At 37.5% G+C, this 72,089-nt stretch overlaps 1 protein-coding gene across 1 annotated transcript; it reads left to right on the forward strand.

The window, feature by feature from the left end:
• Window positions 1-15,543: 15,543 nt before the first annotated feature.
• Window positions 15,544-51,497, forward strand: LOC127806518 (phospholipase A(1) LCAT3-like). Its single transcript, XM_052343869.1, has 11 exons — window positions 15,544-15,938; window positions 16,041-16,132; window positions 32,739-32,866; window positions 32,964-33,099; window positions 33,216-33,267; window positions 34,792-34,892; window positions 36,402-36,581; window positions 43,456-43,613; window positions 44,199-44,253; window positions 44,612-44,665; window positions 51,170-51,497. The coding sequence occupies exons 1-11, from the start codon at window positions 15,686-15,688 to the stop codon at window positions 51,338-51,340; spliced, it is 1,380 nt and encodes a 459-aa protein (XP_052199829.1). The 5' UTR covers window positions 15,544-15,685; the 3' UTR covers window positions 51,341-51,497.
• Window positions 51,498-72,089: the final 20,592 nt, after the last annotated feature.

A 72,089-nucleotide genomic window follows, 5' to 3' on the forward strand; every position in this document is an offset into this window, starting at 1 on the left:
AATCTAAGAGTGAAAACTCTCAGTTACAAGTTCTCTCTACCGAAAAATAAGAGGCTTGAAATGTATATTACAATTTAGATACAAAGCCTCAAAGAGAATAGTAGCAAAGAGAAAGAAATTTAAAGCTCGATGACAACTTGAATGCTCGGTCATTAGATAATAAATGTTCCAAGAGCCCTTCAATGCATCTTCAACCACCTATTTATAGTTGATGGTGAAAAAATCTAAAAATCGAATCGTTGTGGGTGGTTGGGTGAGCATTTAATGCAGTAAAAACTAGCCATTGTGGCTTTCTAAGAAACAAATTGTCGACAGACAAAATGGTTAGTCGACAGATATACAATACAAATTTGAAACATAGTCGACATATGAGAACCATTAGTTGACAGATTCAAAAATAGGCAATCTGTTGTCGACAAAGTAACAGGATTAGTCGACAAAGCAATAGGCTTAGTCGACAGCAATACCAGTTAGTCGACAGAGCTTAGGCCTTAGTCGACAGAAAAATGAAAGAAATAATTTTAGGCATACTGATAATCGACAGCTGTAACGACCCGTTATTCGGTCAGATTATATTAATTTGGGGAATGAATATTTAATTAATTGAGTAATGACTTTGGGACATGGTATGTGTTATTTTTAAGTAATGTGACCAATGTAGAGAGAATGCGGGAAAAATTCAAAGGTTTGATTCTAATGGAAGTGGGACCCATGACTTTGTAAAGTATGTAAATAAGCATTTTATGAAATTTGAGGTATTAGAAATATTGTAATATGGATTATGGAATCTTAGTTTAAATGAAAATGGGTTTTTCTTGAATATTGGACAAAGTCTAATAAATGAAAATGGGTATTCTTGAATAATGAAGGGTTAATAATATATATATATATGTATATAAGTGAGGAAAAGAGGAGAAAAGGAGAAAAAGAAAGGAAAAGAGAGAAGATGGGAGGGCGTTTGTGAGAGGAAGAAAGGAGAGCAACTAGGGTTTCCATCCTTCTTCTTCTTCCCCTTGATAATCAAGCTCCAAGAGGGCTTTGGGTTAGTTGGGTGTTGGATTCTCATCATCTCCATCTTCTCTTGCTTGTTTTTCCCTAATTTGAGTTGAGGAAGAGTGTGGTGGCTTTGGTGGAACTTCTCCAAGTGGTGTCCTAAAAGAGGTGATTAAGGCAAGTTCTAGTTCTTCTCTTCTCGTCTATACCTTTATTCTTGTTGGATTGATGATAGAACTTGAAAACTTCTATGATTTTTGGAGAAAAATTGATGTTGTTTGTTAAGTATGTAAATCCTTCCTCATCTTCATTTATTCTTGTTCATTTCAATTGGACCTTGACATGGGGTCTTTTCCACCCTATTTTTAGTTGGTAATGATGTATTTTTGTGATTGGGAGTTTTGGTTGATTTTGAGGTGTTCCTAATCATTTTTGTGTGTTTCTGGGTTCATTAGTCAACTATTTTGGTCAATAGTCAACTATTTAGTGGGTCAGCTGACCTCCGGAAGATCAGGTCTCAACCCAGTCAACTAATCCTTTCAATAGTCGACTAATGCTCTCATTAGTCGACTAATCATCTCATTGGTCAACTATTCGTAAGTCGACTCTACACTGCGTACCCTTTACTATTTCGATCATAACGTTTTGTATAGATATCTGATTGATAAACCATTTGAAGTGTTGTAAACTAGACTCAATAAGATTCGATTTGACATATTATGGATATTATTTGGACAATATTTGAAGGGTATCCCTAGGGTTTAAAATCATACCTATCGAGATTAAGAGTCAATCCATGGCATTACTTGGTTCGAGTTTTAGGATCTCGTGAATAACTATTATGAGAGATGGTTAAGACTCATATTTGGGGTGTGTTTCATGCATTATCATGTTATGGTATAGATATGTGTGTGTTAGCCCAAGTATTAGGTGGAGATGATTGGCCTTAAGGGTCGTGTGTGGTCGCGAGCACTTCCCTTGGAGTGAAGTTATTCGGACCCAATGACCTCCTGGCATTTGAATTGGTTGTGACCTTGGGTTGGAGCTGACTGTCCTCGAGGGTTATATGTGCTCACGAGCACAACCCTGGGAGTGGAGCTTTCTGTCCCCAAGCGTCCATTGCTAATTGTACAAGCTAATGGGATTTATATGTGTGCATATATTTTCTTTCGTTCGTGGGGTCGGTGTGCTTGATTTATTGGGCTTTATTTTTTTTCTCTATGGAGAATTACTCATGTTGTAATCTGATTTCCATTATCATTCGTTGTTATGCTTGCTGGGCCTTGTGGCTCATTCTCTTGCTTCTTACATCATTCTAGGAAAAGGCAAAGGTAGGGCTGAAGGTGAATCTAGAAAGGGTGGATCTCCGGGGACTTAGTTGTGTACTGAGATTACTTAAAGACAAGGTTATTAGCAGTATTTTGTTGTATTACTGAGAACCTGTCGATCTCTTATATTTAGACCTATGTATATGTGTTGTGATCATGGCTTGGGGTTTTGTATCCAATGGAAGCTTAGAACTTGTGTACTTATGTCATGAATGGATGTAGATATGTGGTAATTCAGGGAGCGTTCATGAATATTTTGATGTTATGTCTCTCTTTGTGGTGGTTGGGTTGAATGTTCTTATTTGAGTTGTTTTTGTATCATTCTATTGATAACCTCCTCACGGATCCTTTATGCTAGCCGAGGCTCCGGGTGGCAAGCCGTCACAACAGCACTATGACATAGTCGACAAAATGAAAACAATTTTGAAAACATACTGTTAGTCAGCAGAATGAGAGTCTTTTGTCGACAAATACACAACACTGATAGTCGATAGAATACATTACTTAGTCGACAGATGCCATTACTAAAATAAATCCTTTGTCGAGAGATTTAAAGAAAAACGTTAGATATTTGATTTCCAAACACTTTAAATAATTTCAAGATAACTTAACTAATTTCAACTCACGGAATCATTTAATCACTTGTTTTCATTTCTTTTGAATTTAAGTTGAGATAAAAATGAATTTGATTTTGAAGCAACTAATCACTAAATCCTTGATTTTCATAAACATGTCATTATCAAAACTCCTTAACTATAAGAGAGTAAAATATCATTTTTTACTTTTCGACTTATCACCTAACATACTTTCACTATAAACCAAACTTAGCTATGCTGCAAAAATGATTATTTTCTCCTTTCAAATTTTGATAACTATTAATACTTATCTAAAATCTCTCCTTCGAATATATTCTCTTAAAACTATCCAAATACAATGCTACCTTCAGAATTTCTAGCCTAGGCACTTTTGGGCATAAACAAATCTAGCTGAATATTTGACTAGGTTAATTTCCTCATAGATGCTATCTCAAGATTGATGCCTAAACTATATTTGGTTCTAAACATCCACTCTAAATCTATTTAGTCATTTTGATTCTCTAAGGCCTGAGAATCCATATGAGTTAGGTTCTCTTAGAAGACTAATGACAAAAAAAAAAAAAAATGAGCATCCTATGAATATTCATAAGATTTAGACAACAAAAGAAACCTATTATATACTCAACTTTAATTATAGTTGAGTGATTTATGGATGCTTATAGATACCCTTCGATAAACACCCATTCTAAGCACTATTTGAGTAATGAACATTACTCTTTCTAATTTCCTGAAATCTAAGTTTGAAACTAGCAAAGATACATCCATTTTAATGAAACTAATACTTTATAAACGAGCAAGAATACATGAAAAATTTTTAAATAGATACTAACAATAAATTAAACAATCATAAATTATTTTAAGCGCTAATCCAACACCTATAAATTAAATGCAGAATTTAAATTGCGGTATCAATAATTTAAAAGAATATATATTGATAATAATAAACTAAATGAGTATAAATTTAGAAGGCAAGATAGAAAACAAACATAAGTTAAACTTACAATTTTAAATACAAGAGTTAAAACTTAATTATAAGGCATAATTATAAATAAAACTATAATATATAATTAGATTATAGATATATTAGATATTATATGCAAACAAGAAACTTCCCTCTTAGAAAATATTAATTTTATAGCTTGGGAAGATACACTTTTGATTTCTCATTTATCATTTAAACAAGATATTCATTGACGCCTTTGAGAAATCTGATTTAAAGCTTTGCTAATGACTCATGAGATCATAGAATTTAGCACAGTCAATTAGCACCCATTTTGATCAATACTTAAAGAGATTTGAGAGCGAAGTATACCTTAGGCATACTTTACCTTGAATACACACTTTAGCAACATATTTTGCTAGAAGATAGGATATTCCTTTAGAGCATTCTCTAGCTATTATTAGATCAAAGGATTTGTCCTTTTAATACTTTCCTTCTTGGATATAAAACTGTAAAGTACACAAAGGATGTATGGATACCCATTTTCTTGGGTCCTTATGGGTTAGTAAGATAGATATAACATAAGAACAACCCTTTTAGCAAATATATAGACATGTCAGATCCACATAGTGAATTAAAACAATTTTGCAATGTGGACTAAACTCTTTTGATTTAAAACAAAATGAGGAGAAAACATTAAAAACATTTGATGTGCCATGATGGCTCTTTTTGATAGAAAAAAAAATGAATTTTATATGCCACAAGAAATTTATTATGAAATCCAATTGAAACAATATTTTCATGAACAATGTAGATGATTTTGAAAATATATACTATGTTATGAATTTTTAATGTGATACGCAAACGATTTGAAAATATGAATGATGAAATGTAATTTTCAAAATAGCATTCCCTGATAGCTCATAATTAAAAACATATTCATGAGATTTTTCAATATTAATAGTTAAGCACCTTACTCATAATTGATAGATAATGTAGAGATAGAGACTACCTGTTCTTTCTCATTTTGATTAAAGCACACTTACTTGCATGATGCTTCTCAGGATAGATGATTTAGATGTTGTTGCTTCTTTTCAAATAAAGGTTAGAACAGATAAAACATATGCAAGATTTTGATATATCAAAAATACTTGGAAAATCATTTTTATAGATAATCATATAGCAAAAAAAAATGATTTTATCACTACACATAAAAATCACCAAATTCATATCAATGAAGCTCATAAGATCATATAGAGAAAAATGTTTAAGCACAATGATATTAGATGATGCCATTAGAAAAATAAGCATTACCTAAATAGGTTAGCTTTTGCAAAAGCAATGAAGCACAATGAATGGCAAGAATCACTCCTAGCGGTTAAGCCAATATTCAGAGTACCTACTCTGATACCACTTGAAAGATTATCCAAGAGGGGGGGTGAATTGGATATTCTGATTATTTTTACAAATAATGAAAATATCTTGAACTTTTATGATGCAATAAAGTTATTTGAAGAAAAACATTTTCTTAAACTACAAACAAGTGCAACAACGGATAAGATAAACATGAATGCATGCACAACATAAAGGATTTTTCATGGATGATGACTTTGAGAAAGCTTTTGACAAGTAATAAATTTATATATGAAAGGATTAATATGGAAATGTATGCATTTTAGAAAGATGCTTAGAAGGCACTTTATACAAAGAAAAATCAGCTTATATCATATGAAATAGATGTATGCATTCAGAAATGATTATGCAATTAGATAGATTAAAATCTTGCATGTAGTGAGACTAATGTTTGAAAAGCTTTTTATGCGACTAATGAAAATTGGATTAGAAATTAATGATGCTGGATATTTCATGTAAGAGTATAGTATAAAGTAAAAGAGATGTTTTACAAAAGCCGAATGCGAAATAGAGTTTAAACTTATAGTTATTTATGAAAAGATAGAGAAGTTTATTTGAAATGAGGAGTTTATGAAACAAATATGAAAGATTAAAAAGGATGACTTTTAAGATGGTTCCAACCATGAAAACATTTTGATGACATTTAAAAAAACAATGCATTGAGTTGTATTGATGCATAGAAAACATGTATACAGTAGATAAAGAAAAATAATGATAAAATGATAGCAATAAAACCAAGCACCAAGAACAGAACAAATTTTGAGTGGTTCGGCAAACATGCCTACTCCGCTACCTTACCTCCTCACTAAGGATTTTGAGCATTCACTAAGGATAGTAGTTTTTTCAAGTTCAACTATAACCTCAACTTTTACGAGTTAAGTAGGAACCATTGTTTTTACAGGCTAAGCAATAACCTCCACTTTTACAGGCTAAGTAGGAACCTTCGCTTTTCACTGGCTAAGTAGTAATCTCTAATTTTCATGGGTTAAGTAGGAACCCTTACATGAGACTTTTTCATTCTAAGCAAGCCAAAACCTTAAATGATAAGGTGTAACCTTTATAAGTTCACAATACATGTGAAAGGATTTCTCAAGAGAAAAATACAAGATGTACAAAGATATCATTTTTCTCTTGGACAAAAGAGAGTTCGAAAGAATGAATGACTCAGTTCTCTTGTACAGTTTGGTTTAGAAAGATATACAGTTGATCTCACTAGATAGTAGCTTGGAAGTGAAAGATTAAGTATGACGAATGTTCACTTCAAGCATTGGCCCGAAAAAAGATAGCTTGTTGAGTTTAGAATAACACTAGCAACTTTCATTAATCACTGAACGGCCTTAGGATTATTTGTTGATCAGCTAACAATAGTGACCTCTTTAAAGCACTCTGCCTTTTATAGAAGCTTGAGACTTGAAGGATGGCATTGAAACCTGTATACACTCATAGTTTCTTTGATTTGACCATTAGCAGTCAAATTAGTTAGAATCATATGCATAATATATATGGGAAGCGTTATGCACTCTTGCATAAATATATTCTAACATTGTTTTGTAAGAGAACACAACTAGAAGCATTAGAATAAGCAAATAAAGTTCTAACGGTCAAAACTATTCCATTTTTGCTTTTTGATTAACGGTTATAAAATTTGAAATGGAATGCCAATTACTTGACTAACACTTAGAGTTACTTGAACTAATGAGGAGCACACTCGATTGGACAATTCATGTAATCGATTATGTAGAAGCCTTATAAGGTCTTACTCAAGTATGACAAAGTCATTATTTGACTGACTCAAAAGATACAGAGGCTTGGCATTAAGCACTCGACTACTTGGCTAAATTTACTCGACTAACAAAAAGATATACTTGAGTATAGATAACTAATACTCGATGTATTTACATAAAGAATATTTATTTAAAGGAATTATATGATATTTGCATTTATTAAAATGGCTAAGGGACATGCGGGGAATAAGGGCTAAACTTGAAAGGCAAATGGGTAAATAGGGAAGAATAAAAAGAAAGGAGGTGGTGGTGGCGTGAGCCACTCTTCTTTCTTCACTTCTCCTTCTTCTTCATCATCTTCTTCTTCTTCTTCCTTTCTTTCTTCTTCAATATCTCCTATTCTCCTCTTGAAATTTCTCTCATTCTCTCCATAGATTTGAAGCTTTGGGAGTAAAAAATAGCATCTTGTGTGGCTTGGAGGCTTGGTGGGGCTATCAAAATCCATAAGGCAAGTTCTTGCTTGCACTTATTTTTTAATTATGTTGTGCAAGCTTCATTGCTCATCTTTTTGTTTAGTTGCAAGTTCTATTCCTTAATCCCTTCCCAAAACTCCCTAATCTTAGTGTTTTGAGGATTAATGGTAAAAAAAACCCATGATTCTTCAAGTGGGTTCTTAGTAGATGTTGTATGTAAAATCTTTGTAAGATTTTCCCAATTTCTTGATTGTGTTGGTTGGAGTGGTTTGGAGCTTCAAATAAGGTTGGTTCCATCCTATATTTTGTTGGGAATGATGTGTTTGGAGTTGGGATGGATTATGGTGGAGTTGTGAATGATTTTGAGGTGTTCCCGATCATTTCTGTGTGTTTCTGGGTTCAATAGTCGACTATTTTGATCAATAGTTGACTAATAAGTGAGTCAGCTGACCACCGGAAGTTCAAGTCTCAATCCAGTCGACAAATGCTTTCAACAGTCAACTAATCCTCTCATTAGTCGACTAATCATCTCATTAGTTGACTATTCGTAACTCAACTTTACATTGTGCACCCTATACTATTTCGGCCATAACTTTTTGTATAGATATCCAATTGACAATACATTTGAAGTGTTGTAAACTAGACTCGATAAGCTTTGATTTAGTATATGATTTCGGGGCAAAAATTGGACCGGTTACATCCCTATGAATTGGTAGCTAGAAATCTACATCTTTGGTTCCAATCCAACAATGTTTTGGTGCTTGGGGCATAACTACTTGTGGTATTATCCAAATTGAAATCCGTTTTTGTCCCATACATTAGGCTTATTAAGATTTGTTTTGGAATATATCTTGGATCATTTGATTATATTTTGAGGTCATAGCAACCCAGCCAATCTTGGCCTGGAATATGGAGTTCTTCTATTTTGAGCGATCTGCTTTGCCCCAATTTTTGGGAGATAAATAATTTATTTTGGGGTATGATTGGAGTATGATGAGATCCATTGATGGGCTAGATGGAAATACTTCAAGATGTAATTCTTTATGAGAATAGAAGGGGTTTCCTGAGCATTGTTGATGTATTTTTTATTCGCTAGACAAGTAGGGCTTATTTCCCTACATTTTCTCGTGAAATGATGTTGAACCTTATCGGGGTAGGTTCCAGATGGTTTCTATTTGGGGTGGTGTTGCATTTCAATTTATTTCTTGTTACACATTGCATGGTGATGCATTGGGACATTGGGCTATGGGTTTGCATATATCTGGAATCATGTTTTGTATTCAGTGAAGGCATGAGCATTGGCATGACACGGTTGGCTTATGAGCACCAACTTGTGTATTGTAGATGAGCATAGGCAGATGGAGTATGCGTATGTGTGAGTTCTTATATGGGCCTTAACATCACGTTTATGCTACATAAGCCATTGTATTTCATTACTTATTGCATTGCATGATGAGGATGTGGGACTCTGGGGAATGATCTGGTGTATACCTCGGAGGTCTTTGGATATGGAAGTTGTTTGGGCCCGATGGGGAATGATCTAGTGTATACTCCACGGGTGTACTTTGAGACTTCGGGGAATGATCTGGTGTATACTCCATGAGATGCAAATATTATTGTTGCCAAATTGTTGTATTTTGGCAACAATAATACTGATCAAAGACTTTGACCTACTATGAGAATCTCTCAATCTCCTCAAAGTACCCCTGAAAAGTCTTGAGTGACAACTAGCATTATGTTAGGAAGATTCTATCAGTAATGAATTCGATACTTCAAATAAACCTTTCGGGCTTTTAATTACCATGCACTATAATCCTTCAACTGACTAACATCTTAATTGAGTGAGACCTATAAACTGATTAAACTCACAAGACTCGATAACTATGCCAAAATCCTATTTAGGGTGATCGCGGTGACGTATCAAAACTCCTTCTAACTTTGAAAACTCTTTTCGATCATACATGCCTTGGCCAAGGACTCATACAATCATCGGCCAACTAAGATTACATGGGATGTTCATCTCAAGCTGGAGGTTAATGGATCCCATTAGCAAACACCTATCTTTATACACCATTGCACATAGACCAAATAGAGAGCATTTATACCTCTCGCACTAAATGGTTTTGCTCAACGGCAAATCTCCACACCTTACATACAAGACAACCATATTGCCTTCAGTCAGACGACCGGATACACAATCGAAAACTAGTAACAGACCATTAGTCCTCTCAGTCATGTGGATTATTACAAGTGTCACATTCAGTAGTTGTTTAACTTACATCCATCCACATATTTACTATTTGCATCTCATGCAATATGGCATATGACTTACTATCCTTTATCATTAGTATCTCATACTAATAAAAAATAGTAGCCTATATACTAGTCCATAATCAATTAATCTTAGTCCCCTTTAGAGAAATCTTACGATTAGGAATCACTTTAAGAAATCTTATGTTATAGATCTTTGTCATAGATTCTTAACAACTTGAGAATAAGATCATCAGGATATCTAGGGACTCATTCATTTTACATTTAGAGACATATGAATGAAGATATGACCATATAGATAACGTGCAAGATTATCTTTTAGTGTTAAACACACATGTTGGATATCATCTAAATCTAGTATTAAGGCACTAACACTAACATCTGTTGGATATTAAATTTTCTCAAAATAATAATCAATTCTATTACGTACCTTGAAGATATAAACTAGCATGTTTGGTTCTTGAACTTGAAATCCCGGAAGACTTGGTTGGTGACAAGTTGGAAGTTGTCATACACTTCCACATCTATTGTTTTCATCTCCTGAGCTAGTCTTAGCCTTGTAAACGAAGTTTTGTATTCGACTCTATTGTTTGTTACTTAGAACTCCAACCAAAGAGTATATTTAAAAGTGTCTCCCTTGGTGTAATACCCCGTGTTATTAGTGTTAGAAAATAAGGAAGGTTGTTAGAAACTTTTGAAAAAGTACCCTTGAGATAAGTGGATCTATGGGAATAATGGTGCCATCGGAGAGGGGCATTTTGGTAAATTGGGTAATGAGACCCAATAAAGGGTAAATGGGAGATCTGGAAAGTATTTCCTTATTGGAATAAGAATTTATCGTGAATTATTCTCATTTGTGCAGTTGTGTGGAGATTGATGGGATTGTTAATTCCTAAGGGCATAATGGTAATTTGGAGTTCCTTCTCATAAAGTTAATTATTTTGTGGAGAAAATAATTATATGTTGTGGAATTGGATTTTGGGAGAGTGTAATTCTTACTTAAGAGCATGGAGAAAATGTATGGATAATTAGGAATTAAAATGGAAGCCAAGTAGGAGTAGATTGGTGACACTTGGCAAGATCCCATGAAATGACTTCAATTAAATTATGGAAATAAAAAATTAGCCTAATTGAGTGTAAGTAAGACACTTGGCAAGATCTTGTGAAGCAAGATGTGGAATTAAAAAGAAATTCAAAGAGGAAAAAGAACAGTGTCTTTCAAGCATTTAATGAGGCCATCATTATGTGGAATTAAGAAAATGCAAAAAGAAAGTAGAAAATAGTCAAGCATTTATGGTGAAAAAATGAGAGGAATTAAATAAATGAATTTCAAATAGAAATTAGTCTTTCAAGTGATGGTTTGAAAATGGTCTTATTTAAATAAATGGAAAAGAAATGATAAATCCAAGAAGATCTAAGGGTAGAGAATTAGTCTTGAGATGAGATTTGATCCAAGGGCTCTCATTCATTCTAAAAGGTGGGCATGGATTGCCAACATGATTAAATTTTTTAATTAAAAAGAAAAGAAATGGTGAATGAGATTATTTTGAAAATGAAATCAATGGTTAAGATTAATTGTTCTTTTAGGCAAGGATTGTGCTTTCTTAGATGGTGAGGATTAAGTCTCCCAATTCCCATCAATAATGGATATTAAAGAAATTAAAATGCCATGGATTGAAATCTCCAATAGCTAGGATGGGGTTCTTTAAAAGAAAATTGGAGGGCTTGGATTAAGTCTTGATTTTGAGTAAATTAAAGAATAGAGAAATTGGAGTAATATAAATAAAAGGAAGGAGAAAAAGGCCAAATTCCTTTGGCCGTAAGTGGGATTAAAGGAAGAAGAAGAGGCGGAGGAGGAAGAAGAAGGACTAAGTAAGAGGTAAGCTCTAGTGGTCTTGAGTAAGGGTCTTCTTTCCCCCTCATTTGACAACCTTTATTTTTTTCTAAGAGTTTTGGAAGGTTAGGGCTTGAAGCTCCAAGAAGAAAAGAGGTAAGGGATAACCCCAAGGGTGATGGTCTTGCATGTATTTGTAAATGTTTTTCTTTATGAGTTGCATACAGTGGTTAACACTTGCATGATATGAGTTATAGTGTACCTATGGCCATATTGAGGACTAGTGTTGTGGGAAGGGTTGGTTGATGCCTTAACCTATGGAGGTTATGAGGGCATGAAAGACTACCTATTTTGCATTGTATTTTTGCATTACATGCTCTCTCATGCTTCATTTACTTATGCATTGCACCTTTACTAAGCTTTATAGCTCATAAGATTTCCATCCTCACATTGTAGGTTTTCATATATCAAGAGGTTGAGAATGTTGCAAGTTTGAAGCCTTGGAAGATCTAAGATGTCTTGATGTAAATTTGTGTTGATGGTTATGGCTTGTGATGTATCAAGCTTGAATGAAGTCTCTTTGGTATATGGTGTTTAATCTCCATGTTGGGATATATGATTTTATTTTGAAAGTGAGATAATGACTTATGGCATGTTGAAGTCTAAGTCTTAGTGTAAATCTCACAGTGGGTATGGGTTGTTTGAAGTACCAAAGGGGTTGAATAATATTATTATTTTTTTGAAAATATGGGTTATTTTGATGATTATTTATTAAAGTTGTTTTCTAGAAAAAAAATTGGGCTAAAAAGCACAAAGAAGAAAAAAAAAATGGTGGCAGCTGGCAACAGGTGGCCATTAGGGGCTGCACTAGCGGCAAACGCACATGGGCCGCAGGTAGGCGCGGGGGCAAGCAAGCGGAGGCGAGGGCATGCGGCTCCCGGCCAGCTCGCACTGCTAGAGCACCATTGGGCCCGAGCACGCCAGTAGGCCCCGCAAACTAATTTTCTTTAAAAAATTAAAAAATCTGAGAATTTGGGGCATGTTTGGATTAATTTTGGGTCCCAAAGGAATTTTCTAAATAAAGGGATTTTTGAGCATTTTTTGAGATAAAATGCCGAATTTTAAAAAATTAAAATTTATGAGTTTTTTTTTTCGAAATTGGAAAATCAATGGGTTGTTTGGAATTTTGAATTATATGGAGCCCGGTAGAATATTGGAAAAGAAAATGAAATAAAATAATAAAAAAGGGTGATTGGGCAAGTTAAATAGAAATTAATTTGAAAAGTGTGGAATTCATAAACCCCAATTTGCTAGTCAATTTTGGGAATAAGAGAAGAGAAGGACGAAACCTAATTTATGCCTAAAGCGTTTCGTGTCGAAACATAGTCCGCCCTTCTAATTTGACCGGGCTTGTGAGCAGTTCAGATAAATGTTCACGAATGACACCCATAAGTAAGAGCGAGACGTCATACTTGGGCTACTACCCTTTGGTTTGGATGCTTTATCAGCATGTAGAGGCCATAATATAGGTTTAGCTTCATTGAGAAATGATAAATCTTTATGAGTTTTGCTTTGCTTTCATTCCAATGAGTTTAGGCACAAAATCAACATGAATCTATGACTTGAGAGAGATGGTTGGGGTTGGCACTGGATGTCAAACTCACTGAGTTTTACCATCCATGCCAACATTTGCTACGCGAGATCAAGTTTTTGTATGACTTTCTTTAAGGGCATGTTAGTTAAAAAATAGTTTAGTATGGTCTTAGAAATAATGTTGGATAACTTTTTGTTAGTCTAAATATATATTTAGTTTATATTTTCTTGTTTAGAATATATATATATATGTAATATAGTTCTAAGTTTATATTTTTGTTTTGGTTTATACTTTTATATTTAGTTTATATTTTTTGGTTTAGAGAATATATTTATTCATAATTTAGTTTATATAAATATATTTAGACTGATGTGAGAAAACACTACTGAAGTGGCAATCACATTATTTAATGTTTATCATTTTTTATTACTGAAAGAGAATTAGTCATCTAAAATTATAACAATAAAGTTGGGATGCTAACATAAAATGAAGGATAAATAGCCCATATATACTCTATAATTTATTTTTCCCCAAACCAATCCCTATATTTTTTTTAAATTCTCAAAATACCTTTCCTTTTACTAAGTTCATTAGACTAAAATTAAATAAAATTAATCTTAATCTAACTAATTAAATAAAGACAAAGCGAAAACACTCAAAATTAAAAAAAAAAAAATCAAAGGCGAATATTCATTGGTTTTGGCAATGGCTAGGTCTTAACCATTATTGGAACCCAACGATGGAAGAGAGATAGAAATGGTAGAGAAAAAGAAGAAGAAAACAAAATATATAGATTAAAAGTCAAATTTAGGTTGAAAATCTGCAATAAAGGTAGAAGATGAACAATTTAAGATTGAATGTCGGTGATACTTCTTCTTTCACGAGAAATTAGTTGGAAGATGAATGCGTAATAAACTCATATAGACTTCACTTTGTGAAATATGGTATGAGATAGAATGGTGGCATAATCAAACTCAAAGATGACAATAGTTTATTTGTGACAAAGAGTAAATAATAATATAGAAAATAAATATCTAAAAATGATATTAGGGGATTCATTGGTAGCTTTATAATAGTTATTTGATGATAACGATAAAGACAATAGTAGTGTATAAAGAAGAGTAATGGTAGTGATTCAATTAAAATGAGAAAAAAAATAAAGAGAAAAAAAATGATGGATCAAGAAAAAGATAAAGAGACTGAAAAAGAGATATGATCACTAACAAAAAGTATTACCATAAAGTTTAACTTTCTTTTTTTTTTTTTTTTCCTTATATCTTTATCTTCCATCAGTAAGGTTTCAACCATTTTGGAACTTAATTATATTGGAACTCAATTTGGGTTTAGCCTCCAATTTTTTAAAATTATTTTATTTAATTAAATAGCTTAAAATTAATTTATTTTAATTTTAATCTAATTAACAGTGTCAGTAATAAAAGATGTATTAATTTAGAAATTTTAGAAAAATACAAGGACTGGTAAGCAAAAAATAAACTATAAAAGGTGTTTTGAGGAAAAGTCCAAACCACAAAAATTGTGTAAGTGCAATTTATTCAAAAAAAAAAAAATATTATTGGTACATTTTTATACACATTTTACGTTGTATAAAAGTGTACCAATGACAAAAAAGTCCTTCATGAAACGCGTGAGGTGCATGTGAGGCGAAAGATATTTTGATCATAATACTCTTTTGTATAACTCAAGATGTACAAAAGTGATGTATATTTAGTATGAATCTATTCAAAAATTAACAGGTTTGTTCAACTTTCTTATTTTTTTTTTCCTTTTATGTTTATCTTCTATCAGTAAGGTTTCAACTATTTTGGAACTTAATTATATTGGAACTCAATTTGGGTTTAGCGTCCAATTTTTTAAAATTATTTTATTTAATTAAATAACTTAAAATTAATTTATTTTAATTTTAATCTAATTAACGGTGTCAGTAATAAAAGATGTATTAATTTAGAAATTTTAAAAAAATACAAGGACTGGTAAGCAAAAAATAAACTATAAAAGGTGTTTGAGGAAAAGTCCAAACCACAAAAATTGTGTAAGTGCAATTTATTTAAAAAAAAAATATTATTAGTACACCTTTGTGTATACTTTATGTTACATAAAAATATACTAATAATAAAAAAGTTCCTCATGAAGACATATGAAACGAAAGGTATTTTGGTCATAATATTCTCTTGTATAACCTAAGATATACAAAAGTGATCTATATTTAGTATGAATTTATTAAAAAATTAACAGGTTTGTCCAAAATTGAGAACACGATAGCGTGAAAATTTGGTTTTTTTTTTTTTTTTTTTGACAATTTATCCAATTTTAAGGACTAAACTACAAATTTCTTCCCTTTACTTCATCATCTCGTTTCCATAATGGTCAACGGTTTAGTTGGCAGACCCGTCCGTAAAAGCTTTTCGAATCCGTGCAACCATCATTATCGTCGTCAGCTTGTTCGTATCCGGAGCAGCAAGCATACCGTCATCACAGAACAACATCCAGTTCCATAATACATGGATAAGTCGAGGAGAATGCTGGCCGGGGCTTGCTGTTGCTTTGATGGCCGGAGCTTCGCCGACGCAGGCGGAGAGAAAGGAAGCTCCGACACCGACAGGGACCCGGTCCTGCTGGTGTCGGGCATGGGCGGGTCAATTCTCCATTCCAAGAGGAAGAAGTCCGGCTTCCAGACTCGGGTTTGGGTCCGCCTCCTCCTCGCCGACTTCGAGTTCAAGCAGAAGCTCTGGTCGCTCTATAATCCCGATACAGGTTACTTTCCCCATTGTTGATCACTTCACTTTTTCCTATCTGAAAACGAAAACTACGGGTTGGTTGTATTGTGTTCATATCCAAAGTCTTTGGATCTTTCAGGCTATTCGGAGCCGCTGGATAATAGCACTGAAATCGTGGTGCCCGAAGACGATCATGGGTTGTATGCAATTGATATTTTGGATCCCTCACTTGTATGATCTGTAATTCCCTTCATGCCCTTCCTTTTTAGCGAACGAACGAGCGATTGCTTATCTGCTTCTTGTATGGAAAGTTGATGCAATTTGATTTTTTGCAATAGAGAAAGAATTCCATGTAATCACTTTACACAGCATTGAACTATCTCAAACATTTAGAATGAGCAAGATTGGCAGTATATCTAGGGATAATTACAGAAAGATACCTGAGGTTTGCTATAATATGTGCTTCCATCAACATTCCTGTAACTTTACTGAAACACACTTGAACTAGTTTTAACCTAACAAAAACTGACCTAAGGTGTAAATCTTCATTAGGGAATATTCAGCAAAATTAATCAATACACTTTCCAAAAGTTGATAAAAGCATAGTTACTAAGAACGTAGTATGTTCCAGGCTGTGTTACTGGGTACATTAGTATGCTAATTTTGTGATAAAAGAGAAGGTAGGCTTAATTGGTTCATTATTTCGGGTAGTGGTACATTTTATAGTTGTACTGAAGTCAAAATTAGGTAGATTGATACTTTGATATTGCAAAAAATTGTTTTTTTTTTTTTTTTTAATTCTTTTCTATATTGTTGGACAACCTATGGATGAAGAATCCTATGCAAATGAAGTTAGGTTTGGATATAATTCAAAATTTAATTATACAAGAAAGTGAGGCAGGCATGCTTTCTTTTCTCTAATTTTCTTGAAAAATTAGTTTGAATATAAGTTTCTTCCTTAGTTTTTTTTTTTCTTATTGTTTTAACTAAACTCATCCACTACTTGGGATCCCCATTCTTAGGGATTTGGATTGCATTCCTTGTGATCTTGGTATGCAAAAGAACCACAATTCAGGTTGCAGTTCCAGGGGTAAGAGGGACTCTGGTAACTATGAATAAAAGTGTTGATAAATTTGTAAGTCCAAAAAAATCATTTGAAGGGATTTATGTATCAAAAAGTTAACTATAATCTAAAACAAATGATATATTCTGGACTTGCAACTTCATTAACCTACCCTTAGAAAGTGTATGGACTATTTTTGCGGAATTTTTCCCTATAAGGATTTAGATTGCAGGTAGATTTCTGTTAGGTTAAAAATGGTTCAGGTATGTTTTTGTAAGGTTAACACAAAGTTTAATGTAAAGTGCATATTATAGCAAACCTCAAGTATGTTTTTGTAATTATCTCTATGTTCTACCATTGAATTTTATATCTAAAATGGTTATGTGATCCTAATGGAGGATATTACTCCATAGAATCCAGGGATGATGGTTAAAGTAGGGAAGTGTGCTTTGCATTTATGCGATGGTAAAATTCTTTAAAGCCAAATGGAAAGTTTTATTGGATAGGTATAAGACTGTATTTGCTGTATGGCTTTGAATGTTGGGCATTAATTACCAACATATGCAAATATGAGCTTAATTGAGATGAGAATGTAACAGTGGATGCGTGACCATACTAAAAAACAATATAATAAGGAACAAGATTATATATAATAAGGTTGAAGTGGCCCCTATTAAAGCTAAGAAGTGAGAGATGTGATTAAGATTGTTTGGACATGTGAAACGAAGTGCAATAAATGCACTTGTAAGGCAAGTGGACAAAATATGGGAAGATTGTAGTGAAAGGGGGAGAGAAAAACCAAATTAAACTTGGTGAGAAATCCTTAAACTTGACATAAGATACAATGGCCTTATAGAGGATACTACCATGGATAGAAATGATTGGAGGTCTAGAATTCGTGTAGCTGACCCACCTATAAGGCTTGTGATTGTTGTAGATGTGGTCAATGTGGCAATCAGATTAATTTCCCAGATATCAAACCTATTATTTGGAATTCATTTAATTGTGTCAAGAGGAAAAATCGATATAACTGTGTGTAGGAATCATATATCATAGAAATCTAGGATTAATTCAAGTTTTAATTTTATATATGCAAACAGAATCATAAATCATAGAAGTCTAGGATACATAACTGTTACGAACAAACAGAGATAGCAAATATCCACACACACAATCAAAGTCAAGCACTGATGATATTATCAAATCTGACCGAGAGTCTAAAGACAACATAGATGATAATAAAATCATAAATGAAAAAAGAGGCGCACGATTTATAGTGGTTCACCCCAAATAGGGGCTACGTCCACTTGAGCTCCGATGAGAAGAGCTCACTCCACTATATATATTCAATCCGATTACAATATAATTGAAACCAAAAACAACCCTGGTTTTCTATACAAAATGCTCAGAATCACTAACAGATTAAGAGCTTACCTTAGATCAAAAAACCAGAGAACACAAAGGGAAGACGAATTGAACAAAATTTACACAGAGAGAGAGAGAGAGAGAGAAAGAAAAAACCCTAAAATGACAACTCTCTTGGCCAACCCCTCTTTTCTTTCGTCTTCCACCGATCAATCATCAATCTCGAGGCGACAAATAAATAGTGCAACTGGATGGCTGAGATTACACAAGATAAAGGCGGCTGCAATGGCTTGGATGAAATCGTGCAAAAGGAAACGGCTGCAGGCTACACGACGAAAGCCAAAAGCCAAGGGGCTTGGGCTGGGCCGATGGTGGCTGCCAAGTGGCCCTCCAGTGGGCGCCCAAAGGAGCAGCCCATGGTTGCCAAATGGCCCCCCCTAACCTTTGGGCCTCATTTGAAGTTTCACAAAATATATAACAAACTCCACCTTGAAACATCAAATGACTAAGTAATCAGATATGAAATATAAGTGCAGCATGCTACAATTCTCACTTTCACTGCTCTAGATGACTAAATAATTTAGCCATCATCAATATGCAACAAATTCAAGCAATGCTTGAATTTAGTTGCAGTCAATACCTTGGTGCCCATGTCAGCAGGATTGTTGGCTGTAGAAACTTTCTGGATGCCCACAGTTCCGTTGGCTATCATTTCTCTTACATAATGATACTTCACATCCACATGTTTGGTTCGATCATGATACACTGGATTTTTGGACAGGTGGATGGCACTTTGGCTATCCGAGAAAACCACCACTTTGCTTTGAAGCAAGTGGATTTCCTTGAGAATACCTTGAAGCCATATGGCTTCCTTGAAGGCATCAGTTACAGCCACATACTCTGCCTCAGTAGAGGACAGAGTTACAAGTGGCTGCAGTTGAGACTTCCAGCTGATGCAGTTTCCACCCAAGGTAAAATAGAAGGCAGTGGTGGATTTTCTGGAGTCTCTATCCCTTGCAAAATCAGAGTCAACATACCCAACAAGATCAAGTGTATCAAATTTTTTCTTAAAATTTAAACCAATGCATATAGTACCATTTATGTACCTAAGCAAATGTTTTAAGGGATCCCAATGAATTTTCGTAGGGTTTGACATATATCGACTAAGTAATGAAATTGAATATGCAAGGTTTGGCCTGGTACTTATCATTGAATACATAATTGTTCCAATTACATTTGCATAAGGGACATTTTCCATTTCTACTATTTCAGAATTGGATGTGGGATACTGTAATTTAGATAAAATAAAATGTCCAGCTAAGGGAACTATAACAGTTTTACAGTCTTGCATTCCAAATTTATGAACATCTTTTACCAAATAATCATGCTGATGTATTTTAAGGCTATTGTTGCTTCTATTTCTCGCAATTTTCATTCCTAATATTTTCTTAGCAGGGCCTAAGTCTTTCATATCAAAGGCTGTATTTAACATAGATTTTAACTCCTTAATCTTTGACTTAGACTTGCTAATAAGTAGGATATCATCTACATACAGTAGTAGATAAATAGGAATATCAGTGAGCATAAAATAGAAGCAATTGTCATATTGACTTCTAACAAAACCAGCCCCTAGAGCAAAATTATCAAATTTTTTGTACCATTGTCTTGGGGCTTGTTTTAAGCCATACAAAGATTTTTTCAACAAACAGACATGATCAGATTTTTCAGACACAACATAACCATTGGGTTGAACCATGTAAATGTGTTCATCAAGGTCTCCATGCAAAAATGTAGTTTTAACATCTAATTGTTCAAGTTCTAAATCAAATTGAACTACAATTGCAAGCATCATGCGGATTGTCTTAAATTTAACCACAGGAGAGAAAATTTCAGTATAATCTATCCCTTCCCTTTGTGTAAACCCCTTAGCTATTAGTCTTGCTTTATATCTAATAGGGTCATTAGAAGACATACCTGTCACAAGCCTAGTGGCTTATGTGTAATAAACTAGAGATGCATAGCTATAAGTAGTAATAACAGAATGGCTATAACAGATTGCATGTGCGGGCGGTTTCGCCTAGGCCACTTGCAGGAATCAGTTGTGATAACAACTAGTTGAGCGAGCCTATAAATGGGCATTGTATGTGAGGATGGGATCTATCAATGAATACATTCGGATCTTTCCCTCCCTAATTTCTCTCTCTGATTCTCTCCCTCTTCTTAATTCAAATTCTCCCTCTCCTCTCTTTCTCAAATTCCCGATTCTTCCAAAATTGCCCAAGCCTCATACTCGAGGCTTGACAATTGGTATCAGAGCTAGCGGCCTCGGCAGTGGTTTTTGCAAGAAAGTGCGAAGTAGACGATGGCGGAAGGAACGATACTCAAACAAATGGAAACAAGAATGGAAGCACTGGAGTTCGGAATGACGCAGACACACGAGGCTATCACCCAAAGCAGGGAACATGTGGCTGCAATGCGAGAAGGAATGCGAGAGGAACTGGCAACTTCTCGCGAGGACATGCACCGCGAGCTGGAAAGGCATAGAAAAATGATGGATCAATTTGGTCAAAGGATCAATAGCATGTTTAATATGCTATCATCCCTACCACAATTCCGTTTGCCAACGGAATTTCTCCCGCGATTTGGAGCTGGTCCAAATTCGAACAGATCTGGAATACTCCTGAGACCGACAGGAGAAACGGAGTCGGAAAGGGAGCAAGGAGTGGACACGGATCCTCAGGTAAGGGAATTTCAATTACAACCTGGTACTCACACGCCAATGCCAAGGCTGGAGATACCATTATTTGATGGGACAAGGCCAAGATGGTGGGTGCGCTGGTGTGAACGTTTCTTCCAGTATTATAATGTGGCGGAGACTTAGCGAATTACATTGGCCACAGCCTATCTTAATGATACGGCTGACTCCTGGTTTCAAGGATGGTATAGGTACCAAGGGATTGGGGTGAGATGGATCGATTTTGCCGAAGAATTGTGTAGGCGTTTTGGAGAAAAGAATTTGGCGGATGTGATAGAAGAATTCAACAAACTTCGGCAAGAAGGGACGGAAACGGAGTATTTAGAGAAATTCGAGGAGTTAGGAGCTCTAATGTGGAACGCTCAACCATCACTGACTGAGCAATATTTTGTATCCAGCTTTATCAGTGGGCTCAAGGATGAGTTGAGATCCATGGTAAAGATGATGATGCCACTCACGGTTAGACAAGCAGCAGAAAAGGCCAGATTACAAGAATTGACGTTAGAAGCTATCTACAAAAGGAACAGGACATCCTCTCGAACAGGACCGTTAATCAGTCTACCTCGTAGTGGTCATGCACGGGAGATAGGGGCGGCAAGAGGTACAGGTCCACCCAGAGGTAGTCAGCAAATCGTGGCGATTAGAAATCCTATTATGGAACAGAGAAGACAGTTGCGGCTCTATTTTAGATGTGGAGATCCTTATAGTCTTGGCCACCAATGTAGAAGGCAACTACTAAACATGGAGGGTGGAGAGGAGCAAATATTAGAGAAGGGGCAAGAAGACCTTGAAGAAACAGAGGCGGAAGTTCCTCAAGGTGATCTTGTCGGTGAAGGAGGGGAAATTTCATTTCATGCACTCAAAGGGGAGCATGCAGGGCAAATCATTAAGGTTGAAGGAAGAGTGGGCAAGAGAAGAATGATGGTGTTGATTGATAGCGGCAGCACCCACAGCTTCCTCAATGAGGCAACTGCTGTGGAACTAGGGTGTGCCTTGGTAAATACTTCTCCCTTATCAGTAACGGTAGCTAACGGCAACAAAATGTACAGCAATCATAAGAGTGTAGGGTTTAAATGGCTGATGCAAGGGGAAGAGTTCTCTACGGATCTAAGAATTCTGGAACTAGGAGGCTGTGACATTGTCCTTGGGGTGGATTGGATGAGGACAGTAAGTCCTCTGACTTTCGACTTCAATAAATTGGAAGTCACACTGGATTTGAAAGGCCGGAAGCTGACGTTAAAAGGGTGCCTCGAGGCAGGGGAATGCAAGATGATCACAGGAAAAAAATTACAGAAGTTGCTAATGAAAGGAGAAGGGCAGATATCCCAGCTATTTTCCATTCAAACGATAGGAAAAGATGAGCAGGAGAGCCCTTCCACTTCCGACCTCTTTGCAAAGGCTGAGCAAGCTTTCAACACCCTAAAAAAGGCGATGACACAAGCCCCAGTTTTGGCACTGCCAGATTTCTCTAAGGCTTTTGTGGTGGAAACTGATGCATGCGACATCGGGGTAGGTGCAGTGCTGACACAAGAAGGGAAACCCCTCGCTTACATCAGTCAAGCACTGGCTGCTCGATACCGAGGGCTAAGTGTGTATGAAAAAGAACTGTTAGCCATGATTATAGCTATTGACAAGTGGAGGCATTATTTGGAAGGAGCCCCCTTCATAATATGTACTGACCATGATAGCCTAAAACACCTCCTCCAACAGAAGCTGCATACGCATTTGCAAAGGAAGGGAATATCCAAATTGTTGGGCCTAAATTACGTGATACAGTATAAGCGGGGAAAGGAAAACATTGTGGCAGATGCTCTGTCACGGAGATCAGAAGCAGGGCCATGTGAGGCAATCACCGCTGTGGTGCCTGACTGGGTCAAAGACATTACTGGAAGCTATGAGAAGTCTGATTGGACCAAATCCCTCCAAACCCAATTAGCCGTGCGGCACACCAATGAGCAGGGATATTCTATGGCTGACGGGTTGATCAGGTTTAAAGGCAGATTGGTTGTGGGCAATGACAGGGAACTACGAGCTAAGATCTTATAAGCATTACATAGCTCTCCACTAGGGGGACACTCGGGGGTTCGAGCTACTTATTATCGGGTTCGACAGATGTTCTTTTGGCCTGGCCTCGAGAAAGAAGTTATGGAGTATGTGGCAGCTTGCATGACGTGCCAACGATGCAAGCATGAACAAGTGGCTTATCCAGGATTGTTACAGCCACTGGCTATACCAGACAGGGCATGGAAGGAGATATCCATGGATTTCATCGAGGGCTTGCCCAAATTAGAAGGCCGAAACGCGATTCTAGTTGTGGTCGATCGGCTGACCAAATTTGCTCACTTCATTGGCCTCACTCACCCATTCACAGCCCAGGAGATTGCTCTAGTGTTCATTGATACAGTGGCCAAACTGCATGGCCTACCTAAATCCATCGTCTCAGATCGAGACAAAATATTTACCAGCCACTTCTAGCAGGAGTTGTTCAAGAACTTAGGGGTGAGTCTACACATGTCATCAGCATACCATCCGGAGTCTGATGGGTAGACCGAAAGGGTCAACCAGTGCTTGGAATCCTATTTGCGATGTATGTGTTTTGCTCGGCCTAAGAGTTGGGGTAAGTGGCTTTCTTTAGCTCAGTGGTGGTATAATACCACTTACCACAGCACTATCAAGAAAACTCCCTTTGAGGCTCTATTCGGATATCAGACACCTATAATACCTACCATGACGGGTACCAATAGGGTGCGAACTAATGTAGCTGAGTATTTGTGAGACCGGCAGGAGATGATCTCACTCCTCAAGCAAGAGTTGGCCACCGCTAACAACAGGATGAAACAAGTCGCAGACCGCAAACGAAGTGACTGAAACTTCGAAGTAGGCGATCGAGTCTTCTTAAAGGTTCGACGGTTCCTACAGTCCTCTTTTTCTAAGGTCACCCCCACCAAGTTCAGTCCTAAGTACTTTGGACCATTTCTCATCTTGGAGCGGGTTGGTCAAGTCACCTACAGATTGCAATTACCTCCCCACGTGGAATGTCACCCAGTATTTCATGTCTCCCTATTGAAGAAGTTCATCGAGCCTAACGCTACTGTGAACTCCGAACCACCTCCTGCAACCGAAGAGGCCGATAACGACGGGGAACCATTAGCCATCATCGACCGACGAGTAGTCCATCAGGGCCCCCGTACCTCTCATCCAAGTTTTGGTTCAATGGTCCAACCGTCACCCGGAGCATACCACTTGGGAATACCTTCCCCAGCTGCTGAGTCAATTTCCGCGCACTGCTCAGCTACTCACCTTCCTTGGGGACAAGGAAGCTTTTAAGGGACTGGGACTGTCACAAGCCTAGTGGCTTATGTGTAATAAACTAGAGATGCATAGCTATAAGTAGTAATAACAGAATGGCTATAATAGATTGCATGTGCGGGCGGTTTCGCCTAGGCCACTTGCAGGAATCAGTTGTGATAACAACTAGTTGAGCGAGTTTATAAATGGGCATTGTATGTGAGGATGGGATCTATCAGTGAATACATTCGGATATTTCCCTCCCTAATTTCTCTCTCTGATTCTCTCCCTCTTCTTAATTCAAATTCTCCCTCTCCTCTCTTTCTCAAATTCCCGATTCTTCCAAAATTGCCTAAGCCTCATACTCGAGGCTTGACAATACCTTCTTTTAATTTGAACAGCCACTTACATTGGATCAGCTTCTGATTTTCTGGACGAGGGACAAGAACCCAAGTTCTGTTGGCCATGAGGGAGGCCATTTCTTCATGCATGGCTTGCTGCCATTTTTGACTTTCCTTTAAGTTGACAGCCTCCTCATAAGAGGAAGGCTCACTGCTCCTCATTTCAACTCCTGCCACCAAGGCACAAAATACTAAATCTGAAAAAGCATACCTAGCAGGTGGTCTTACAGACCTCCTGCTTCTATCTCAGGCAAGCTAGTAGTCACTAAGATCATGTTGAGGGGAGTCATGATGCTCCACCTCAATCTCAGTTTCACCATTTTGTTCCTCATGATCAGAGGTCTGGTCTAAGTTTGATATGGGTGAGGGATCACCTTCTGGTTGAGGTTCTGGTATAATTGGAGCACCAGGAGGGTTATCATTTATAGCTGGGTGCTCCTCCTCTATTTGGGCTCCTCCTAAGTTGATAAAATTATCTGTGTTACTATGTTGGTTTGATTCTTCAGTATTAGATAATTTGCAAGGGAAGGCTGCTTCATTAAATATAACATCTCGGTTGATGATAATTTTTACACCCTTAGATTGTCTTTCCCATAGCCTATATCCCTTAGTTCCTTCCTGATACCCAACAAAAACACACTTTGTGGATCTTGGTTTCAGTTTACCTTCTGACTGGTGAGCATAGGCTTCACAACCAAAAGTTCTTAAGTAGTTTAAGTTTAATTTCCTTCCAGTCCACTTTTCTTCAAGGCATTTAAAATTAAGAGCAGTAGAGGGACTCCTATTTACTAGGTATGGAGCTATAGCTAAGGCTTCTCCCAAAAAAAATTTAGGCAAACCAGATGTGAACAAAAGGCACCTCACCTTTTCGAGGAGGGTTTGGTTCATTCTTTCAGCCACCCCATTTTGTTGGGGTGTGTTCCTAACAGTCTTATGCCTAATTATTCCTTGGGAGCTGCAATATTCATCAAAGTCTTTATTACAGAATTCTAATCTATTGTCTGTTCTAAGAGTTTTGATTTTCCTATCAGCTTGGTTTTCTATTAAGATCTTCCATGTTTTAAACTTCTCTAATGTGTGATCTTTAGTTTTTAACAGAAAAACCCACACCTTCCTAGTAAAATCATCAATGATAGAAAGAAAATACATGTTGCCGCCATGGGTGGGGACCTGGGAAGGTCCCCAGAGATTTGCATGTAAGTACTCAAGGCATGCCTTCGCCAGGTGAGTTCCCTTATGGAAACTCATCCTGTGTTGCTTGCCTAGCACACATGGTTCACAAAAGTCGAGGGTCTCAGCAGACATTGAACCAAGGTATCCTTGGTTTGACAGTGCCTGCAAACCTTTCAGGCTCATGTGACCAAGCCTTTAGTGCCATAGTTTTGTCTTATCAGTGTTAACATAGCATGCAGAGTTTGATATAACAGAGAAGTGAAAGCAACCATTTAAAACATATAAGCCATTTCTTTTTGAACTAGTTAGGATTAACTCTTCTCCTTTAAAAACATTCATAGAACCATTTTCAGCTATGTATGAGAATCCTAACTCATCAAGAGTACCGAGAGAAATTAAATTTCTTTTAAGGCCTGGTACATATCGTACATCAGTGAGTGTTCTTACTTTGTTGTCATGCAACTTAAGAGTTATGTCACCTTTACCCTGAACACTACATGAATGGTTGTTTCCCATATACACTATTCCACTTTCTTTGTTATTGAAGTTATGAAACCAATCAATATTACGGCACATATGAAAAGAACAGCCAGAGTCCATAATCCATTCATTTTTGACAGAATTAACAGATACATTAAGCACCTTAGCTAAACAGTTAGAACTACTAGCTGCTACTGTTACATTGCCCCCTTGCTTTTGTTTTTTCAAAAAATCATAACAGTATTTCTTTATATGTCCCTCTTTCCCACAGTGGTAACACTTCCATTTTTGTTTTTGTTTACCCTTCCTATCTTTCTTTTTTCCCTTCTGTCCTGACCCATTAAGTTGTTCAGTATTCACAGTATAGTTTCTTTTATCAGCATTTCCTTTTATAAACAAATTGTTGCCCGTTTTCTTAGATGTGCTATGTTCTAGTTCTCTAGCCTTTATACCAGAGAGAACAAGTTCCATACTAGGGACTATACCAGTATAATGTAAAGCATGCTTCACTACATCATAATCATCAGGTAGAGTTTAACAAAATCATGGCTTCACTAGTATCACCTAAAGCCTGATCAGTACCTCTTAATAACAAAGTAAGTTTAGTAAATTCATCTATGTTTTCATCCATAGATTTAGAGGTATTCATCTTAAAGTTAAACAACATGCCTTTTAAATAAACCAAATTTGGAGCAGACATAACAGAATATAAAGATTCTAATCTATTCCAAAGATCAAGGGGTAGAGATATACCGTCAACCTTACGGATTACAGAATCACCGAGATGAAGAACTATCATATTAAACGCCTCTTCTCTGATTTCATTAGTTCGAGCTAGCTGCTCAGGTGACCATTTGCGGTCATCTGGCTCGAGTGCTATAAGCACTTTATGATGAGAGAGAAAAACCCTCATCTTTTTTTTTTTTCCAACTTCCGAAATCCCCCTTTCCATCGAATGTACCACTTTCAAATTGGGTTGTTGTCATTTTCGTGTTGCATGAAAAATGCCCAAAAAAATAAACCCTAGATTATTGACTGAGACCTGTACAGCAAACTCCCGCTAACAAAGTTTCTTCAGAAAACCCTAGGATTCTTAAAACAACACCGACACAGAGAAAAGAACGGAAACCCTAGATTTCGAGAAAAAAGAATCGAACACGATTTTGACCAAAAAACGTTGGATACGTAAACCAGAGGCTCTGATACCACTGTTACGAACAAACAGAGATAGCAAATCTCCACACACACAATCAAAATCAAGCACTGATGATATTATCAAATCTGACTGAGAGTCTAAAGACAACACAGATGATAATAAAAGCATAAATGAAACAAGAGGCGCACGATTTATAGTGGTTCACCTCAAACAGGGGCTACGTCCACTTGAGCTCCGGTGAGAAGAGCTCACTCCACTATATATATTCAATCCGATTACAATAAAATCGAAACCGAAAACAACCCTGGTTTTCTATACAAAATGCTCAGAATCACTAACAGATTTAGAGCTTACCTTAGATTAAAAAACTAGAGAACACAAAGGGAAGACGAACTGAACAAAATTTACAGAGAGAGAGAGAGAGAAAGAAAAAACCCTAAAATGACAACTCTCTCGGCCAACCCCCCTTTTCTTTCGTCTTCCACCGATCAATCATCAATCTCGAGGCGACAGATAAATAGTGAAACTGGATGGCTGAGATTGCACAAGATAAAGGAGGCTGCAATGGCTTGGATGAAATCGTGTAAAAGGAAACGGCTGTAGGCTACGCGACAAAAGCCAAAAGCCAAAAGCCAAAAGCCAAGGGGCTTGGGCTGGGCCGATGGTGGCTGCCAAGTGGCCCTCTAGTGGGCACCCAAAGGAGCAGCCCATGGTTGCCAAATGGCCCCCCTAACCTTTGGGCCTCATTTGAAGTTTCACAAAATATATAACAATAACCTTAAGTGGTGTGATCAGCTTGTGAGCTATTGCCTGATTTATTAGCAATCATTCCTTTTGATCTTTCTTTTTACTTTTTCGGTTATGGTAGTAATTTTTCTGGCTTTTCTTGTGACCTTAGTTTTAGATAAGCAGGATGATTGAATCTGTTGTCATGGTTCCCTTGCTTCTTTATTACTCTAGAAAACATTTCTCTTAAGTCTAATAGCAAAAATGTGGCGGCCATAGTGGTTGCTTTAAATGCTATGTTTAAGAAATTGTCATTTTTAATGCTCCTAATGTAACATTTTCTTTTATTATATATCATTTTTCAACATGTCAACAGTTCAGTATTTCTGTTTTCTTTTATTTTTTTTAATCAACAAATTAGCAGTCCTTCGAACTCAATTAATTGTTAGTATTTGGGTTCTTCTTCTTTCTCTTGGATGAATACTTTTAAGGCTGTTTCTAACATATAATAAAAATTGTAAACAGTTGAAAACTTTCTAGATTTTATCTAAGCAAATATTCTCTTTGCAATTTCCGTTTTATGTAGTCTTGTGATGCAACCTTTACTTAATAAAAGGAAAACAGTAAATGCCTTGCAACCAAAAAATGAAATAATATCTCTGTTCTTTTTTATCTTTCTTGGATAAGCCCTGCCTTTTTCTTCCATTTCCTATTATTTGATCATTTCAATAAAACTTCCTAACAATTTTTATTTCAAATAAACAAATGGAACTTTACCATTGTGGAGATGAATACTAAATTCATGTGGTATTATTGCCTTGCTTCCTGATCTTCTAACATAATTTCATGTGTAAGTGTCAGTGCCAATATGTAAAATATTTTCTGAAATGTAGCTCTTTCAAGGACTATGGGCATTCAAGCCTTTATGATTTTCAAAGTCCAAATACTAGTGAATGGGCCTTCTCTTAACGTGTCTCCAGAATATAAAATCTGATTGTTCATGGTACTTTGAATCAATATTGCACAAGATAATGGGTTAGAAGCTTTACCAGAAGAACACTCCATTTGCTTAATTATGTCTAGGAAAATGTAGAGCACATAGATCCTCCTGTCTTAGTGTAAGTCGCTAGATAAATAGAGCATATTTATAAGCATGATAGTTCTCGAGGTAATCTTCCATTGTCTTCTGCATTAATAATCTACTGTTTCCCTAATTAACAATTTATAGAAAACATGGTAATGTTGGTTAAATGATAGAAAGTCACAAGATAATGATGGAGATGTGGAAAGGTCAAATCACTTTTGAATAAATAATTAAGAATAAAATTGGTGTTGAATAAAATAGATTTGAGAAAACTGAAACACCTGAAACATAATTAATTAAAAAATGCACCCAGGTTCCCCATATTTGTTTAATATTAAAATTAAAGAAAAGAGTAATGAATGAACAAAGAAGGTTTTTTATGCATCATGAAGGTGTCTTTTACATTGAACCTTTGCTTATGGAAATGTTAGAATTTACTCCAGAGATAGTTGTGGTCTCAAACTTAACCTATGATTGCTTGAAGGAAGTAATGAAAACTCATATATAGGTATTGTCAAAAACTTTGTAGGCCAATATACCCAACGTTGTGCTTATTTTGATTTTCATGATAATATGTGAGAAGAAGCCCAATTTTCATAGGAAGTGACTTTACTTGTATGTCTATATAGGCAAAATTTGGTAACTCATATGAGCTTCTACTTTAGTGCTTTTACTATGAGTTGAGGACAACTCATATTCTCAATCATTATATTATAGATGCCCTTATATTATAGAAGCAACTAAACTAAAATAATAAATAAATACTATTACCACATGGTTCATTCTTCCAATTGAACCTGGTTCCCTGAGATCTGTTGTCCCTATACACGCTATTTGATATGTTCTTGTAATTGTGTTGGTTGCAAATGTGCCTTCCTCAATATATCCCAGACCCTTTTCCTTATCAAGGCGCTTTACCAATAGATTTGCAACATTGTCACATGATTTGACAAAGTCCATGTAATTGATGCCATTACTTAAACAAGATCTCATAATGCTATGTTTTGGGTCTCAATTTATTGATAAGTACTCTAGCAATTGTACTTATAATGATTAAAGAACATGATTAGGCTGGTTTTTTGAAGCAGGACTTCATGTCATAAATATCTATGACAATTTACTTCCTCAGTTATTGAGGCTAAAGTTGTATGTTCTACTTTTAAATTACTAACTTATCATTTTTAAAATTTTAATGTATAGCACTACCATGGAGGGCTAGATGTGGAATCAGCCTCTTTATAAAGCAAGGGTAAAGTTGCATACATAAATTCTAGGACCCTTGCGAAGGGAGAGTCTTGAGGACTGGGATGCCCTTTGTAGCTCTACCACCCAAAGTTAAAAAATAGTCAATGGTGGAGTGAGAATCAACTTAGAAAATATTCTAGTATTCCAGTTGGCAATACTTAGGTCTTCAACTATAACAAGATATCAAATAAATATTTCATTAGTCTCTCAGTGGCAATACCAATGATCTCTATGTTATCTTATCTCGTAATCATTTTCTCCATTCTTTGTACTTTTTTTTGGTCTTTTTTCATTCTTGAAATAATGTAAAATCTCAATTTTACCCTTGCCAAACTAATCATAAATCTTTTAAACAAAAATGAAAGAAATATAATTTTAATTCTTATCAATGGAAAGGTTGTAGAAAAGGATAGCCAGTGTATGTATCAAGTCTCTTATTGAGCAAAGATTAACTAAGAGATTTTTGGAAGCTATGAAGGTCAAATTCTATAACCAAGTCACTGAAGGAAAGGAGGAAGTAGGAGATTTTTGGCAGTCAGCAGAGAAGGCTTCCTTTTATTCCATATTCATTCCAAGGAGGATGAGTTGAATAGTTGAACCAAGTAACTATCCTTCAACCTGTCAGTGAGGCAACCCCTGATTTAGGGGAGGTGGTAGCGATAGCACTGCCCATAACTGGAATGCCATGACTGGCCACATGTATAACTTAAATGCGGTTGTTTCCCATTTGGCAAGCATTCTTCTTGGAGAGTCTCGTTCTATGGACTAGCTAGGATACACATCCCTCTTACAAGGATGAGAGTTCCAGGAACCCCTTTAAGTCTCAGCCTTACAGACAACAATCCTCTTGGAGTCCTGCTAATAAGTATATTCAGTGGAGATTCAAGGGAACCCATCTTTTGGCAGAGATCAAGGCTTGATTTGAGCCTTGGCAGCTGAGCTGGGATAGTGCTTGAGCCAACCCTTCAGTTCCCATGTCCCCATACAAGACCAACATGGATAGGACTGGTGTATTCTCATTTGATGGGGCAATTGCCATTTGGCAAACTGGGGGAGGCATATGCATTATTGCCTCCACAAACATGGCTTTGGAAAGGGGAGAAATGGTGTGCATGCATATAATCTTTGTGTCTCAGTGTTTCAGGTGAGCCATTAGTTATAATTCCCATTAATCATATTGATTGACCCATATATTACACCTTGCTCATTTAGCTTCGCTTCTGTTTGGATTGCTGAGATGAGATTTGGAAATCCATGTATATATGAGTACTGGTTAGGCAACAGAGTTCCTAGTTACATGTGTTTGCTCCAAGTTTCCTGAAGATGTCAGGGATGAGAATGACAAAGAAGCTGACTTATAGGGGAAGTGAGGAGTAGTTTGGGTAGTGGCTCAAAAAATAATCTTAAGGTTGTGTGCACAGAGGCTCCTCTTGAAGGTCCCAGGGTAAACCACTGGTTTGGAGGGCCTTAATTAGGGTGATCCTTTCTGTGGTGCTGCCTTAATTAGGGTTACTTGTGGGCTAAATTTCTCATTTTAGCATTCAGGGAGGTGCTTTTCTTTATTCCCTGATTAGCTATGACAACAATATGGCTCCTGTTGATGGCCTGGATGTGTAGTCCTTGCAGGTTTTATCCAAATCCAGCTAACAAATGTTGCTCCTTCAGCAAATATTTTATTGGCTGTTAGGAGCTCCTAAGGACTTTCTGTTTGCCAGCCTCAAGACTATTGTCTCAAAGTCTCAAAGTAGAGCACAGATTCCCATGTATCTGCAACCAATTGATGGTGAGATTGGGATCACCCTGGAAGATATCTGCACTTTGATTTGGCTCAACATCTTCTGTGATATCAACTTTTGTCAGCTCAAACCTACCTCCTTGAGGATTCTACATTTGTCATTCCTAATCTGTGTTTTGGAAACAGTAATCTCCTGGAAATGAGTTAATTTTAACTAATCATTCAAACGTGATATTAGTTTTAGTGAGAATATCTAGTTATTTACATTTTCCTCATCAAATTTGCTTACTCTATTTATGTTTTCCCCACCTTTTAGCTTACTTGAGAAATATGTTGCCTTACATGTGTCATTTTTCTGATTTTCAGTTTGTAAAACTTATACATTTGACCGACGTGTACCATTTCCACGACATGATTGATATGCTTGTTCGATGTGGGTATAAGAAAGGTACCACATTGTTCGGATATGGTTATGACTTCAGACAAAGCAACAGGTTCATTTTTAACTGCTGAATTTTCTTTTTAAATGATGATTTCTGTATGTTTTTGATGATTCATCCTAGAACTTGACTGATAATGCTTGTTCTGCAGAATTGAAACCTTAATGAAAGGCCTTAAAGAAAAGTTGGAAATTGCATACAAAGCTTCTGGTGGAAGAAAAGTTAATATAATTTCACATTCGATGGGTGGATTGCTGATGAAGTGTTTCATGACACTCCATAATGATGTGTGAAAATTTCCACCTGGTGGCTTCTGAATTAATTATATGAAAACACATGAAAATTATGAACAATTTATCATCCATAATAGGCTTGAGTGATGATGTAATGCTTCATCTGGCAGGTTTTCACCATGTATGTAAACAAGTGGATCTGCATTGCTTGCCCTTTCCAAGGTCATTTTCTCTGCCTGTGTGTTCTTGTCTGGAGAACATTATGCATGTAGCTTGAGCCTGTCTTGAAATGATGTTTGACAAATCCTATGAACCCAGCCTTAAAGTAACAAAGGAGATGATTTCATTCATTGATTGTCATACACCATCATTAATAGCTGCTTAAAGAGGTTTTAGTTGGTTCCTAGAAAGACATTAATCTCTTTTGTTTTATTATGTTTGACAACAAAAATCAAACTCAACATGGTTTTAAATGAAGTGTAAAAAGTGCATAAAACATAGCTTTCATGGTCTTGGAAAATGCAGTGGAACTATTTTAACCTAGATAAAACCTTTAGAATTATGTGCTGGATGGCTGATTTTTGGGAAAATTCCGTGTGGTACCCCTGAGATTTAGGATAATTGTAGGAAATACCCCCTGACATTTGAGAAAAACAATGACTAGCCTCAGTGTTCCTTATCATGTTGCAGTTTTCCCCCTACCTTTAACATAATTTCGTTAATTTTTTCTAAATGCCTAAATTACCCTCCTTTATCTCTCCAATCTCTCATTCAACTCTTTCTCTTTCTCTCTCTCATTTGTTTTGAAGCAGCTGGCCACCATAGCCAACTCTCTCTCTCTGATTTCTGATTCCTGTTTTCAACAATGGTCTTTGTTTTCTGATTCCAGTGATGGAACCTAGGGTAGGAATCGACGGCACCAGTGGCAGCTGGCGGCTAGTGGCCAGCCACCACCAGTTTTCTCATTCTTTTTTTAACTCTTTCTTCTAAAATCAGAAATTTCTTTTTTTAATTGTGAGCAAAATTGTCATTTCATGATCTTGCATAACATCAGACTAACAGAAGTGTACTTTCTGCTATTTTCAAAATGCAAGGAGTAGTCCTTGCAATTATGTCAAACCTCAGGGGTGGTTAGTGTAATTTACTCTTGATTTTTGTATTATTATATCTACAGTACAGTTAAAACCACTTAACCTGCTCACATATACCAGATGAACAACTATTGCAGCCTAAAATGATCAGTGTTTGTTGATGAGCTTCCTGGTATTATCGAAGACTTTCTATTCTTTCATTCATGTTTTCCCCCTTTACTTCCTCTATGTGGGTTATAAGTCTGGCAGCACATTGTGCATTTAGAATTATGCACAAAGACTGAATCCGTAAGGGCCTTTTAGCATTTTAATTTTCTTTACTTTAACGTATACCTTGGCTCATTTGTGTTTTGCCTCCCCCCAACAAAAAAAAAAAAACAGAGAAAAGAAAAATTAAAACTTGTCCATGAACAAAAGAAGATACATAACATTGCAAAAGTCAATATAAATTGACATTGAGAAACACAAAAAGCTTCATAAATGAAGTGGCAATGAGTTTGTTTAATGGTCATTGAGTGGATACTTTTTAAAATTTCTTGATCACCTGGAGTATCTGTTCTGCAGTTCAAGCAGCTTAGGCTTCCTTTTCTTCTATCATTTCTCTGCTTGTGTCAGTTAATCATGTTTCATTATTATTCTATTAAATGCTTAACAGGTGCACCAGGATGTATCAATGATGCTCTCTTGACTGGATTGCAGTTTGTTGAAGGCTTTGAAAGCTTCTTTTTTGTTTCAAGATGGACAATGCATCAGCTGGTAACTTTCATGTACTAAGAAAGTCTCTTGGTATGAAATCAAATCATACACTTCATCCTACAAGACAGAGAAAACGGATAGCTCAAGATTAGCTTGCTAGCGTACATGTGATGATTATAGATTTCACCCACCTCAAGTCAATTTAAAATTATAGTAATTCGAAAGCAAAGAAAGGAAGAGGGGAGATGATTGGAGAGGTGCCATAAGCAGATGAAAAAAAGCCAGAATTGGTTTATGTCCCTTAGTCTTACATATATTAATGAAGCTGCAAGTTTAAATGTAACATCATAACAAAATAGATAATACACAACTCACCTTCTCAATTTGATGCATAGATATTTTGCATGTACAACTTTCAGATAATGAAATGAAAACTCTTACGACTAATTTCTTTAGTGAAAACCTCAGTCCATCCATCTTGTGAGGCACAAAAAGGGAATGGAAATGAACCCCTCATTTAGTTTCCCTTCCAGAATGTTTAACAATTGTGATGTGTGAGTTCTATAATACTAAACTAGACCATGGACTGCATATTGACTGAATTCAATAAGCTCAAATTGCCATGAGCCATAATTCTCTGTACTGTGCCTCTGCATTGGACTTGAGCACCACTGCTTGTTGCTTAGTTCACCCAACCAGATTTCCTCCTGCAAGACTGCAGTAGCAGGAAGTTGATTACCTATTATCAATTGGACTTGCTCAATCTATATCTTCTAAGGTGTCTAAACTCAAGTTGTTATGGTGACAGAACAGATCCCCTTTCCTAGAGTTAAGATATCTTAGAATCTAGTCAACAAATCTGGCTCCATTATAAGGGGGTCATGAATACTATAACAACTTCCACAGGATATGAAATATCTGGCTGACGGAGACAAATATACTAATTTCTGTACAAAAGGGGAGTGCATAAGACTTATACTAATCTCTGTATGAGTATCTATAAATTGTCTTGTCAGCTAAATCACTGCCCCAGGGCCTGTGGTTGACCATAATTGGTGAACCGGCTGGTGTGGAAACACAAAGAAGAAGGGATGGGGAAAGGAGAGTAGATAGAAGAGAGGAGAAAAGGTGGTCATGATGAGAACCCCAATCTTTGGGTTGTCTTGCTTAGCCAGTGAGCCTATTTACATTAATGTAGCATGCCAAGTACAAGGTGCACTCATTGTAAAAATTGAAATAACAACTAACAATTAGAATTCGTTGTTGGATAATGTGATGAAAGATACCAGAATACATTACCTTATGGCTTGGAATGCGTTGACTCAGTTTATGTCACTTACTTGGGGCCTTCCCTAAAAGTTCGATGAAAATGTACCAGAAAAAAAATCTTTATTATATCTTCTGATTATTATTTCCTTTTTTGTACTTAAATATCTTCTATTTGGTCTCTTTTCCATGCATACAGAAAAATTATCATTTCTAGCTGCTACTTGGTCAAACTCAATTTGTCTTAGTATTTTTCATTTTATTTGTGTCATTGTGAATGACTTAATTTGCTTTGACATACAGTTGCTTGAGTGCCCATCAATATATGAGATGTTGCCAAATCCTCAATTCAAATGGAAAAAGAAACCTGAAATTCAGGTTTGGCAAAAGCAATCCAAGGATGGAAATACTAGTGTCACGATGCAATCCTATGGTCCAATGGAAAGTGTTGCTCTCTTTGAAGGAGCATTAAGGAATAATGAGGTACTGCCTTTGACATTACACAGCTGCAAAATGCTACCACTTCTTTTCATGCTTTTTATGCTTTGTTGCAGTCTTATCATTTGGAGTTGAGCTTCACCTATGGATGGATTTAAGAGCATACAACCAAGAAGTTCACAAATTAATAAATAAAAAAGAACAAAAGGAAACACAGGAATAAGAATAAGATCACACCAGAATTATAAAACATCTATCTCAATTTTCTTTTTATCTTCAAATTTGCCAAAATTCAATTCAATTGATATATATATCTTCCAGGTAGAATTGAGCAGTGTGTTTGTAAACTTGACATAGAATGGTAGACTGCTGGAATAGAAACTAATAAAAAGAAAATAAGATATTGAATGAAGATTCTATTAACCATAAACCCTGTCAGCATTCTGTCAAATAAACATTCTATTAACCAGTAAGTATTTATTGGTTGCCTTCTGTTCTCTGTCAGCATCATTTTCTCCTAGTTAGTTATAAAAAAAAAAAATCAAGTTGGAGTGCTCTTCATGTTTAGTTGAAGAGGTTCTGTAAAACCCATGACCTTCTTACTTGAATTCTTGCCTTGTCATGCCAAGTTTAAAGCTGATATTACTTTTGGATGTTCTAAGGGTTATGGAATAAATGAATCTGGTCTGGTCAGTTCTATAGCTAAATTTCCATAGGAGGCAATCAGTAACTTGAACACTTGTTGGAGACATGTCCTTAACGAGATTGATCGGTATTCATATCCTAAGTGCCTCAAATTCCTTCAACAACAACAACAACATATCCAGCCTTTATCCCACTATGTGGGGTCGGCTACATGAATTCTAGACTTCCATGTATTTCTATCTTTTGTCATATCTTCATTGAGATCCATATACTTCATGTCAAACTTTAATGTCTCCCTCAAAGTCTTCTTAGGTCTGCCTCTACCTCTTTTTTTGATTAATTGTTCCATTTCATCAACTCTCCTCACAGGAGCGTCTTTTGGTCTCCTTCTCACATGACCAAACCATCTTAGTCTAGTCTCTCTCATCTTCTCCTCTATTGGCACTACTCCTATCTTATTACGAATAACTTCATTTCTAATTTTATCTTTTCTTGTATGGCCGCACATCCATTTTAACATCCTCATCTCCGCTACGCTCGTCTTTTGCTCATGTTGGTATTTGATTGCCTAACATTCTGAGCCGTACAACAAAACTGGTCTTATAGCTGTCCTATAGAATTTTCCTTTCAATTTTAATGGGATTTTACCATCACATAACACCCCCGATGCATTTCTCCATTTTAGCCAACCTGCCTTAATTCTATGTGTGACATCCTCGTGAATTTCTCCATCTTTTTGAATCACTGATCCCAAATATCGAAAATGGTCTTTTCTTTGTAAGATTTGGTCTTCCAATTTTATTATAACATCCTCCACTCTTGCATTCTTACTAAATTTATATTCCATATATTCTGTTTTCTTTCTGCTTAATTTAAATCCCTTAGATTCTAAATTGTTTCTCTATAACTCAAGTTTAGTGTTCACTCCTTCTTTTGTTTCATCCACCAACACTATGTCGTCTGCAAATAGCATACACCATGGCACATCTGTCTGAATATCTTTAGTGAGTTCATCCATTACTAAAGCAAATAAGTATGGACTTAGTGCAGAACCTTGATGCAATCCTATTGTAATTTTAAACGGTTCAGTATCCCCTCCGCATGTTCTGACCCTTGTCTCTGCACCATGATACATGTCCTTAAGAGCTTGTATATAGGCTATTCGGACTCCTTTCTTCTCTAAAACCCTCCATAATACTTCTCTAGAGACCCTATCATAGGCCTTTTCTAGATCTATAAACACCATATGTAGGTCCTTCTGATGATCCCGATACCTTTCCATTAGGCGCCTCAGTAGGTATATAGCTTCCATTGTTGACCTACCGGGCATGAAACCAAACTGATTTTCTGAGACCTCTGTTTCTTTTCTGAGCCTCTGCTCTATTACTCTCTCCCAGAGTTTCATGGTATGGCTCATTAACTTAATTCCTCTGTAATTTTCACAGTTTTGAACATCTCTTTTGTTCTTATATATAGGGACAAAAGTACTCTTCCTCCACTCATCTAGCATCTTTTTTGATTTAAGAATCGCGTTAAATAATTTCGTTAGCCAGGAGATACCCTCTTCTTCCATGCATTTCCATGCTTCTATTGGTATATTATCCGGTCCCACCGCCTTATGATTTTTCATCTTTTTTAATGCTTGTCTTATTTCATTTGGACTTATGCGTCGATAAAGTGTATAGCTCACGTTCTCTTCAGAGTTACTAAGATGTCCCAACCTAACTCTTGTGTCGCCATCATCATTGAATAATTTTGTGAAATACTCCTTCCATCTCTCCTTAATCACTCCCTCATTCACTAATTCATTTTGATTTTCATTTTTTATGCATTTCACTTGATTTAAATCCCTTGTTTTTCTTTCTCTTGCTTCAGCTAATTTATATATATCCCTTTCTCCATCTTTTGTATCAAGTCGTTTATATAGATTCTCGTATGCTTTTGACCTTGCTTCACTAACAGTTTTTTTTGTTGCCTTTTTTTATTCTTTATAATTTTTTTGATTTTCTTCATTGTTGCACTGATATACAGCCTTATAGCAATTTTTTTTATTTTTAATTTTCAATTGCACTTCTTCATTCCACCACCAAGACTCCTTAAGGTTAGGGGCTCTACCATTTGTCTCTCCAAGCACTACCTTTGCTGTGTTTCTTAGGGCATTAGCCATTTCTCTCCACATTTGGTTTGTCTGTCCTTCTCCATTCCATTCTCTTCTACCCCTTAATTTTTCTTTGAAGATTAGTTGTTTTTCCCCTTTTAAATCCCACCACCTGATTCTTGGATTTTGTTTTATGTGATTTTTTCTTTTCCAATTTCTTTCTTGGACGTTAAGTACTAGAAGTCTATGTTGAGTAGTCAAACACTCTCCTGGTATCACCTTACAATCCCTACAACATACCCGGTCTTCTTGTCTCATGAGGAAGTAATCTATTTGGGTGCTTGATGTGACATTTTTATATGTGATTAAGTGTTCGTCTCGTTTTTTGAACCTAATATTGGTTATGATGAGCCCATATGCCATTGCAAAATCTAAAATAGACTTACCCTCATTATTAATTTTCCCGAATCCATACCCTCCATGTACCTCTCTATAGCCGTTTCCGTCTCTACGCACGTGACCATTTAAGTCACCTTCTATAATCACTTTCTCTGCTCTTGGTATCATTTGTATGAGTCCCTCTAGGTCCTCCCAGAATTTTGCTTTTATCTCCTCACCTAACCCCGCCTGTGGTGCATATGTACTAAAGATATTCATAGTCATTCTTCCTAGAGTAACCTTCACCATAATAATCCTATCCCCTATTCTCTTTACATCCACTATCTCATCTACTAAGCTTTTATCCATAATGATCCCCACTCCATTTTTTGCTCGATTATTTCCTGTGTACCATATTTTATATCCATTTTCTGACAAAGTTTTTGCTTTTTTCCCTACCCATCCCGTCTCTTGAAGGCACATAATATTAATCTTTCTCCTAATCATCACATCTACCACTTCCATAGCTTTGCCTGTTAATGTTCCTATATTCTATGACGCAATCCTTAATCTATGATTTTGTTTTTGGCTTTGACTTTGAAACTGATTTTGTTTTTGATTGTGATTTTGTTTTTGGTTTTGGTTTTGGTTTTGATTTTGATTTTGGTTTTGTTTTTGGTTTTGATTTTGATTTTGATTTTGATGTTGGACTAACTTCTTTACCCACATCCGTCCAAGCAAATGCGGGAACCCTTGCTCATTTGTCACTACATCCGGGCGCCGATGTAGCGGCCCTAGCTCACTTGACACTACACGCAGGCAGTGTAGCGCGTCGCTATGAAGGGTTACGCCCACGCCCAAACGTTTTTTCATAATTTGTCTAGAGTTCATGTTTTGGATCCGACTAAGTTTTACGTTGGCTGTCGGCTACCTAACACAACCCTCCTCCTTTATCCGGGCTTGGGACCGGCAGTGGATAACATCCCCAGGCGGAGTTAGTGCCTCAAATTCCTTCATTTCCTTAAATTTTCTTTAGGATCCTCTGAATACTCTAGCTTAGCAGCATTCTTAAATTTCATCTCTTTAACTACTTTTGTTTGCTGTGAAATCCTTTGCTCTTTAAATATTTACCTTTTTTAAGCAGCATTTGGAGTTAGCTGTTTTTTTATTTTATTTTATTAAACTCTGTTAAAGTTTCCTCCTCATTTTCTTCAGATTAAAATATTTAGTTGATTCTTTTAGTGGCATTCTAATTCGGTTTGGTTCTTCACAATGGTCAGTTTGGTTCTTGTGTCTGTAAGTTAAAATGTCTGTCCTAGCCATGAGCATTAAAGGAATGAGTGATTACTTTCAAAAGAAAAGATGGAAAGGGAAGGAAATAAAAAGTATTTAAGATTATAAATGGAGCATAGAATTTTCCACATGCATGTTTGTATGTTATGAAAGATAAGGGCCTATTCTCTTTGCTATTTTTAGACTCTTTTTTGTTTTTCAAAATAGTAAAAACATGTTTACTTTCATATTTTCAAAAATGTATTTACGAAAACAAAGAAAAATTTTGTAAAGAAAACTCAAAACAACAAAGTTGTTTTGAGTGTTTTCAACCAAAACACTCCCAAAACCCGAAACGTGGAAAACGTTGACTGCTAAGTGTCCTCTCTTCTTCCTTCTCTCTTCTTTCTTCTCTTCCGCCCGCGCCCGTCATCACCGCCGCAAGCCATCGTTGATCGCCCTCGGTCGTTCAACTACCCACGCCTTCTGTCGTTGACGCCATTTGCTCCCCTTGCATCGTGACCAGCAACCCAAATCCACCACCTTCGATCGCCAAATGACCATCGTCGTAGTTCAAATCGCGGCCTCGCCTTGCCTTCGCCAGTCGTTTCTTCTTCCCCTTCACCATTCGCCTACGCCGTCCAACTCTTCCTTCTGAAACCTAGGATACCGTCTCAACTTGTGGAATCAAAACATGACTTCTAGGTTTAATATCATGTATTTAGAACATAATTTTGAAAAATAATTATTTGGAAAAATGGATTTGAAGCCTGGAACGTTATGGAACACATTTCTTTTGTTGTTAATTTGAGAGCACTCTAAATTTGCTTGCTGATGTCATATTGGATTTGTACACACTAATCCACTTTCTCCTAGTTAAGATTTATGATTTTGAAAGTGCAAGAATGCTAGCTTGGGGGATTATTCCCCATTGTGTTATGTGGTATATTTGGAAGGAAAGAAATAGGAGAGATTTTAAGAATGCGTTTCTAGTTTTTTTGTTTTGAGAAACAATTTTTCAGAATAACATATAGAACTCATTTTTAGTTTTCTGAAAATAAACTACCAAAATTGAAAATGAATGCAAAACTTAAAACTAAAAAGTGAATGCAAAGAGAACGGGTCCTAAGGTTTCTTATTGACACTTAATAAAAATGAATGAGTGGAATATTTTGAAATATTTTACTTGAAGCTTTTTGAAATCAAGTAATGAAGTCAAATCAATAACAACCACTAGCCTTAATTGAGGTCGGTTACATGAATTTTAAAGCTCTAAACAATTTCTATCCATGGCCATATATCCTTCGTAAGGCTATTATATCCTATATCATGTTTAAGGGTTTCCCAACAAATTTTTTTTGGTCTTTCTCTACCTTTTTTCTACAAATTTTCTCCATTTCATCCACTTGCCTCACCTATGTATTTGCACTTTTTTTCTCACATGTTCAAACCATTTTTATTACTTTTATCACATCTTATCTTTATAAATGACATCTCAACCTTGTTAAATATAATCTCACTTCTCAAATCGAATTTTGTTTTTTATTATGTATTATCTTCAATGGGTGACTCTCTCTCTCTCTCTCTCTCTCGTAAGTCAAGTTTATTATGCATGCCATCTTTTGTCTCATCTACCAAAGCAATATTGTCTGTAAATAGAATACACTAAGGCACTTCTTCTAAGATATGGTTATTGACTTCATCCATCATAGGTAAGGGCTCAATACAGATCCTTGATGTAATCCAATTATAATTGGAAAAATCTGTATCCTCCACAATTCCTAATACATATTTTTGTTTGATGATACATGTCCATAATAACATGTATAAGAGCATTTCAAACTCCTTTCTTCTCCGACACCTTCTAAAAAACTTCTTTTGGGACTTTGTCATAGGCTTCAAGTCTATAAACACCACGCAAATCTTTTTGTTTATCTTTGGACCTTCTCAGCTTTTTATTGGACATCTTAGCAATGAAGTCAAAGAAAACAAAGAAAATTCACAAGTTGTTCAAAGTGAAGCAAAAATATTGTGGTTCTACATTCACAATGCATTTTAACCAGGATATTTTTTCTTTATGAACAAAAAAGTGGTATTATTGACAATTGATATACTGTTTTTGTATATTCAATCTTCAAACCAAGAAGTATGTGTGGAATTGAAAAGAAGAAGGACAAAAATTACCGAGAAGCAAGAATAAATCTTGAGCTATTATCTTGGTAGAATATGTTAATCTTTTCAGTCCACTTTGTTATCATACTTGATACTTCAATGGGCCTGTCTTGTAGATTGGTAATATCTGGGTGACTAAACTTCTAGATATAGTCAAAATAAAATTCAAAATCAGCCAGTGTGATTCTTAAAGTATTGTTGGCTAATGCTCTGATTACCTGTTGTCCTTAAAAATGTTGCACTAAGGTGGTCTTATTTTGCTAAATTTGATAAATTCTGGATAATATTTTGCTTGATGTGATTTACTTAGAACCCCAAGTGTATTTCCTAGCCTTAATTGTTGTTTGTTTGCAGATACGTTATGATGGGAAGACCATTCCTCTACCTTTTAACTATTCCATTCTGAAATGGGCTGCTGGTACTCGCCAAATTCTCAACAACGCTCAACTACCCGAAGGGGTCTCTTTCTATAACATTTTTGGAACGTCATTTGACACACCTTTCGATGTTAGGTATGTAACTGAATCTCCCCCCTTGATTGGAATTACTTTCAGGCCTAAGGCTTGGAAGAAAATAGACTCTTGTATGATATTGCATGCGAAGCATTGGTTATTTAATAAAATTGCTTTAAATCTGTCCATAAGATTCTTAACCATGTTAGATATCAGCCAGACAAACATTTGATGCATTAATTATTCTATACAGAAGATAATTTTCCTCCCCAGCACCTTGTAGGGCTGCGTTAGTGTTCATATCCTCCGTGCAATCGTCTGTTTCACAATAGTACTTTTTTCCAAATCCTAGTATCATTCTTCTACTGGCTGCTTTTTAGAAAGTATTATTTCAGATTCCTGCTTGCGTTAAATTGGCATCAATATTTTTGCTCCTGTTTTTCAACATTGTACTAGTGAAATACCAATTAGCTAGTTTTTACACCTTTTTAGCATACTTAGATGAATCATGTATATGAATATTACATTTAGCACAATTCACGATGGCAACTTGTTGCTTGTGTTTTGCATGATTTATGATTCTCTATCAGAAGTCATACTGACACTGCCATGTAAGCACATCTTAACAATCAATATAATTTGCAGCTATGGTTCAGAAGATTCTCCAATTGAGGACTTGTCAGAAGTATGCCACTCAATGGTAAGTGTTTTGTTACTCACTTTTCTAATCCCAATAGCTACTGGGGGTACCTTGAGTGGGCATAAGCTATTTTTTACATATTCAGTCATTCTGTCTGCTGGTTTCTTGATGTTGGATGGCTTTAAGAAAACTTCATGCTCTGCTGCCAAAAGCTGGTTGTAGAGGTTAGGATTATGGAAGCTTGTAGCTTTAGGCTAAAGGATTGGTACTTGGGCTTTAAGTCAATTCTGAGTTTTGATATGATTATCACCTAAATTTGTTATTGTTGTTGTCATACATGATCCCACAGTTTGCTATATGTAGTACGGAAGCATAAGTAATCTGTTTCTAATCTTATTTGCACATTTGGCCTGTCCAGCCGGAGTACTCTTATGTGGATGGAGATGGGACTGTTCCTGCAGAATCAGCAAAGGTGCTATTTCTGACCAGTGGCCACCTATCTATTTTTCTCTTTGCTTGCCCAAGTTTTAAAAGGAATAATTATAACCTTCGTTTCCTAGCTGTTTCCATCAGAAAGATCTAAACATGAAGTAAAATAATCTCCTTTATTGCTAAGAGAAATTGAAAACATGAGGTTTACTTGCAACATCAGATTTCTATGTTTGGAAAACTATTGTCTAACATGTACATTAATAAAAATGCATGGATTTAACATGATATGCATACTGAATATGGAGCATGAATTTATTGATTTGGAGAAAGGAAATTCAGTTATTCCACAAATAAGGCTCATACCTGCAAATTAGACTTGCACGTCTAAAGGATATAGGTAATGGCCGAGAGTAGATTATAGACCTCAACACTGCAAATAGGGTGAAGCAGAATCACCATCCTAGGCAACTGGGATTGCTTTACTTTCATGTCAAGCCCTTAAAGATTGCAATATTTTTGCTTTGTCTCTTTCTCCCTTCTCCTTTTATTTTCCTTGGTAGAAACTTTATCTTATCAAAGTTACAATTTTTGTTGGTGTCAACGTTCAAAACAATATTAGTACTTTACAACTTGCAATTCATGTTCCATAATTGGTTTCTCCTTCTTGTTATCATGGTAGAGTACTTGTCTTCCAGTTAATTGCTTTTCTTTACTTGTTACTGTCATGGTCCTAAGGGTAGGATAGTCCAAAATTTTTGTAAGCTACCAGGGTTGTACCTAGGCAGTTATTAGCTCACTTCTCCTGGTGTACATTCTAAAAGATACAATAGCTAACAGGTTATAAATACTAGTATTGTGGCTCAGCCAAAAATCATGAAATGAAAAGAATCTAATTTCTCTCTCCAAATTCTATTATCCTCTCTCTCTCTTCTCCGAATTCCTTCGAGATTCTCTTATCAAAATCCTAAAATACCCTTGTTAGCTCTGAGAAGCTGACAATTGGTATCAGAGATCGGCCTAAGGCAGTCTCCCAGTGAACCATGCAGTTTGGGCAGGACTCACAAAGGAGGGTAGAACAGGGGGTTTAAGAATGGAGACCTGGGTCAGGTGATTCCAACCAACGAAGGAGTAGGTGTGGTGAATAATGGAGAGAAGGATGGCAGAAGTCACAATGATGAAACAGTTAGAGTTGAGGTTGGATGCCTTGGAATTGGGCCTTTGGCAAAACCATGAGCAAGTAGATGAGAGGCTAGACACAGTCGAGGCAGGAATTCGACACACCCAGGAAGAAGTCAACCACATCCGAGTAGATGTGTCTATGATGGAGAGGAAGCTCCGAGAAGAATTCTCAAGGTTAAGCCAGCACTGAGTGCTGCCCTCACAATATTTTCTCGGTAGCCTAACACAAACCTACCGATGGAGTTTTCACCGTGAGCCACGACCGCACCCATCTTTGCCGAATCGAGAGGTCGGTCAGAAGTGGATGAACGAACAGAGTATGCTATTGAAGGCTCTCTTTGAGGATCCCTGGAAAACCAGAATATCCACCTATGCTGAGGCTAGAAATTCCGATGTTTAAAGGAGATAAACCCTGGTGGTGGATTAGACGTTGTCAACGTTCTTTTACCACTACCAAATAGTTGAAGGGAGCAAGGTTAACATGGTAGTTGTCTATCTGAATGATGTGGTAGATTCATGGTTTCAAAGGTGGAGCGAGCAAAGAATGGAATGGAGGTGGCCCGAATTCGTAGAGGAATTCTGCGCTCATTTTGGGAACGAAACCTAACTAATGTGGTGGAAGAGTTTAACAAACTAAAGCAAGAAGGAACATTGGAAGAATATCAGGTAAGGTTTGAGGCTATTAGTTCTATAATAAGACAAGCTCACCCGACCTATATGAACATTATTTCGTGTCAAGATGCTACAACTTTCTTTTGTAAGACAAGCGGCTGAAAAGGCCTGCTTGCATATTTGATGGTCAAGATGCTACAACTTGCTTCTGTAAGACAAGCGGCTGAAAAGGCCTACTTGCATGAATTGTCATTGGACACATTTGTTAAGAAGCACAAGATAACATCAAAGGAATATGGGGGAAGTAATTGGCAAGGCAGTGCAGGGGGAAATTTCAAGGGCAGCAACTTACCAATCACAGAAGGGACCTATGCACCCCGAGCACCCCTCAATCAAGCCCCCTTAAAGCCTCTCTCAATAGAGCAAAAGCTACAAATGGGGTTGTGCTTTAGATGCAGGGAGAAGTTTGCACCCAAACATCAATGTAGAAAACAGCTAATGCAGATGGAAGGGTAAGAGGAAGATGGAGAGGAAGAAGGAGAAGAAATTGGGGAGCAAGAAAAGGCTAGAGATGGAGCCAACGAAGAGGAAGTCGGACAAATATCCATACACATCCTAGAAGGTTGCCCATCGGAGAAAATAATCAAGATTAGGGGGATGGTGGGAAAGAAGAGGGTGATAATCCTCATTGACAGCGGAAGCATACATGGCTTCCTGGATGAGGACACAACCAAAGAGTTGCAATACCCCATGCAGGCCACCCTTCCTCTATTAGTTACAGTTGCAAATGGTAGCAAAATGATCAATAAGTATAGGTGTAAAAACTTCACATGGAGGATGCAAGGGCATGAGTTCTCCACTGATTTAAGAATTCTGCATTTGGGAGGCTGTTATATTGTGTTAGGCGTTGATTGGATGAAAACGATGAGTCCATTGATATTTGATTTTAATACATTGGAAGTGACTTTTGAAAGGGAAGGTAAGAGATTGACGTTAACCAGTTGCTTGGAGGAGGGAGAATGTAAAGTGGTATTTGGTAGAAATTTAAAAAAAAAATTGTTCCAGCATGGAGAGGTTGCCATAGCTCAATTGCACTCCTTGTATGCAATCGAGTTGGAGGAGAAACAAGGGGAAACTGAGGGAACAATGACAACTGATCATTCTTGGTTTAGATTGGATGCTACAGTGACCCCTTCAAGCGAGGTACAATCTTATGACTCGTTACACTCATTGTTGGTTGAATTGAGGATTTGTTTGTTGAGCCCTCTACCTTACCTCCAAACGAATTCCTAGAACACACCATCCATTTACAACCCAATACCAAACCCGTCAATGTCAGGTCCTATCGATATTCCCCCTTCCAAAAAGTAGAGATCGAAAGATTGGCAAAAGACATGTCCAAAATCTAAATCAATAATACAATCGAACCAAAGCCCATTTGCCTCCCCTGTCCTTCTTGTAAAAAATAATGATGGATCATGGAGATTCTATGTCGATTATTGCTAACTAAACTCTCATACAATCAAAAAAAAATTTCCCATTCCTATCATAGAGGACCTCCTTGATGAATTGTCCGGGCCATCATATTTTCGAAGCTTGAGTTAAGGTCTGGGTACCACCAGATTAGGATGAGCTCCAAAGACATCCCTAAAATCGCATTCAGAGCCGACCAATGCATCCGCCACTTTCCAAACCCTAATGAATCACATCTTTGGTCCTCACCTCAGAAAATTCATTCTTGTCCTTTTTAACGACATACTCATATACAACCTTAATTTTGATCATCAGCACTTGAGCCACCTACGAATCGCCTTTCAAATTCTCAGATCTAACCAATTGTTTGTGAAGAGGTCTAAGTGTACCTTCGCAGAGAAGAAGGTAGAGTATTTGGGTCATGTAATCACAGGGGATGGAGTCAACACCAATCCAAGAAAAATTGCAACCATGGTGGAATGGCCGACACCGCAGATGGTGAAGGAACTGCTTGGATTCCTGGGATTGACGGGGTACTATAGAAAATTTATCAAGAATTATGAGATTACCAGCAAACCCCTTATGGAGTTGCTTAAAAAGAATGGTCTTGAATGGAATTCTAGGGCAGAGACAGCATTTTACACCCTTAAAAGAGGCCATGCCACAAGCTCCAATCCTAGCTTTACCTAACTTCTCTAAACCCTTTACATTGGGGATAGATGCTTGTGAGTCGGGGCTGGGCACCGTGCTCGTACAAGAAGGAAAACCAATAGCCTTTCTCAACCAAGCCCTGGCCCCAAAACACTTTGGGCCGAGCATCTACGACAAGGAATTAATTGCAGTACTCATTGCAGTGGAGATATTATCTGAAAGGGAATCCATCCGTGATAAAAATGGACCATGAGAGCCTCAAGTTCTTAATGCAACAAAAGTTGCACACTCAATTACAAAAAAAAAAAGGAAGTAACCACTCATGGCCTCAAGTTCTTAATGCAACAAAAGTTGCACACTCAATTACAAAAAAAAAAAAGAAGTAACCAAGCTGATGGGATTGGATTACACGATACAATACATAAAAGGAAAGGAGAATACAGTGGTTGATGCACTGTCAAGAAGGGAGGAGGCAGGGGAATGTCGGGTAGTTTCAGCCTTGGTGTCAGATTAGGTGAAAGCAGTGTCAGACAGCAATGAACAAACCCCTTGGGCAAAGGATCTTATAACCCAATTGGCTGCTCGACCAACTAAATATAAAGGATACAGCTTAAAAGTTGGACTGCTATGATACAAAGGGAAGTTGGTTATAGGAGATGATGCTCAACTCAAAAGGAGGATTTTACAATCCTTACATGACTCCCCCATTGGAGGGCATTCAGGTATGAATGTCACTTACAACAAGGTTAGACAGCTCTTTCACTGGCTGGGATTAAAGAAGGATGTGACCGAGTTTGTGCTAGAGTGTTCTATTTGCCAGTGTTATAAACATGAGCAAGTTCCTTACCTAGGCCTACTCCAACCTCTAGACAATCTAGAGTAAGCATGGCAGCAGATTTCCATGGATTTTGTGGAAGGATTGCATAGATCAGAGGGAAAGAATACAATACTGGTGGTAGTGGATAGATTGATGAAGTTCAGCCATTTCTTAAGCATAGCTCACCCATTTATAGCCCCTGAAGTATCTAGATTATTGTTGGATACAGTCGTGAAGATACATGAGTTACCCCTATCAATTTTATCGGACAAGGATAAGGTGTTTACCAACCACTTTTAGAAGGAATTGTTCAAACAACTAGGAGTGGGGCTGCACATGTCTACAGCCTACCATTTGGAAACTGATGGACAGACTGAGAGAGTCAACCAATGCCTGAAATCGTATCTCAGGTGCCACTGCTGCTTTAAATCGAAGAGTTGGAACAGGTGGCTGCCCTTGGCTCAATGGTGGTATAATTCTAATTACCATCAATCCTCAAAAAGGTCCCTATTCGAAGCCCTCTTCGGATACAAACTCCCATTGATACCCGTAGTCATGCAATACTCTAAGGTGGAGTTGGCTGCAAATTAATACTTACAGCAGAGACAAGAAGCATTACAGGTGATCAAGAGAGAATTGGTTGTGGCACAGAATCGTATGAAGCAGCTTGCCGACAAGAAGAGGGGTGAGAGAAGCTTTGAGGTGGGTGACATGGTCTACTTGAAGGTTAAGAGGTTCCAGTAGCAGCTATTGGCTGGACATCCTTCCACCAAGTTGAGCCCGAAATATTGCAGGCCCTTTCCGGTGCAGCCAAAGTGGGGAAGGTAGCATATAGATTGCAAGTAGGGATTCATCCCGTCTTCCATGTCACCTTGCTGAAGTGGTCAGTGGGGTCCCTTGATCGCATAAGTTCAGACCTTCCTCCCTTGGAAGCGGACTTAGAAGAAAGGGAGGAACCCCTCACAGTGTTGGACAAGAGGGTGATCTATCAAAATTCTATTCCCATTGCATAGGTGCTGGTGCAGTGGACCCACTATCACCCTGATCACACAATGTGGGAGTACCTATCTGACCCTTCTCAAGCAATTCCCCCGAGTTGCTCAGCTTTTGTGGTTTCTTGAGAACAAGAAATGTCTTCAAGGGAAGGGGTATTGTCATGGTCCTAAGGGTAGGATAGTCCAAATTTTTTGTAAGCTGCTAGGGATGTACCTAGGCAGTTATTAGCTAGCTTCTCCTGGTAAGATACAGCAGCTAACAGATTATAAATACCTGCACTGTGTCTCAGCCAAAAATCTTGAAATGAAAAGAATCTAATTTCTCTCTCTAAATTCTGTTATACTCTCTCTCTCTCTCTCTTCTCCTTTCTCTCTTCCTTCTCCGAATTCCTTCAGGATTCTCTCATCAGAATCCTAAAATACCCTTCAGCTCTGAGAAGCTGACAGTTACATGTATAGTCACACAACTCACACCAGTTGGTTGCTTCAAAGTTTTGGCTCTATTAATACCCACATCCCTGGAACTCTTCCAAGAAGTAACATCTACTTCCTCTGTGCTTTCTAAACTTTATCGAGTGGAAAAGTACAAGACCATGGAACTTCCCTTCCAGTCTTGCGTGGGCAGGGTGGACCTGCCAAATCTGGAAACAGATCTGCTGTGACTGATGAGCACCTCAAAGGAGGGCTTAAGCAAGAAGATACCCATTTGATAATCTTGACTTAATCTTGAAGCAGCAACTTCATTGATGACTGAAATATCTCTAGAAAAACTGTATTCTGTTGTCTTTAACTTGGTCTCCATTTATACGTCTTGCAGGCTGATGGATTTGCAGCAACCGAGAGGGTAGGAGTTGCGAATGGTCATCGGCAGCTCTTGCGGGACAAAACAGTATTTCAGCTTATTCAGAAGTGGTTAGGAGTGAGCCAGGCCCAGAAGGTCATAAACCATAAGAAAAGTAGCAAAGTGATGGATTTCGATTTACACTAACTTGATTGCACAAGAGCACATCAATGATTAATCTTTTCAAAGAATCCATGTTTTCATTAAGTCCAAATGAAGAAACCTTTTGTCTTTGACTTCTGGATCAACTGTATGTCAATAAATTTCCTCTAGTTTCTGGATCAACTTTTTGATTCTTGGACCACCTTTTTATTGCTCAATTTTCTATCCTTTGCTCTCCGACCAGTTGCTGCTTTTTTCTCCGGCGATTAGGAGGCTCCCCCACCTCCAATCTCAACCACCACTTAATGCAACAGCATATATAGGCTCCGCCTTTGTTTCACTTGTACTTGTTTATGCACAAAAACTCACCAACTTGAGTTTTGGTGGGATGTCAATGTTGCTCCCCGTGGGGGGTGGGGGATTTTGTGAATTGGACTTTTTGAAAATTTTAAGGATTGATTAATGTGCAGTTAAGCACCTGGCCATTGTTCCTCTTGTAAAATGGATTGATTTTTAAGGATACTAGGTATATAGATGGAAGTAAAGCACATGCACATTCATCACAAGAATTTTTATAGAGGATTAACCTGCATCCTCCCTCTTCAACACTAAGTTTGAAGGCTTAAATTCCTAGTTTTTGGTAGGAGTTATTAACCTTAATACAGTCTTTAGCTAGGTGACAACTTCAACACAATATCTCCTTGCTTTTGTAAGATGTTAGTAACCTAATACAACCCCTTGCCTAACAGAAATTAAGCTTGTGGCAAGTAGAAATCTCTTATAATAAATGTGAGTCTGCTAACACTAATGGTGACTAAATACAATAAAGAATGACTTAACACTTTAGGTCAAGAATGTGAGAAAGTTTTAAATCACCATAACACTTCTTGTGACACCCCGTCCTAGCGTAGGGCACCATAAAGGGTTAGTCACCTCCCAAACTGAAGAAAATGCCCAATATGATACTAAAGCATGGGATTATCAAGATCTAAACAATTAGAAAGTTTCCTTGGCCCGTTGAGACTACATTGCGAAAGCATAAAAAGAAAAACTTACCTTAACGAGACTCGCCATATTTTGAAATGAAACTAAAATTCGTAAAGATAAAAATGAAGGCATGCTTTTGAGACAATCTACAACAAAATCAAACTCATACATACATCGTCAATTATCATTTTAATAGGAGACGTACAATCTCGTCAACACTATGATTGACACCATAGCCTCCGACCATACAACCTATCTTGCTTACAATTTATACACAAACTAGTAGTTTGAATAAACATATTTCAAACAAAGATACCATAACAAGGGAAACAAAAAATCTGGCTGGCTTCTAAGTCAACTATTACATTTAATCGGCATACATCTCAAATTTAAAATAAGTCTCTAGCTTAATACATTCATCAACAATAAATAAAACATGTGACATTGAGTACGTTCAACTGAAAGGTACGTTAACACTTAGAGGTAGATGTTAGAAAACAAGTCGGTTTTCAAAAACCTAACAAATTCAACGAAAACGAATCAATTTTTTACAAGAAGCGATGATAACAGCCATATGCATACATCAAACCATCAAATGGAAATGCTAAAGCAGGTAACAATTATCCCAAGCACAAAGAAAGATGGTCGGTTGTTTTTGATGCGCCTCAAACCCTAACCTTTCGATCTCCTGTTAAGCTCCTATGAACCCCTTCACAAGTAGCCCATGAACTAGCTCTAAACAGCTCTTGAACTTGCTCATTGGCTAACTAAGCCACCCCCACAAGCATAGGGGACCAAGCTAGTCCACACTTGGGCAGCCCTTCATCAAACTTACGTGCTAGCCAAGACTAAACAAAAGTAATGCAAGGTTGTCCATTGGTTCTCGAAAAATGGAAATGACCATCTCAAGGCCTAATGATTAAGAACAAGAATAAATGAGCAAGAAGAGAAGGAGAGAGCAACAAGCAACTGAGTAAGGAAGAGAAAGATGAACAATGGCAGTTAAGAGCTTCTGCACTTTAGCTTGCTATGCACGCATGAAGGAATGATCGAAGTGGAGAAAACTTTTCCTCTTCCCTCCAACTTGTCTCCTTTATCTCTCTCCTCAATAAATGCTCTAAAGAAGCAATTAATGAAGAAGCGACTATGACGACCTCGATCCCACATTCGGGGTGTCATTGTAACCCATGGTTACAATCACGACCACTGGCCAAATTTAAAGGTCCGCTATGCCCCCAACAAGTTAGGTTGCCTTGGGTGGGAATCAAGTTTCACCACCTTCACCCATTGAGAACTCAAGTTCCAAAAAAAAAAAAAAAAAATAGGCAATGAAGGGCCTTCGAATCTTGGTCGGGCTACACATTTTATAAGGTCTTGGGGATGGAAGCCCAATAAAAATTAATTTCCATAAAATTACTCTAAGTCTTATTTCCGACCTTAAGATCTCGTTTGTCACACACATATTTAATACAAAACTAGAAAAATAAAATACTCATAATCTCGTAGTACAACAAAAATCTTTTTACACTTGGTCAATCATGTCCACCGGAGAACTATCCACTACCACTGCTTTCCTTTACTAGGGATTGAGTCATTTGTGTGGTTAATGATAAGGGATGAGTTCTAAAACCCAGTTAAAGCAATATATAAAAATAACAAATTGTAAGTCATGACAAACATAGAAAATATGAAGTGAAACATGCATGTAAACCCATCCACCTCATCCATCCAAGACTCTTGGTGGCCCCATATGAATTTCTATCAACCCCAACACGAGTTATGTTTCGTCCCTAACATCCATAGACTCATGTCTAGGCACTCCCCTATCATCATATGCAAGTCATGACAATACAATTTGCACAAACATATTTACCCTTACCACAACAATGTCTATGACCTTTCTTGGCAAATTCCTCTAAACCGTTAAAATCACCAACGTTACACCTCAAAATTTCTCTAACAAAATTAAACACAATAAGTAAAAATAACTATTTAAATAAATACCACTAAACCCATATTTATCTAATACCAAACATATCTCACTTACTTTGTTCTTTAACTTTAATTGCTTTCTTCCTTTTAATTTCTTCTTAAATTCACTCTTGTTTTCTCCTTGTTAATTTCTCATTTTCTTGTTCTTCATCATTTATAGCAAATTTTACACACATTTCATTAAAATGTCCCATGTCCCACGTTTTCCTCCTAAAATCCTAGCCTTACCTTTAATTTATAAACTTTCCTTACTTTTCTACACTTGATTTAAGGTGTGAATGTTGCAAAAGTGGAGAGCACGTCATGACTTAAAAGGAGATGTGTTTATAACAAAGGAATAAAATATTGTATTGGGTGGCAGCTTTTAAGGAGATATGTTTGTAGATAAAGAATATAATAATGCATTAAGTGCCAGCATACCTTTCTCGTTTGTTTGATATATGTGCAATAACTAATTATACACTAATCCCAACTTCCTTTAATTATAATTTGGCAACAATTACTTTTATACTAAAGAAACTCCCAAATTCCAACCTTATACTTAGATCCTGAAAATTTTGAAAACTTTCAATCACTTCCCTATTCAAAATTTAATGTTCTCCATTAAATTCCACAATGCCACAAATTTTTAATAAATCATCTCAAAAATAGAAATTAATTTATTTTTCATTCCCAAAATACCAAAGTGTTACAGTGATAGAGCATTCAATGCTTTGTCGTCAAAAGTGATAGAAGAAAGCTCCCTGATTTGAATCCTAGGCACATAAATGGTTGATAGTTCAAAGCAACTAGTCGACCGTTTTAGCCAGTTTTCCAAACCGATCGACCATTTTAGAAACTAATCAACAGTTTCTTTTCTTCCATCTTAAGTTTCAACATATTACATCAAGACCCACTATTAACTCTTAATAGCCCTTCACTAACTCTTAATGGAATCAAGACCTCTCATTAACTCTTAATGGTCTCCCTATTCTGTTAACTCTTAACAGTCTATTGATCACTTTGTTAACTTTTAACAACATCTATCATCATTAACTTTTAATGATGATTAAGACCACATTGTCAGTGAATCATCACGAATCCAATGCTATGCCTATATAGTATGTGACCTTCTAAGTTTAAAACCATGTAGCAATCAGGAAATGCCAAATTCTTTGACGCCGATCAAATTCTTCGATCGATTTTGAGAATCTCTCTATTTCTTTAAAATACCCTAAAAGGTCTTGAGTGACAACTAACCTTATGTCAAAACAATTGTAATGGCAATGAAGTCAAACTTCAAGTGAGCCTATTAAGGCTTTCAATTACTATATAATACAATTTTTCCACTGACTAACATCTCAACCGAGTGAGAGCCATTGACTGATCAAACTCACAGAACTCGGTAACTATGCCAAAATCTAGTTTGGTATGATTGAGATGATACATCAAAACTCCCTCCGACTTTGAAAACTCTTTTATGACTATATAAGATATTCACCTCATACTAGAGGTCAATGGATCCCATTAGCAATTGCCTACCTCCATACACCAGCAGAATAAAGACCACACAAAAAAATATTCTTACTTTCTGATTAGGTGGTTTCACTCAACGATAAATCTCTAACACCATTATATAAGACAATTGTGTCGCTTCTCGTCAAAAGACCAGCTACACAATTGAAGTCAGTAACAGATCATTAATCCTTTTAGCCATGTGATTTATTGCATGCGTCACATTCAACAGATGTTCAACCAACACCTACCCACATGTCTGCTATCTATATCTCATGCAATATGGTATGTGACTCACCATTTTTTATCATTAATATCTCATACTAATCAAAGTTAGTAGCCCATGAGTTAGTCCATAGTTGATTAATCATAGTCCTTATCTAACTAATCTAAGGACTAGGAATCACTTTAAGAAATCTTGTACTAGAGATCCTCATCACATATTCTTAACAACTTAAGAATAAGATCTTTATTAGGATATATAAGGACTCATTCATATACAATTGAAGAGGTATGAATGAAGATATGACTATTTTATTAATTACAAGATTATTATCAAGCCCACTAGATGTCATCTAAATCTAGCATTAAGGCATACAACACTAACAATCGCCCACTTACATTAATGTTAATTTACAAGCCATTATTGCATCATCGCCTAGTATTTAATACCCATTTTCTCAAGATGGTGATCCAATTGTGCATGTGTCATTGCTTTAGTCAGTGAGTCTACGACATTCTATTATGACACGATCTTCTACAACTACACATCTCTATGTGCTGCTATCTCTCTGATGAGGTGAAAGTGTCGCTCAATGTGTTTGGATTTCTTTTTAGACTTGGGTTCTTTGGCCTATGAAATACCCCATTGTTGTCACAATACAGAGGTATCGGCAACTCAATGGTCAGAACCATTTCCAGTTCAGCAATGAAACTTTTCGTCCAAACAACTTCCTTTGTAGCATCGCATGTCGTAACATACTTGACTTCCGTGGTGGAATCAACAATTATATCCTACTTAGAACTCTTCCAGCTAACTACTCCACCGTTGTAAACAAAGATAAACTCAGATGTAGACTTTCTATCTCTATGCCGAATGACACTAATGATGTAATCTTGTAAATTAATAAAATGTCATATCTTCATTCATACTTTCCTTTTTTATCTTGAATGAGTCCTTATATTTCTTGGTAGAGATCTTATTCTTAAATATTAAGAATATGTGACAAAGATTTTTCGTTCATAATTTCTTAAATGCATTCCCAGTCCTTAGATTTTTCAGAAGGGGAATATGATTTGTCGATAATGGATGGCACATGGGCTACTACCATTGATTAACATGAGATGTTAATAATAATGGATGGTGAGTCAAATGCTACATTGCATGAGATGCATATAATAGACATATGGGTATGTGTTAGTTGAACATCTACTGAATGAAGTAATGGATGCAAGCACAAACGGTAGACATATTCTTGAGACAGTCAAGAGTTTTCTTTATGTGACAAAGGAAATGATTGATAGTTCTTTTTAGGCTGTCGACTGTTTTCAGAATGGGACTAATCTCATGTGCTTTCGATTTTTGCTGCTTTCTCCATCAGAGCATTAAATGTTGTAATGGGTTCCTCTTCATGCCTCTTATAGGCATTTATTAAAAGAAATAAATTAGAGAGAAGGGAAAAAGAAGCTTGTAGAAAAAGAGAACAAGAGAGAGAGATCAGCTGAGAGCTTTTTGAGAAAAAGCAAGTAGCCTTCATTCTCTCTCTTGATTCCTTCTTGCTCTTCTACTTCGATCTTCCTATTTTTCTTACTTTGAGAGGTTGATCGATCCTCTCATTCTTCTTGCTCCCATAGTTGTTGATCCTCTCGGTTGTGAGACAACCATTTGCAAACCAAAAGAACCACCACAACTTCTGTTTACCTTCAATGAGATGATCCTAGCATGGGTTCGGTGAAGGGTTCCGAGGTAGCTCAGGCGTGGACGGACTAGGTCCTCCACATTTGAGGAGATGGGTTGATCACCCGAGTTTTGTAGGTTCGAGAGCAATTTTGGACATGTTGGAGGAAGCTGGTGGCTCGACTCTGAGACACATTGGACAACTAGTAACTAGTAACAACCAACATCCTTTGAGGTATATCTCTCAAACGCCTTATGGATGGTTGGTTTGTGTATATATATATGCATATGGATGTTTGATACTGAGTCTTGCAAGGGTTTGTTTTGCTTTTTTTGTGCATTTGTTTTGATTTCAAAAATGTTTTAAAATCGGTATACCCTTGCATAGATCCACCAAACATTGGCATTTTTCAAGTTACACGATTAACTTTCAATGGTATCAGAGGCTTAGCTTGGTATATTCATCCTATGCGTGTGCTTTGTGTGTTGTGTGCATGTTTTGGATATGTTTTTGCCTACTATTTTGTTGGATGTGTACAGTGACTATCAACTGTTCATCCAAATGGTCAACAATTTCTAGTGTTCACAAAGGAAATAGTCAACCGTTTCCAATGACCTAGAAAAGAGGTCAACTAATTTGGAGAAAGTCAACTAGTCTTGTTGAAACCAACTAAAACAGTCGACAACCATGAAAGTTGTCAATCAATTGTTCCAGTGGGAGGAATAGTCAACAGTCTTGGAGATAATTAATAGTTCCAATTTCACAAGGGAAGAACGGTCGACCGTTTTATGCTGTTTACTAGCCGATTGTCTATTTCTCTTTGGTGTATGCTAAAATATGATGAGATTAGATTAGATGGCTTAAACCGAAAGAAATTTAACATAAGATGTCATGGTCTGAAAAGTGGCACACATTACATAAGCACAAAAATTATTTAAATTTATTTTTAAAATGCGCCAACTTGTTCAATGAGATTGAATGGATGATCATGGACTTGTTCAATGTGATTGAATGGATGTATGAATGAATGAATGATTATAGGTATTTATTTGATAAATTTGTAATATAGGATTGTAAAAGAGACCCATTTTCTTTTTCATTTTTAGAATTAGTTGTAATTTATAAGATAGTTCTTGTAAATGAAGAAGGAGCATCAAGAGTTGGTGACTCGAGCGAGCAAGTTGTAATCGCCATGTGATTTAGGCAAGTTTTAGATACCGAAAATGTGGTTTGATAGCAAAATAAATAGCCGAATCGGCGGCAAGGAGTGCCTCGTGACTTAGATACCTAAGGAAAAATGTATGTTCTTGACGAGCGTCTCGAGACATGATTTATGGCACTGAAAGTGGTAAAATCTGAGATAGTTTTCAATACAGCTATGATTCGAGTTGAAAAATCAAATGGTCGTAGGAGACTTTCGGGAAGTCAACGAAACCCTCTAGAGGCTCTAAATTTGTGATTAAAATAACCCTTAAGTGATTTTGGGTTGAAGCAAAATAGTTTATGGTCGAAACATATATTCGGGCCTAAGTGCAAATTATTAATTTTAACCGAGGGAGGTCGAAGTGATGGTTTTTCTGAATCTTCAGGGGTGAAATGAAGGTTTTAGAACATATGGAACTTCATGAAATTGTCAGAAAATTCAGGGGCTTGAGGACGAGGGCCAAAATGCAAAAGGAAATTGCAAGGGGGTGGAACTACAAAATTCAGAAATTTCTGCAACAGCATGGCCGCTGCCTGCCGCAAATCGTGGGAGCCAAATCCGGTGATGGGACGGTCATACGTCGCCAGGGCATGGCCAAGCATGGGCCAAGGTCGCGTATGGAAGAAGCAATGACCTCTGATTTGTCGAAGAATGGCCGGGATTGGCCTATAAATACTGAGGGTTTGGTTAAAGTTCTTCATTCAAATATCTCACATTTGAGAGTGATTCGAAGGATTTGGTTAGAGGGATTTTGCTCCCAAGGCAATGAGGATTTTTTCTAGAGTTTTTGAAGTATTTTGGTGCGAGTTTAAGGGGTTTTTGAAGGAGTGGCCAGAATCACTATGGATGCCGTGGTCGAGCCTTTGGCCAGCCGTTTGAGGGCTTTTTCGGTGACTTTTCAAGCTCCAAGGCGTGCCATCTTGTTCACGAGGTTGAGGAGAGCAATGGGGAAGAAAGAAATCAAGGTTTCGTGGTGAAACTAGGCGAATGGCGACGAGTATCTTGTCGAGGAAGAACAGTGGTAGCGCGTGAAACGCACTCGCCAGGCATGTGGCAATGTGTGGAAAGGTAAGGAAAATACAGAAAAAAAAAAATAGAAGAAAATTCAGAAAAATTCCAAAAAAAAATTCCAAAAAATTAAGGATTTTATTTTATGAATTTTTGTGGAAGAAATTTCTAGAAAATATTGAAGGAAACATTTATTTTGTGATTTTTGAGGAAAAGGGGGAATTTTGGAAAATAGACGAAAAATAGGAGAAAAATTTGGAAAAATCTCAAAAAATTCCTGGAAATTAGGAATAATATTTTATGAATTTTTGTGGAGGAAAATTTAGAAAAAAATACTTGAGGAGGTATTTATTTTAGATTATCGAGAAAATTGTGAGAAATTAGGGAAAAATAGAGATTAATTTTCCTTTGAATGCATATGATGTCTAGGGTATTATTGAGGCTCGAGATTGATAAATAATGTGCCTGGAATGGGAATCAAGGTCGAGCACAAATTTCGAGGAAATCCCAAATTTGGTCCAATGTGAGACTCAAGTACTTAAACTCCTATTTTTGTAAAGCTCCTATTGCATGAAACGTGTTTTGTTTAACGTTCTTGTATGCAAAATCCTATTATTCTCTTCGTGAAATCATGTTGCATATATAAAATGTGATTTTTCTGAAAATACATGTTGTTGGCTTTTTAACTGTTGTATTTATAAAATTCGTGTGTCCATACTGTTGTACCTATCTATTGTTTGTCGAAGGTAAAAGTTGGATCCCCCGAGAGGCATTATGTGTGAACCATCAAGAAAGCTCTCGTGGGGAAGATTGTGAGTCTAAAGTGTTAGTGTAAGTGCTCTAGACCCAATCAGATTGGGCATGTTGTACACTGACAATTGTAATCATGTTATTATTTGAATAAGGAGTTATTCAAATTCACAAGAAGTCATTCTATTAGTTTTTGTTATTGTAATAACCGAATGAAACTAGATAGAAGTCCATATGATGTATACTGTGAATAATCTATAAAGATGTGAGATGATGCATCACAGTTTTTAGACATCATTAAACGTCCCAAGTCGTAGCAATGTCAAGAATGGACATTGACAATTACGGTAAGACTTGTATGTGCTATGTTTTTGCTATGTGATAGCAATGGGGGTCTCACACTCATAGGCATGGGGATGCCTAGACAAGTACATAGGTGACCCATGTTGGAGAACGTGTCACTAGACATGACTCGCCATGAGAATCCATTTTGGTTATATGTTGATGGAATTCTTATACGAGATGGGTGTAACTAATCCTTGGACCTGAGGTTGTCACGGTCATCTTATAAGAAGATCGATATGCTTTGACATCGTTTCGATGGGCCTTGATAAAGGCTGCACGCGGGCGATCGTTGGGCATATCGTGAGGCTTATGGAGATGGGTGCATAACCAAGATGAGACTCGTCTATCCCTTGATAGAGGATGATGTATCTAAGGCGCCTTCGGTGGATATTCACTTTAAATCCATGGTCATGGTAAAAGAGATCAATAAGGAGTTATTGATTTACTTTCTATTAAGTGAAGATATCCAGAAGACCGAAGAAAACTCATGTGATCATTATCAAGCAACACATCACCATACTTGAGATCACATATGATACATTGACGAGAGGATCGAATTACACGGTAACCATGCTCGTGAAAGGTTATTTGCGAATTATGAATCCTTCTGAATAATTGGGTAGGCATGATGCCTTACTAGAGGCCAATCTTGTTTTATGTGTTTGTACCGACATATTGCCAACATATTCGGAAGCCTAATGAGTCATACGCAATAGGCACGGTCCCTGGCTTAAACCAGGAGAGTAGACGTATGGTTAAGTGGGACACTTCGGCAAGAAGTTTTGCCGTCGTAGGTTCTCACGGAAAAAGAACAAATAGACGTAATGACGTCGATATGACGAGCAGTCGTCATAATGGAAAGAGTTTCCTAAAAATAGCAATTGATTAAATTAGAAAGTAGTTTCTAACTTAATGATTAAATTAGAAAATAAGTTTCTAATTTAATAATTTGGGCTTAATTTAATACTTGGGCTAAATAAAGTATTTGGGCCAAATATTAAATTAAATTAAATATTTGGGCTAAGTTAGATTTGGGTCAAATATTAAATAATAAATATTATATTTGGGCTAAATTAGATTTGGGCCAAATATTAAATATTAAATATTTGGGCTTAAATTAGATTTGGGCCAAATATTTTATAAATGGATTTGGGCCACTTTAATCTCTAGTTGGACTAAGATTAATGGGCTAGCCCAATCCATGTCCATTAGGGTTTGGAAAACCCTAGGAGGTTGCCTTCCTATATATAGCCCTTTATGGGATGCCCAAATTAAGCCACTTTTATTTTGTTGGTTTTCAAGAGTTGAAAATCGATTCTTTTACCGTCCATACACAAGCCGCGTAAAGGAGAAGGAGCTAGCACTCCTATTCCGCTCTCTTTGCCAATAGACGCGTGCCACGTATCACGAGTTAGAGGCCGGACGCTTAGACGGCTCGAATCCGCGAACGACTCGATAATCTAAAGGTTAGATTTCTTTATTTGTTTGTGAATGATTTAATTTCGACGTTGATCCAATCGCCGGGATTGGGGTAAGGTTCAAAATTTTGAACTACGCTGCTTGCCCCGTGGCGATCTTGCTTTACTTTCAGTGGTATCAGAGCCATCGTCGAAATATTTCAATTCCTTACGTGCGGATTCAGTTATGTTGTTATTTATGAAATAATTAAATAATTGTTGCGTTTGTATTTTTTTTTGGATTGCAAAACATTTTTGGGTGAAGGGCAAAAGATCGTGTATGACACGAAAAAGGGCAAAACGGGGTTCGGGGTGCATACGGATGCACCGAGGCGTCGAAAGACGTGGCCGAGCGGGGCCCGCGCGCGCTGGGCACGGCCTGGGGAGGCCTGGGCGCGCGCATGGCCCGGCCTGGCGCGGCCAGGCAGGCCCGCGCGCGCATGCATGGGGCGGCTGGGCGCAGGCGTGACCCGCGGGTGCGACCCGTGACCCGTGCGCGGCTGCGGCGGACCCGCGCGGCCCCAGTGGGCTGCGCTCGCCCCCCCACCGACCCCTGCCGCGCGGCCGGGCGTGCCAGGCGCAGCCCAAGCGCGCCCAGGCGCGGCCCATGCGCGCCCAGGCGCGCCCCATGGGCCTTGCGGCCTGGCAGCATGTTCGACATGCTGCCCAGCCGCCTCCTGGCCCCTCCCGCTCCCTCAGGCTTCGGTTTGACCCTTCTCGGGGGTCCCCGTGAAGCACTCGAGCCGACCCTTCGGTGGCCTAGTGCGTTCCGTTCTCTTTTGTGGGGTCCGGCCAAATTGTTTGGCTATTTTTATTATTTTTATCCAATCCATGAGTGTATGACACTTATGGGCCATGATTGAAAATAGGCCAGGGCCATTAATTAGGTTATTTATTAATTATTGGGCTGCTAATGTATGTTTGACATACATTGGTTGATCCAAGGCCTGTTGAGCCTTGTTAGTTAGACTAATGGATAAAGCCCAAGCCCAACACAATTAAAACAATTTTGTTTTTCCAAAATTATACAAATTTTCAATTTATTGAAAGCGTTTCATTAAAATTGAAATAGATGCAACAATTAATTAACATAATCTAAATGAATCAATGTGATTGATTGCATGGGTGTATGGTATGGATCGAGTCGACCATTTATTTTATGTTGGGAATGAATGCTTGTAAATTTGATTTTTGAAATAGGGCCTGCGTGTCCTGCCTCTCTTATACTCTGATGTACATTCTCTTCTCATCTCACTCCCTCCGAATGTAACTCGGGGTTTCTGATTCTATGTAATGTATGTAGAATAGAATAGAGTAGCGATAGTTGTAGTTTGTATGAAGAGCAAGAGATGGAGCCAAATTGAAGACAAGATTCGAAGACCAATGAAGGCTTGAAGAATGTGCTTATGAAGCAAGATGTGATTCTTCACCTAGGTTTGACCCGCTAGCTTTCCTTCTATGGCTCGAGGGGGCTAGCCGTAGTTATCCATACCATACACTAGTTTGAGTCGTTTATTATGCATTATTAATTTGATTAATTGCATGTGATGAGACCTAAATAAATAAATAATAAATCCCTCATTAATATTAAGCCAACTTGCCTTCCATCATTATGAAGCATTAGGTTTCTAGCTGGCACTTGATTTGTTGAGTCACTCAAGGTCATGTGTCACCTATGATTCCTATGTTTCATGGGCCATGAGATGTCCCTGAATGATGGGTCCGACTTAACTAGAAAGGTGGGATTTGTTGAGTCACTCAAGGCCTTACTAAGTATAGAGGCAAAGATTGGGAGTCACATAAGATGTGCTTGACAAGGAGTTGTCAACCCAATGAATCTAGGAGTTGGATGGAGATGCAATTGGTAGCAAGTACCTACCTAATCGATCCTAACACAATTTGTTGAGTCACTCAAGGTTGTGCGAGGGGAGATAGGATCCTAGCTCACTAGGAAATCTTCCAACGGGATTTCCCGAGTTATGTCTTGAGGGTGGCAAACTCGTAGAAAATAGTGGGAGCAATCATAAAATGTTATTTCTTGCAATTTATGATTTCGTATTCAATATGATTATAATAATATCTCTATTCAGTTGTTGATCCAGAATGTTTGGAAACATGTTGATAAGATCGATACTCGAGGGAAATAATACCTTCAATGGACTAATTTCTATGACTGGGAGATCATCTTGAGGATAGTCCTCACGTTTGATAAGATTCTTTATGCGATAAAGAGCTATCTTCTTACGAAGCCACTAGTTAAAGAAATAATAGCACATTAGGCCTGGACGATGCACATGGGTGATATGATCATCGCTTGATATATCGTCTTGGCTGTCATGAACCCAAAACATAGGTCATATCATAAGAGTTATGATGCCTATGAGATCATGGCTAGGCTCAAGGATCATCTATTGAGAAGCATGTCATGGAGATGATACGTTTTATCAATAAGTTGCTAGAGCTAAACTTGGGTATGGATGCAGAAACTTACCCTAGATTTGGTGCTATAGTCCCTCCTTAACGGCTATGGAAAAGACTCTTGGAGAGTGGTTATCCATGCTTAGGGAGACCAAGCCTAAAATTGATTATAGGCCAGGGGAAGTGTTCTCTTAGTTGAAGGGCCCAAGGCGCACAGGGGCAAGCCCAAGAGTAAGAAAGCCAAAAGGAAGAAGAGTTTTTCCATAGCGCAATCTGGAAAAGTCCAGAAGACCAAAATTTAAAAGGGTAAATAGGATGCGATCTATTTCCACTATGATAAACCGGGAGGTGTAGAGTAAGAAGAGTTCTACTCAAGGCACTTTAGGTATTTATGTTATTAGAATTAATCTATCTACTTCTGATCAGTCCACATGAGTATTAGATACTGGATCTAGTGCTCATATTTACACTTTTGTGTATAGGCTTAGGAGTACGAGGAGATTAATAATAGGAGAAGTTTACCTACACGTGGTAAATGGATCAAAAGTTGTTCCATTAGGTGTAGGGACCTATTTATTGACATTATCCACAGGGCTTGTATTAGATTTACATAACTGTTACTACAATCCTAGTTTGACTAGGAATATAATTTCTAATTCTTGTTTGACAAGGATGGATATTCATTTTTATTTAAGAACAATAGTTGTTCGTTTTATAAAAATGAGTTGTTTTATGGTAAAACAACAGTACGTAACAGTTTGTATGTCCTTGATGTTGATACTCCTATCAATAACATAAATATTAAGCGACTTAAATCAGGTGATTTAAATAGCACTTTTTTTGGCATTGTCGCCTTAAGCCATATAAATAAGACCCGCATATCCAACTTGTATAAAGCTGGATATCTTGGCACATTTGATTATGAATCATATGGTGCTTGCGAATCTTGTTTACTTGGCAAGATGACTAAGTCTCTTTTTAAAGTAAAGAGAGGCTACATAAGTGCTAGGGTTTGTGCACATTGATGTGTGTGAACCCACGTCCACCCAAGCTAGAGGTGGATATGTCTACTTCATAACCTTTACTGATGATAGATCATGTTTTGGTTATGTGTATCTTATGGGACACAAATCTGAGACTTTTGAAAAGTTCAAAGAATTCAGATTTGAAGTAGAGAAACAAACTGAGAAAAGTATCAAAGTACTTTGATCAGATCGAGGTGGTGAATACTTGAATAGTGAGTTTCTAAATCATCTGAAGCAGAATGGGATTCTCTCACAATGGACTCCACTTGGAACACCAGAGATGAATGGTGTGTCTAAAAAAGGAATATGACATTGTTGGACATGGTCCGGTCCATAATGAGTTGCACTGAACTCCCTATTTCATTTTTGGGATACGCACTCCTCACCGCGATCTTTGTTTTGAATAGGGTTCCAAGTAAATCAGTTACTCAGACTCCATATAAGATATGGAAAGGAAAGAAGCCAAATTTGTCTTTCTTTAAGATTTGGAGTTGTCAAATTTATGTTAAACGTATTGACAGTAATAAGCTACAACCCAAATCGACGAGATATCTGTTTGTGGGATATCCAAATGGATATTACTTTTACCAGCCATGTGAACAAAAGATGTTTTGTTGCCAAGCATGTGCTATTCCTTGAGAAGGAATTCTTAGATACTGTTGCTAGTGGGAGGAATGTTAAGCTCGAATAAGATTCGAGGCGAACCACAAACAAATACTCCCCTCCAGGAACCCGAGAAAGATCAGACACAAGAAGTTGTGTCAACTCCCCAACCTTCTACACAAGAACCTCATAGGTCGATGAGGGTTCGTCGCGAGTAAGAGAGATATGGATTTCTCATCTCGGCACATGGAGATATGCTTCTGGTTGTGAACGATGAGCCTACTACCTATGATGAGGCAATGTCTGACATTGACTCTGGGTTATGATAGATGGATGACAAAACAGCTTTCCTTATAGGAAACCCGGTCGATGATGTGTATATGACACAGCCTGACGGTTTTGTTACTCATAAACACGCAAATAAGATTTGCAACTTGCAAAGGTCCATTTATGGACTAAAGCAAGCATCCCGGAGTTAGAATCAATGTTTTGATGAAAAGATCAAAAAGTTTGATTTTTCACAAAAGGGAAATTGATCCTTATGTTTACAAGAAGGTTAGTGGGAGCGCGGTTACCATTTTTTGTCCTATATGTGGACAATATATTGCTCATTAGGAATGTTGTTCCTATGTTGCAATTAGTTAAAAGATGGCTTTCAAAATAATTTCTCCATGAAAAATTTGAGAGAAGCAGCCTATATTCTGGGAATAAGGATCTATAGAGATAGATCCAGGAGGTTGCTAACACTCTCCCATAGTGCGTACATTGACAAGGTGCTAAAAAGGTTTAGCATGGAAGATTCTAGGAGGAGAAGTCTTCCCATGTCACATGGAATACATCTCTCCAAGGCTATGTGTTCGAAGACACAAGATGAGAGAGATAGGATGAGTCGAGCACAATATGCCTTGGTTATTGGCTCAATCATGTATGCCATGTTATGTACGAGGCCTGATATCGCATATACTTTGAGCATATGTAGTAGATATCAAGTTGATCCAGGTTAGAAACACTGGATTGCTGTGAAAACCATTCTTAAGTACTTGTGAAGCACTAAAGAGATGTTTTTGTCATATGGAGAATGAGAGCATACCATGAAGGGGTTCATAGATGCTAGTTTTCAATTCGACCATGATGATTTTAAATCACGTGTAGTCGAAATTCATATTCTGTCTATATGGCTGGGCCATGAGTTGGAAGAGTTCCAACAAGAGATAGTGGCAGATTCAACAACTGAAGTCGAATACATAACAACCTTCGAAGCAGCTAAGGAGGTTGTATGGATTCGTAAGTTCACTGATGAACTTAAAGTGGTGTCCAGCATTGTTGATCCAATAACAGTTATTGGGATAACAATGGAGCCATCGCGTAAGCGAAGGAACCACGGTCTCATCAACGGACCAAATTTGTATTGCGACATCACCATATGATAATGGAGATTATCAGCTGAGGTGACATATGTAGAGAAAGTATCGACGGATGACAATGTCGTAAATCCCTTGACTAAAGCTCTGTCCCAGGAGAAACATGAAAGTCATGTTCGATCATCAGGTATAAGATACATGCATGATTGGCTCTAGTGCAAGTGGGAGATTGTTAGTGTAGGTGCTCTAGACCCAATCAGATTGGGCATGTTGTACACTGACAATTGTAATCATGTTATTATTTGAATAAGGAGTTATTCAAATTCACAAGAAGTCATTCTATTAGTTTTTTGTTATTGTAATAACCGAATGAAACTAGATAGAAGTTCATATGATGTATACTGTGAATAATCTATAAAGATGTGAGATGATGTATCACAGTTTTTAGACATCATTAAACGTCCCAAGTCGTAGCAATGTCAAGAATGGACATTGACAATTGCGGTAAGACTTGTATGTGCTATGTTTTTGCTATGTGATAGCAATGGGGGTCTCACACTCATAGGCATGGGGATGCCTAGACAAGTACATAGGTGACCAATGTTGGAGAACGTGTCACTGGACATGACTCGCCATGAGAATCCATTTTGGTTATATGTTGATGGAATTCTTATACAAGATGGGTGTAACTAATCCTTGGACCTGAGGTTGTCACGGTCATCTCATAAGAAGATCAATATGCTTTGACATCGTTTCGATGGGCCTAGATAAAGGTTGCACGTGGGCGATCGTTGGGCATATCGTGAGGCTTATGAAGATGGGTGCATAACCAAGATGGGACTCGTCTATCCCTTGATAGAGGATGATGTATCTAAGGCACATTCGGTGGATATTCACTTTAAATCCATGGCCATGGTAAAAGAGATCAATAAGGAGTTATTGATTTACTTTCTATTAAGTGAAGATATCCAGAAGACCGAAGAAAACTCATGTGATCATTATCAAGCAACACATCGCCATACTTGAGATCACATATGATACATTGACGAGAGGATCGAATTACACGGTAACCATGCTCGTGAAAGGTTATTTGCGAATTATGAATCCTTCTGAATAATTGGGTAGGCATGATGCCTTGCTAGAGGCCAATCTTGTCTTATGTGTTTGTACCGACACATTGCCAACATATTCGGAAGCCTAATGAGTCATACGCAATAGGCACGGTCCTTGGCTTAAACCAGGAGAGTGGACGTATGGTTAAGTGGGATACTTCGGCAAGAAGTTTTGCCGTCGTAGGTTCTCACGGAAAAAAAACAAATAGACGTAATGACGTCGATATGACGAGCAGTCGTTATAATGGAAAGAGTTTCCTAAAAATAACAATTGATTAAATTAGAAAGTAGTTTCTAACTTAATGATTAAATTAGAAAAGAAGTTTCTAATTTAATAATTTGGGCTTAATTTAATACTTGGGCTAAATAAAGTATTTGGGCCAAATATTAAATTAAATTAAATATTTGGGCTAAGTTAGATTTGGGTCAAATATTAAATAATAAATATTATATTTGGACTAAATTAGATTTGGGCGAAATATTAAATATTAAATATTTGGGCTTAAATTAGATTTGGGCCAAATATTTTATAAATGGATTTGGGCCACTTTAATCTCTAGTTGGACTAGGATTAATGGGCTAGCCCAATCCATGTCCATTAGGGTTTGGGAAACCCTAGGAGGTTGCCTCCCTATATATAGCCCTTTATGGGATGCCCAAATTAAGCCACTTTTATTTTGTTGGTTTTCAAGAGTTGAAAATCGATTCTTTTACCGTCCATACACAAGCCGCGCAAAGGAGAAGGAGCTAGCACTCCTATTCCGCTCTCCTTGCCAACGGACGCGTGCCGCGTATCACGAGTTAGAGGCCGGACGCTTGGACGGCTCGAATCCGCGGACGACTCGATAATCTAAAGGTTAGATTTCTTTATTTGTTTGTGAATGATTTAATTTCGACGTTGATCCAATCGCCGGGATCGGGATAAGGTTCAAAATTTTGAACTACGCTGCTTGTCCCGTAGCGATCTTGCTTTACTTTCATAAGGGACAATGGATGTGGTGTTTGCATGAGTTCTATGAGGTCGAGTCGAGGTGCATAGTTAGGGACCTCTCGAGAGGCACTATGTGTGCGTCATTGAGAAATCTCTCATTGAAGGAGGCTAACATGTTCACAAGGCACTTCGGAGTAGTCCTCGTTGTTTCCTCATACATTTTATATCTGTTCATGCATGTATATAAACTGTTTTGGAGTTTTCATTAGAAGATTCATCTTCTAATTGGACTACGTCCCTAGAATATTCAAGCGTTCCAGTTCGACAAGCGGCTCTAAAGGAAAGTGTTGTACCCCAATAATCGGAAGGAAGAAAGGCCGAGCCTTGTAAGAACATATGAAGCTACTTCAGAAAGGTCCTTCAAAAGGAAGGTCAGTGAAACCTACTACTGTTTATTCTTAAGGAAAACCAGGTGCTAGCGGATTCCTTCGGAAGCAGCCCTTCAGAAGAAACCTTCATAAACGACATGTGTCGTCAAAGCTTGAGCCCTATAAAAGCCCAGCTACAGTTCTCAAAAAGGGGGATCTAGACATCGATATTCCATTTTCACTTTCTTTCCGAAATTTAGCCTATTTTCCTTTCCGTAAGATTATTTTCCTTCCGTTACTGACTTAAGCATCAGAGGGTCTTTGCAGGAGGAAAGCCCTGCGAGCCTTCTAACCTTTGTTGGCTGTGGACAGTTCCTTCGAAAACATTGCATTCATTCCTTCGAAAGACCTGCCTTCAGGAGAAGAGAAGACACCTCGAAAGACTTGCCTAATTCATTCGGATAGAACTCCTCTTGAGCACAAGTTCCTTCGGAAGCAACCCTATGAGAGAACTCCCGATCACAAAGCTCTCGTTCATGTGACGTTACCCTTCAGGAGGACCCTTTGGAAGGAATACTATGGAAGAAAGCCAATGGAAACGTTCCAAATCACAAGACTCACTCGTGTGAAGTTTCCCTTCGGAAGAAACCCTTTGGGAACAGCCCTTTGGAAAGCTCATATAATTTACAAGCCTATCATCAATCAATTAGGCCCTTCGGAAGCTTACCTTATCTAAGTGGTGGAACTTTGATCGAATCCCGAAACCATCGACATCCACAGGTATCCCACTCTTAAAAATTCTAATTGTTGTATTTTGGAAACAATAATTTGGCGTCATCTGTGGGAAATCGCAACAAAAAGCCAATCCTAACACAAGATGCCGAGAGAGACGAGATCAATTGGTTCGGCAAACCTGCCTAACCCTACTTGAAAGAGTGCTCGTACCAAGATATGAGACCCCAGCTAGGTGCAGCCTATGGTACTTGGACTTTTGGAAGATCACCTAGACAACGAGGTGCGCTCGGGAAACATTCCAATGCTTGAAGGCCATCAGACTAGCGAATTGAGGGGTATGGAGCATTCGGAACAAGGGGAGGTACACGCCATCGGGTTACAAAGGCAAACCCCACTAAGAATACTAACGAATCAGGAACAACACTCCCTGGGGCAGTCCTCAATTCCAAGAAGGAACCCCCCATTGCGAATTCGGTACTTCTAGGGCCTTCTGGGATAGCTCTACTCACGGTCCCATTATCAAATTATGAATAGTTATAGAAGAATTTTGAAAAGTTAAAGCACCAGAATGATGAGCTCAAAACAAACAATGAAGAAAGCATGAGAAGACTGTAGGGGATTACTGCTATTTTACATGAATTAATGCCGGACATCTACATTCCATACCTAGGATAACTAGGTGCAGGAGGAGAGCATTGGAGATCCCAAGACAACCCTCTGAGGGCCCCACGGTAATGGATAAGGATTAGGACTCCCAGCGTTAATGACCAAGTCCCAGAAATGGCAAACCCGGGGGGGAGGGGATTATGACAGGAGGCTGGGGAAAGCCCCTACGTATGAAGAGATGATAGAGAACACTCACTCAAGAGCTCTTTGCATCCTGTCTCCCTGCAAGAACGAAGTGGAAAAAGAAACACTCAAGGCGTCTAACGTCAAACGCCTCATAGAGGAAGTGCTAGAGCATAAGCAAGTTGTGATGACACCAAGAGAAACACCCACGAAGGGATTTCCACTATCTGAAGAGCTCCAAAGACAGCTAGTGCAACCAGGGTTCAAGCTTCCACAACTCTCGGGTACCTAGGGAAGGAGGACCTTGAGAGACACCT

Source organism: Diospyros lotus, chromosome 7 (genome assembly GCF_014633365.1).
Source record: "Diospyros lotus cultivar Yz01 chromosome 7, ASM1463336v1, whole genome shotgun sequence".
Taxonomy (NCBI): Eukaryota; Viridiplantae; Streptophyta; class Magnoliopsida; order Ericales; family Ebenaceae; genus Diospyros; species Diospyros lotus.

Bases quoted from the DNA above. Each gene is read 5' to 3' on its own strand.
- LOC127806518 (XM_052343869.1), top strand. From the start codon at position 15,686: ATGGATAAGTCGAGGAGAATGCTGGCCGGGGCTTGCTGTTGCTTTGAT. The intron at 33,100-33,215 runs GTGTGAAAATTT...TTCATCTGGCAG, and splicing joins TCATGACACTCCATAATGAT to GTTTTCACCATGTATGTAAA. The intron at 44,666-51,169 runs GTGCTATTTCTG...TACGTCTTGCAG, and splicing joins TTCCTGCAGAATCAGCAAAG to GCTGATGGATTTGCAGCAAC.